The sequence below is a fragment of the Neophocaena asiaeorientalis genome, unplaced genomic scaffold (assembly GCF_003031525.2).
Source record: "Neophocaena asiaeorientalis asiaeorientalis breed wild unplaced genomic scaffold, Neophocaena_asiaeorientalis_V1.1 scaffold134, whole genome shotgun sequence".
NCBI classification, from domain to species: Eukaryota; Metazoa; Chordata; class Mammalia; order Artiodactyla; family Phocoenidae; genus Neophocaena; species Neophocaena asiaeorientalis.
The window spans coordinates 26,513,213-26,571,194 of NW_020185339.1; the positions used below are offsets into that span (position 1 = coordinate 26,513,213).

At 51.2% G+C, this 57,982-nt stretch overlaps 3 protein-coding genes and 1 pseudogene across 3 annotated transcripts; 3 read left to right on the forward strand and 1 right to left on the reverse strand.

Annotated features, from left to right (window-relative positions):
- The first annotated feature begins 6,383 nt into the window (after nt 1-6,383).
- LOC112393986 (keratin, type II microfibrillar, component 7C-like) lies at nt 6,384-24,161 on the forward strand. The gene is given in 12 exon segments (XM_024736408.1): nt 6,384-6,752; nt 7,488-7,552; nt 7,796-7,827; nt 8,075-8,269; nt 15,949-16,049; nt 21,131-21,226; nt 21,717-21,901; nt 22,116-22,230; nt 22,877-23,074; nt 23,076-23,098; nt 23,271-23,302; nt 23,863-24,161. Coding segments are annotated over 12 exon segments (1,710 nt in total).
- A 749-nt stretch (nt 24,162-24,910) lies between these two features.
- Nucleotides 24,911-38,154, reverse strand: KRT7 (keratin 7). Its single transcript, XM_024736559.1, has 9 exons — nt 37,748-38,154; nt 36,096-36,307; nt 33,739-33,799; nt 32,468-32,563; nt 30,867-31,031; nt 29,618-29,743; nt 27,101-27,321; nt 25,596-25,630; nt 24,911-25,225 (listed from the first exon to the last, which is right to left on the reverse strand). The coding sequence occupies exons 1-9, from the start codon at nt 38,075-38,077 to the stop codon at nt 25,068-25,070; spliced, it is 1,404 nt and encodes a 467-aa protein (XP_024592327.1). The 5' UTR covers nt 38,078-38,154; the 3' UTR covers nt 24,911-25,067.
- A 2,170-nt stretch (nt 38,155-40,324) lies between these two features.
- Nucleotides 40,325-53,678, forward strand: LOC112393987 (methyltransferase-like protein 7A). The gene is made up of 4 exons (XM_024736409.1): nt 40,325-40,337; nt 44,483-44,977; nt 52,244-52,372; nt 53,647-53,678. Exons 1-4 carry the CDS (start codon nt 40,325-40,327, stop codon nt 53,676-53,678), a joined length of 669 nt encoding a protein of 222 aa, XP_024592177.1.
- Nucleotides 53,679-54,745: 1,067 nt separating this feature from the next.
- On the forward strand, nt 54,746-56,148 carry LOC112394052 (dixin pseudogene; annotated as a pseudogene).
- Nucleotides 56,149-57,982: the final 1,834 nt, after the last annotated feature.

Consider the following 57,982-nt stretch of genomic DNA (forward strand, 5'->3'; position numbering starts at 1 on the left):
GGGATTTGCCATCGGTAATCCATCCAAGTATAATGGAATTCCAAAGAGAGCCAGAGAAGTCAGGCTTTCGCTGCGACTGGAAAGACAGAAGTTGGATTTGAGGAAAGACTTGCCAGAGGAGGTCAAGTAGTCATGGTTTCCTAAGGAGCTTGCATTATGTCTCCCATTTAGGGAAGCTTTATGTAAAAGAGAAACACTGTTTATTCTGGAGTGGCTATCATGTTTGTGGAGACAGGGCGAACCAAAAGACCTTCATATCTGGAGATCACAGCCTCTTCTTTTAGCCCAAGTAGATCTTGTTTCAAGGGTTGCCTGGAAAGAAGGGGTAAATCAGGTGGTTTTAACGTTGAGAAGTTCTTGTTCAAGACTCCCTTCAGTCCATCCTGCTCCTCTGGGGGATGTTATAAGGCAGATTCCCCAAAATGGATGATGGCTTAAACAAGGTAACATCTTGTTGCGGGATTCAGGGATTCTGCGATGGATGTGTCCCTGCAATGTGCTGAACCCTGTCTTAATTTTGGAGGGAGGGAGGAAAACACTAAGAGGAAGGAGACATGGATTCTGGAGCTCCTGATCTGATGAGGAAGACAGACCCAGAAGTTCCTGAGAAAGTCCGGAAATCTGAAGAGGGCTGGGTTTTAGCTACACCATCAGATGCTCAGGAGCACAAGGCCTACTGACAGTGCCCATTCTGAGGCAATGTGAAATACAGCTGGTCTGATGAGAAAGGCAAGAAAGGCTCCCTGGAAAGGGTGAGGACAGGCTTCAGTAAGGCAGCAGGCTTCAGTAAGGCAGTGTTGGTAACAAGATGTACATGGAGATATTTCAGAGAGTGGACGGTAGGGGCAGCTGAGGGACCCTGCAGAAGAGGAAGGGATCGTGAGATGCTGTGACAGTAGAGAGCCGGTTGAGACAGAGACCTCAGAAGCAGGGCCCATGTCATTCTTCTGCTCCACGGCTAGAGGCTGGGAAGCAGCCTGTGGACTCTACATCTGGAAGATACCAGAACTGCACTCTAGGCTCGCAGGTATCCAAGAGGTCATGCCAGAGCTCTGCCTTCTCACCAAGACAGGCCGAGACAGTGGCCAATTATCCATGAGAACTCACCGGAGGAGGGAGGGCCAAAGGCCATCCTGGAGAGTCTGGCAGAGGATGAAGCCTGACTCAGGAGCTCCACCCTTGGCGAGGCCCATTCCCACTAACCAGGCTGAGCCCCTGCACCTCCCCCAGCCCACGTCTCTGCCCCATGAAGCTTCATTTCTTTACAGCTGGAGACGAGGTTGCCCACCCCTTCAGGTAGGTCTACACCGTGTCCTCAGTGCTGTGCCCCTTCCCCCATCAACCTCGTCCTCCTCTGCTCTCCCACCCCTGGAGTGTCTACCCACCATTCTCCCATGGGTCTTCTCCCTCTTTTCCTCCACTGTCCTCCACTTCGCTCCCCTCCTCTCTGTCTCCCCCAATCTCCCCTCCCTCCCATTCTCCTCAACCCCCAGCCAGTCTTCATCCTTCTTCCAAGGGGCCCTGGAGAGTCTAACACCAAGCATCTTCTTCCTCCTTTTACCTAGAAATCTACCTTCCATCCACTTCTCTCTTTCTTTCCCCAACCCTACCCCACCTCTACTCTGACCCATGGCGTTCAGAATTCTTGCCCTCGTTAGTTGCTTTTCCCTACCACCCCATCATCACTCAGGTCAAGGACTCAGGTAAAGAACACATCTACTCACTGCATCTTTCCTTCAGGCCCCAGCCAGGATCTCTCCCCACCCCATCCGTAGCCCCAGGAATGGCTGCCCTCTGGTCTGCTTCATCTGGTCCCCACCCCATCTTACCAAAAAGCTTTACATAATTAACCATCAAGCTTTGATGGCTCCATTACTCAGCACTTAATATGCAGCTGGTATTCATATCATTCACTCAAGAAATATTTATTGAGCACCTACTATGTGCCAAGCCCTTGGAATATAGCCATGAACCAAACATTTGTACCCATTGGTGTGCTGCAGGGTTTGCATTTTTGTTCATGATCTAAGTATATGTTCAGCTTTTCTCTTAGAACTGGAAGCTCACATCAAATAAGGGTGAGTTCATCCTCTGGCCCTGAACCCTGAGAGCACACTGAAGGACCCTGAAGAGGTACTGGAGGGAGGGATTAGCGAGTGTGTATGATTGTGTCCTATACAAACACCATCTACCATGTGATACTTCAGTGATGACAGATGGTGGATGGATAGGAGTGCAGTGAGATAAACTCATCCCTTCCACTGGGATCAAACACACCAAGCTCTGAGTGCCAGCTCTGCCTCTAACTACACAACCTGAGCAATCTCTTAACCCTCCAGGCCTCAGGGTCCTCATCTGTAAAACTAGAATAATAACACCTGCCTCAGAGGGTAATTGTAAAAATTAAACGCATTAACGAAAGTTGGGCAATCAGTATAGTATCTACTATGAAGTAAGATGAACATCAAAAGATGTTGTTATAAGTTTGGAAGAATATTCATAAAATAGTTTTCTACACTAAGCATATGCTACCCAAATAATTTTTTTTAAAATAACCACACACCCTAGAAAATCTCTTGCACAAATACACCAGAAGACATGGAAAAGAAAGTTCATGGCAGCTCTGTTCATAATACAAACTCTGGGGGCAACCATGAGGCTACCAGGGTGGAAAGATGAATAAACTGTGACATATTCATACAAAGAATACAGTCCACAGTGAAAATGAACACAATACAGGAAGCAACACTGAACAATGGAATACACACATTATGATTCCATTTATATGAAGTTCAAAAACTGGAAAACTAAATCATATATGGTCTAGGGATGCATTCCTTGGTCCTTAAACTGTAAAGAAAAGCAAGGGAATGATTCCACACAAAATCCCAGAGAGGAGCCATCCCTGGATCAGGAAGGAAGGGGGTACGGTGAGAAAGAGGCTCAGAGGAAGCTCCTAAGTTACACATATGTTCTATTTCTTCCTACAGGTGGTAGGCACACCACCTATACTTTCTTTTTGGGGGTGGTATATTTCACCATAAAAGCAATTTTAACTTCCATAAAGCTCCCATTGGCAGAGCCAAGACCACGGAGTGGTCATTCTGCCAACTCTTCCCCCCTCCCCCCTTCTCTTCCCCCACCACAAGCTTTTTTACTCTAAGAAAACCTACAGATTGAATGTCTTTTTAGGTCTTCAAAATTAGCAGCCATTAATAATACCTGACGTTAAATGAAATGTTACATCTGAATTTTTTTTAATATCTTGTTTTAAATTGCTTGCTGCTCCTTTCAAATTGCTTAGCAAAGACCGGCCATTAATAATTAGCTCATGTTTACGCGTGGCATTTTTATAGGGAGTTACACTGGTAGAAAAGGCAAAGCGTGTGTGGGCTGCACCCTGACTCACAGTGCTTCTCCTCAGGACACCCGGCCAGCTGGCTGGCTGGGAGCACCACGGCTCCCTTGTGGGCAGTGCCCAGAGTGGCGGATGAGGGCATAAAGGGCCTCAGAAGAGCTGGCCCAGCTCCCCAAACACATAAAGTATCAGGAGTGACGCCCTCCTCTGGGATGGCAAGATGGCTGGTACAGTCCGTGCCCCCATGTCAGTCCTGTCACAAGCCCCACTCCTGAATGTTTTGCACAGACACACTATTCTCTTTGCCCACCAACCCCCCCACCTCCCCCCTGCCCTAAGCTGATCTGCCTGCCTTTGCCCCTAAGACACAGCAGCTATGGGGGCCGGGGGGGGGCGGGGAAGACTGCTAGCTGCGGTGTTTCACTTCTCCTTTCTTCCCTTCCATTTAATGCAAACCCCTGTACTTTATGGTATCATTTATCTAGACCTGCTCTATTGGAATGGGGTGCTTCGCGGGTACATAGAACACAGTATAACCTATCTAGGTACTTACAATGTACCAGAGGTAAACAAGTAACTAAAAGTGCTGTTCTCCATCCCCTTCCTTCAGTTTGCAGCCACACGGTCCTGCAGATCTCCACCCCGCCCCCAGCCTCTCATTGCCCTGTGCCACATACATGCCCATTGGCCCTCCTGGTTGCAACCATTCCAGCCTCCTCTGACTCTGCCCACCTTCCTTAGACTGACTCTCCCCAATCCTATATCCACAGATATCCTCTCTCTAACAACTTCTCCACCCTCTTGAAAGTTTGCAGGGATTAGGAAATCCAGGGGGTGCCATAGCCTATAGGTGAAAAGGCATTGCATCTCCTGAGCTTCACTACTTAATAGATGGGAGACTGGAGCCTACCCGGCTCTTTGGTGGGGCTAATGGCAGACTCTGGGAGGGCTCACGCCAAGGAGTACTTCCCAGAACTTCTGCTGCCAGTGTCCTTGTTCCCCCAGTGAGCCACAGCCACCCCCCACCTCTGCAGAAGACCCTCCAACACTAGCAGGAGTTGTATCCTTTTGATGTGATTCGATTTGGGGTGGTCCGGGAAGATCCCACATGCCGCAGAGCAACTAAGCCCGTGCGCCGCAACTACTGAGCCTGCACTCTAGAGCCAGCGAGCCACAACTACTGAGTCTGCGTGCCACAACTACCGAAGCCCCTGTGCCTAGAGCCCTTGCTCCACAACAAGAGAAGCCACCGCAATGAGAAGCCTGAGCACCGCAACGAAGAGTAGCCTCCACCCACCACAACTAGAGAAAGCCCGCGCACAGCAACGAGGACCCAACACAGCCAAAAATAGATAAATAAATAAATATATATATTTTTTAAAAGAACAGAAGCAATATTGTACCAAATTAAATAACGACTTTAAAAATGGTCCACATTAAAAAAATCTTTAAAAAAAAATAGATGGGATACTTTGGTTGAGTTATTTAACCTCTCTGAGCCTCAGTTTCCTCATCTGTAAAATGGGGATAATGATACATACTTCATAGGGTTGATGTGAGAATTAGAGATCATTTATGGCATATAATGATGGTCACATAGTAGGTGGCCAATAAAAAGAAAGTAGGACCTATGTTGCCCTATGGGGTTCTTTCTAATTGTAAAGGGGAAAATGTACTCAAGTGATCCGATTTAGCGTCACCAGTAACAGGACAACATGACATTTTGTGCTTCCTGGGGTGATACAGTAAGAGTTATAAAGCATCAGTTATGACGTATTCTGCCCAAAAATGTTTCAGTTAAACCCAGTCAAGCCTCCAGACCAGCACTATCTAATAGAAGCTGGTGTGATGGTGGAACTGTCCTGTAGCTGTGCGGTTCAATAAGGTAGCCAGTAGTCACGTGTGGCATGTAATTGAGGGACTAGATTTTGAATTTATTTAATTTCAACTAATTTAAATAACCACCTGTGTCTATTGGCTACCATACTGAACAGCCTAGCTCAAGAGTGAATTTTCAGTGTACAGAAAATACAAGAGATAGAGCGATAAGTTAAATCAAGAAAACCTATTTTTAAAAATTGTTAGGGCAATTGGGAATTTTTAATACGGAATGGATAGTAAATGATTCTTTGGGATTATCATTCTTTTTCTTGCATGTGAAAATGGTACTGTCCTTATTCTTAAGAAATGCATATGCTTAAGTATTTAAGGGCTCCATGTTATGCTTTCTGTAATCGTCAAATAATTGGGCAAATGTGAAAGCAGATATGGTACAATATTAACAACTCTTGAATCTGGGTACCTGGGTGGAACACATCAGGGTGTTTGTTACACAGCTACTATTCCTTCAACTTTTCTATATGTTTGAAAACTCTCATAATAAAAGTGGAAGAAGACATAAAACACAAATATTTAATAATCTGCTGGCTGCTGCCATGACAGGAAGTCAGGTGTATTTCAGCTGCCAACTGGACTTTCTGCAGATGGGGGAAATACAGCTTTATGTTGTAGTAAGACCTTGGCCACTACTGGGATGGAAACTTCTAGAAGTTATTCATAAATATCGCAGTCTTTCCTGGGTCCCCCACTCACACCCTACACACATACAGTTTGCCTGCTTCTGCCCCATCTGGCTTCCCTTCTCCTCTGCTTTTCTTGGCCCCATTCTTCCCTCCCCTCCCCTGCCCTGCGCTTCTCTCTCCAGTACCCTAAGATGTGTGCATGCCCTGCTGTCAAGGCACTTTGAAGATGAAACATGCTGAGTTCCCCTACAGCCCAGGGGTTGCATTCTTTACACAGAGGAGGGTGCGGGCCACTCCACTATTAAAGCACATTCTAGAGAGGCGTTGGACCCAGCTAGTCACCCAAGCCCATAAAGCACAAATTGCAAAACCCCATCTGCATAGCCAAGCACTTCCTACCTGAGCATAAATAGGACCCGGGCTCCTAGAGGAGGACATTAGAGTTTCCACAAGACTCCAGTTCTCCTATCCTGTACAACGCAAGCCAAACTTCCAGAAGCATCATGACCTACGGATCAGGATTCGGTGGCCGCACCTTCAGCTGCTTCTCAGCCTGCGGGACCCGGCCCAGCCGCTGCAGCATCACGGCCGCCCCCTACCGCGGCATCTCCTGCTACCGCGGCCTCACCGGGGGCTTCGGCAGCCGCAGCCTCTGCGAGGGCTTCCGCGCCGGCTCCTGCGGCCGCAGCTTCGGGTACCGCTTCGGCGGCGTGTGCGGCCCCAGCCCGCCCTGCATCACCACCGTGTCGGTCAACGAGAGGCTCCTCGTGCCCCTCAACCTGGAGATCGACCCCAACGTGCAGTGTGTGAAGCACGAGGAGAAGGAGCAGATCAAGTGTCTCAACAACAGGTTCGCTTCCTTCATCGACAAGGTGGGTGTCCTTGATCACACCCTTCCTGAACCCTCCCTTCTTGGGCAGGCACTGAAGGGGTAGTCGGGGGGCAGGAGAGATGTGGTGCCCACGAGATCCCAGTCTAATGGAGGAGATGGACACTTATCCAGGGCACAGAAAGATCAGAGAGATGAGTCTAGAGCAGGGGCTCCTGATGAGGCAATTATTATTATATACAACCTCTGTCCAGACAGGCAGGGTCCCCATAGACAGACAAGGACAGGTTTGGAACTGCGTGTCAGAGGAAGAAGGCCATACATGCAAACAAGACACAAGAAATGCACATAAGATATAGGAAGAGGACCACAGGCCAGCCTTTGGGTGGGTGTCCTTGATCACACCTTTCCTGAACCCACCCATGCTCAATTCAGGCTGGGCACTGATGGGGGAGTCAGAGACAAAAAGACCTCTACTTGGCTCCTGACCACATGCCACCTAGGCTCAGCACGTCAGGATAACTCAGTTCACCTGAGCAGGGACTGATCATTCCCGGCCCCTTGCTCTCACCCCTAACTTGGAAAATCCAAACATAGATCCCAATCCCGAAATCCAGAAGTTGTCTTGTCTTCCACAGGGCCCTGTGTAATCTCTGCTGAGCTCCTCGTTTGGGAGTTTACCTTAAAGCAATCAGCGCCCTCCCCCATCCCCACATGCCCCAAGTAGCCTTTGGGGCAGTGGGAGCCATCTGACCCATCCTCCCACCCCAAATGGCAGGTGCGCTTCCTGGAGCAGCAGAACAAGCTGCTGGAGACCAAGTGGCAGTTCTGCCAGAAACACAGGTGGGGCCCATCCCAGCCTGGCCCTGAGCTGCACCCTTGATCCTGGCTGAGCAATGGCCAGGGATCTGGGACAAACCTATCATTTATCACTTTGGGGTGGGGGGCGGTTTGTGAGGACTATTACTTCTGACCCTCTGCCCCCTCCTTCCTGACCACTTGTGAACCACACCCCAGGAATTTGTAGAGCTCTGTCGGCAACTCTGGCTCAGTCACTAATGTTGCTTTTTTCCTCTTCCCTCTCAGACTGTGTGAAGGCGTTGGGGCCGTGAATGTCTGTGAGTAACCTAGGCCCTGTGTGGATGAATTTACTCTCTTCCTGTAAGGGATGGAAGGAGGAGTTCCACTGGACCTAAATATAAGAGTGGGCTGGCATCACAGGAGGAGGGATTTGGGTTAGACAAGAAGCAAGGACCACTTCTTTGGGACTAGAGTTGTTAAGTAAAGATGCTTGGAGAGGTGCATCGTCGGGGATGCGGGAGACTTGGCCCCCCAGAATTTTGACTAAGCCTTTGGGGTTCGCAGGTGTCAGCAGCTCCCGGGGCGGGGTCGTCTGCGGGGACCTCTGCGTGTCCGGCTCCCGGCCGATGACTGGCAGCGTCTGCAGCGCCCCCTGCAGCGGGAACCTGGCGGTGAACACCGGCCTGTGTGCGCCCTGCGGCCCCTGCAGCTCCGTCACGTCTTGCGGCGTGGGCTCCCGCGCCAGCAGCTGCCGCAAACGTTAGGCGCCCCAACTCAGGCCCGGCCCGGGCAACCCTCCCGCGCAGCCCGGCAGGGCCCGCCTTGCCTGGCCCCGCCCCGCCCACCTCTGGGCGGAGCAAGCCCTAGGCTACTTCGCTGGCTCTTTGAAAGGTCTATCCCACTCCTAGCATCTCAAGCCTGTGTGTGATCCCCTCTTCCCGGGCTCTGCCGCCCACGCTGGGAAAGGCTACCCTAGAAATAAGTCTCTTTGGCCACCACAGGAAGGGGACTCCGGGGCAGGGGGGACCAGGATTAGGACCTGGGCTGCTACGGGGCCAATGGCCAACGCTCCCACTCTGTCCCAGCATCACCCCTTCCTTCTCTGCCGTGTTCCTCTCCTTCTTGATCTGTGTTTCCAATAAATCAATATAGCCAACCCTGGGCCTTGTCTTCACTTCTGCTATCTTCCTCAGGGGTCGAGGTTTGGGAGGGTCCCCAAAGTTACATGGAGCAGAAAAGCCCTAGATCTGGGGTCTCCACTACAGTCTTTTGTCCCTGGGCTCACAGCGCTCTCAGATTTAGCCAAGGATTCTGCTAGGCCACTCCATCCTGTAATTTTATCCATACCACCTTCACAATATCTCTTGCAGAGCTCAGGGACCCGCAGTAGCCAGGGCAAGGTCCCACCCTGAGTTCGGTGGCACAGCTGGGGTTTGAACCCCGTGAGCATGTTTAGTGCTCATTTCACTAAACCACAGCTGCCTCCCAGAGAACATATCTGTGCACATCTGTAAACCTGTGGGTAGATGCACCAGTCACTCAAAGCTTAAGGAAACATCACTCCTGGCTTTGGTGGGGAAGGCTCAAGCCTGAGTAACTTACAAGAATTCTTTAAGGGGTGAATACATGAACATGACTTCAACTTTCAAAAAGCCTTTGATATGGCTGTCTTTTTTTAATGGAGTCCTTTTGGGGTTTGGAGACCTTCCATAGCTGATAAATTGCCTCAAAGCTAGAAAACATTACGTAGCAAGAAGATGATGTGATGTAGAGGTGAGCACACAGACCCTGGAGCCAAGCTGCCTGGGTCCAAAACTGAACTCTGTTCCTAGCTGAGTGACTTCGGGCAATTTACTTACCCTCTCTGTGCCTCAGTTTCTATATGTCTAAAGTGAAAATGAGAAAAAGAGCATTTTTCTTTTGCCTCCTAGGGTTGTTGGGAGGATTAAGGAATTTCGTATACGTAAAATACTTAGTGCCTGATCAGGGCCACGGGCAGCCTCTCATTACACTTATATGATCAGAGATTGCAAGCACAGAAAGAAAACCCCACGTCTTCCAGGCCATCAAGCTCCTTCATGCAGGAGACCATCCCCGCCACACTGATGAAGGTATTATAAGTGCCGGTGGGAGTGGAGAGATGGCCCCTCCGCTTCACTATAGGCCAAGGCAAGTCCCTGAACATACATCTGTACAGCAGAGTGAATCTCTAAACTTCCGGTGCCGGGCCCAGGAAACTATAGCAGAAATGGAAGTGCCCATCCCCACCTCTAAGTGTGATAGAAATAAATTGATAATATTGAGAGATCAGAAGTGAGCGGTCTGAAGAGACACTGGCTCTTTTAAAAGATAGGATTAATTCCAGGTCTCCTGGCAACCAATGTGTCCCCTCCACCCTCCAATGGAATTCTGAGGACAAAGCCCTCAGAGAGTTCCAGAATATGCAACTGTTCTAACCAGCCCTCTGTGCTGTGACACCGCACAGCTCAGAAGCAGGCCCTGTCTGGAGTCCAGACCTGAGGCCCCAGCACCAGCTCTATCCCTCCATCCCTCCCCAGTTCAGAAGCCACCAGTCCTGAGGGACTTCTCATCTCTGTCAACTGACCCCTCCCTCTGCATCTCACTAGTCTCATCAGCCCAGCTGGACCTTGATAACCTGTCATACTTCACTCTCTCACCCTCCCTCTGGCTCTGACCTTCTCTTTCCTACTCCAGTTCCACAATCTTCACCTTCACAGATCTAGGTTCCCACTCCTGGACAGTTCAGGCAGAGGAGCGAGGGTGAATGAATCACATACATATTGCCCATGACACAGAATGGTGAAGAAAATGAAACACCTTGCTGTGTGACATTTAGCAAGTCACCTCCCCTTTCTGGGCCTCAGTGTATTCACTAGTGAAAAAGGAATGACTGGACTAGATGACTGCTTAGCCATTTAAAGTCCCTTAGCCATTTAAAGTTCTATTATTCTTTTTAATTGAAGTATAGTTGATTTACAATGCTGTGTTAGTTTCAGGTGTACAGCAAAGTGATTCAGTTTATATATAATATATATACATTCTTTCTCAGATTATTTTCCATTATAGGTTATCACAAGATATCAAATATAGTTCCCTGTGCTATACAGTAGGACCTGTTGTTTATTTTATATATAGTAGTTTGTATCTGCTAAACCCAAACTCCTAACTTACCCCTCCTCTCACCTTTCCCCTCTGGTAACCATATGTTTGTTTTCTATGTCTGTGAGTCTGTTTCTCTTTCATAGATAGGTTCATTTGTGTCATATTTTAGATTCCACATATAAGTGCTATCATGTGATATTTGTCTTTCTCTGTCTGACTTACTTTACCCAATATGATAATCTCTAGGTCCATCCATGTTTCTGAAAATGACATTATTTCATTTTTGATGGCTGAGTAATATTCCACTATGTGTGTGTATATATACATATACATATATATATATACCACATCTTCTTTATCCATTCATCTGTCGGTGGACATTTAGGTTGCTTCCATGTCTTGCCTATTGTAAGTAGTGAAAGCTCTATTATTCTTTAGGAGATGTGGGAAAGGGTGAGAAGCTAGAGGGAAGTAGGGAACCAGGTGCCATGCACTGTGCTGTGTGCATGCTGTGTCTTCATCCCGCACAGCTCAACTGTCTATAGGCTGCTGTCTGTGAGTGGAACAGAATGATTGCAACCAGGTACACGCACGTGTCTGGGCATCTGTGGGGAAACATGTACATTTGTGTGTAACTGTGAGGGCTCCTATATGTGTGATGGTGTCTGTGAATGTGTGTATACCTGTATATATGTGCTGAAGAGAGGACTTTTGCGGGTACATGTGAGTGTACAAGTGGACTCGTGTTGGTGAGATGGGGTCACAGAGGGAGAACTGGGTATGGTGGGAGTGGTGATGGGAAGGTGCTGCTGGGTGTTATCCTGAGGAGGTGACCTCTGACTAGGGAACCCCAACTCTAACCCTCGGGCTCCCCTACGTACCCCTCCTGCTCTTCAATTACTGTAGCGCCAGCCAGGGCAGAGGGGGATCAGCTGGCCTTCTTGAAGTTGGGGAGCCTTCTTTAAAGGTGCTCAAAACCCTTCCCAAGAACTCCAGTAAGTGAAATATTAATTACATTTATATTGGTACAATTCTTACTATGTTTTCAGCACTTTACATATAGTAATATATTTAATTCTGAAACAATGCTACGATAGGTACTATCCTTGTTTTACAGATAAACTGTGGAGCAGAGAGGTTAATTAGGGAGGAAAAATAAAAGAGATAAATGAACCTTCACTAGTTAGGTCTGAGGAGGGCAGGACTGAGGCCCAGAAACAAGTGAAAAGTAACAGCAAGATTGGGAACAGAATCTGGGCCCTTTCTTCTTATTCCAGACTGGACTGGTCAATATATTGCAGCTAGAATCACATCAGGAGGGACTGCATTTAGACTCAAGACACTCCCAAGGAGGGTCTCGTGAAACACGTTAATAGTGGAAGAACAGAGCCCAATTCATCCAAGGACAGAGCAGACCAAACAGGACCACAGAGCCTCAGCTCGTTCATATCTACTACGTGGCAGGCTCTGGAGACAGATGGATGAGAAAGGTCACGTGCTCGAGGGGCTTGAATAGAGATGTGAGCACAGTGAAGTCACATCCAGCGCTTTAAGTGCTGCTATCAAGTGTGAGGCAGGCGTGGGGAGCCGATAGGGGCTGATCCCTCGGGATCCCCTTCTGCTGAGAAGCAACTGATGACAACCGTCCTCCCTTCAGAAGTCACTCCAACTCACAAAGCTTGTAAGTGGGTGAGGACTGGCTCTCCATAAATGCCCCAGGCTGGAATATGGCCCGTGGCCTGGGGAGCCACTCAGAAAAGTGGTCCCCTAACCACAAGCATTGCTGGTGGCCCATGTGGCCCTGGCCCAGCAAGTGACTAAAACCTGACCTCATGGCCCTTGGGATCTCCCGGCCTGACATCAGGCTTAGGATTTGGAAAGAAAACCTGTGGTCCACAACCAGTCCTCGGTGATGCTGGATGCAGGACGCTCACCATCAATCCTGCCTACAGCTCCTGGCTGGGGAAGGGCGGCATTGCCTTCTGCACATCCCACAAAGTTCCTCTGTTGACATGGTCAGCACAGCAGGAGCTAGAAAAACTTGACCTTGAATATCAGAGAATCTCGTTACCTCCTAGCAAAATGCAGGGAATAAGGAGTCCAGCTGAAAAATGTTGCGGAGGAGTGGCTCTGCCTTCAGGCGGCTCCTTTGCGTTGGGAGTCTTGGTAAGAATGTTTATACAATTGGTGTCAGTCAGAAAGGCTCGAAAGGGTCTGATGCCTGAGTCCAATGGGGCCATGTTCCCTACCCCTCAGGTGGATGACAGCCTGCCAGCCAAGTTCTGGTCCCATTCCTCTTGCATGAGACTACTCTGTTTATCCAGCAAGGGGGGCTTTTGGGGTACCTATTCTCTGGGCTTGGACCCAAGAGAACACAGCAGACACTCTGGCACTAGTGAACCTTAAAAGGTAAAGCCGGGGCCTCTGGTTAATTATGCACTTTAGCCCCACCCAGGGATACAGAAAGCAGGGACCATTGTTCCCCAGATGCATTGGTGATGTAATCCTTTGTGCAACAGAAAAGAATGTGAGCTCGCTGAATGGAAGCTTCTCTCAGGCCTATGTGGCAAAGAAAGAGCCCAGAAACCCAGCCTTTCTCTGCACAAACTGGCTTACCTTCTGCCCACCCCTCCCCAAAGTTGCCTTGTGAGAACTCAGACCAAACTACACCATGGATCTGGAAGCAGAAGCAAAGCTGGAGTCTCTGATTCCAAAGCCCATGTTTTCCTCCACCGCGGTATGTTGTTCCCAGCCCACAGTCAGATCACTTGTTCAACTGAAACCTGGGCCACCCTGTTGTGTCTATGTCCTCCAGCCCCAGTCTGCCAGGGCCATCTTCCCCAGGGCCTGCCTTCAAGCACCCCTGCCAGGGCAGTGGAAGGAGGTCCACCTTCATCCCTGTCTCACGGTATGTCTTTCTGGTCCATTTCCTGGTTTTGCCTGCCTCACCACCAGACCGTCATCTCCAGAGGCCCAGGACTAGAGTGTCTTGCCCACCAAGCACTATGCCTGACCCTCAGAGGCCATTTTGCGCTTGTAGAGTGAGTGGGTGGATGAATGAGTGCAGTTCTCAGCAACTCTGCCAAGGACGGCTGCCTGTGGACCCCAGGCTAGGACTAAGTCCACCATCATGCATGAATTAACCCCTTCTTTCCCTTTCACCAGGGACCCTCACACACACACACACACACACACACACACACACACACACTCACCAACCTTTAAGATCCTGGTTCTATGATACCACCATCATCTGAAGTCACGTGGACCCACACACCAAAGGGTTCCCCCTTTTCTTTCCCCTCCCCCAAATCCAGTCAGCTTTGTCTTTGCTCTGGGGATAAACGGCCTGAGGAATCTAGGCACAAACAGCCGGAAGGCTGCATTCACTGCATAACTTTTTATTTCAAAGGAGGAGTCCCAGGAAAAGAGTAGGTGGGGCAGTTCAGAGAGGTGGGGCGCTGGGTCCAGATAAGCCAAACGCCTTGCCTCCCAGTGGCACAGCGTCCAGCCTGTCCCCACCCTGGGAATGGGTCTGTCATGGTCCAGTAAACTACATTCCAAGACTTTACACTCTAAGGTGGGGGGCAAGAGAGAAAGGTGAGGCAAGGGCCAGAACCGTGGGAGGGGGCGTCTGAGACACAGCGCCAAGTTACTGGGACGGAAGGGTTCCTTGACTTCTCCTGAGCAGGACAGGAAGGGTTCAGCATCCGCGGGAGCCGCTGCCGCTGAAGCCCCCGACCCCGCCGGGGGAGCCGCAGGGCGCGCAGCCGCCGCCAGGGGCGCTCGTCTCCAGGGCGCCGGGGCCAGCTCCAGACGGCAGCTGGACCGAGAGGCCCGAGGTTGAGACCAGCCCGCAGGTGTTGAGAGCGGCTGTTGGAGGAGGAAACCCCTTCTTCTCTCCTGCTCGCGCCGCCCCCCGAAGACAGACATACCGATGCACAGACAACCCCCCTCCCCCAGGAGACAGACGTGCAGTGCAAACTCCCCAGTGTTAGAGACACAGACCGCATCCCTCAGAACCAAACTCGGGAATCCCCCCGACCCTGAAGTCAGACACGGATTCTCCCCACACGAGAATAAAACAGTCTCCTCCACGGGGATAAACACACAGAACTTATTCCCACACCCCAGGACACACCAAGAGATCCTCCCCGCAAAGAACAGAACACAGAACGCCCTCCCCCAACACACACAAACACAAAAAAAACCACTATGAGAGGGAACAGCCCCCCAAAAAAGGGAGACACACAGAGGCAGCAGGCCCCTTCTCCTTTCCCAAGAGGATACACACAGAGCAGGTGGGGAGGGGGGGAGTTAAGATTTGACCCCTCTAACCCAAGTTACTCTATTATTTACTTACTGATGTTCCCTGCCCCAAATCCCAGACCAAGCCTGCAGGGAGAAAGAGGAAGCAGGTGAGTGAATCCATATACCAGGGAGAATATTCTCCATTCTTCAAGACAAAGCACTCCTGGCCCTCTCCAGACAGGCAAAAATCCTTCCATCCTGCAAGATGCTTGGTTCTCTCAGATCCCCTCAGCCCTTTTGAGTAAAGACTCCTTCTGGGCCTTTAAACTCAACCCTTCTTGCCTTAAAGTCAAATAATTCACTTTTATTGATGAGTTCTTAGAGAAGGGAGAAGGCAGAAGATCTACACTGTCTTTGGCCTAAACTTATCTTGAAATTAGAAACCACGTCGGGGGCACTTTGAAGGAGACAGCGGAGGAGATAGGTCAACTGTCTGGAGAATATTGTTCAAGCCTCATCCAATCAGTTTCCACCTGTGTGTCCTTGAGGTGGTCTTTTACTCTCTGACACTCAGTTTTCTCATCTGTAAAATGGGGATAATAGCACCTCCCTCCCAGGGTTTTGTGGGGTTTAAAGGAGACAATAAATGCAGATTGCCTGTTGCACGGTGCGTTCCCTTTCCTTCCTCTAAGACTGGTGAGCCCAGCTGGAGCTGGCAGCCCTTGGGTCTCTACCTGCCTAAGGTTAAAAAGCCAGGCCCTACCTGTTGCCATAAACCCTGCCTCCCCCAGGCCTGGAGGAGAGGTGGGCAGAGTTGAGGAGAAGGCACCCCACACTGGGGACTTTACTCCCCCTGGCTGGGCCTTGGTCCCTGCAGCTGTCTCTATAGACAAACTGGCCCCTGCTTTCTGATCCCGGGGGTCAATGAATTGCCCATCACAGGTGCCAAGGGTGCTCGTTAGCTGGGACCTTTTGTCTAAAGGGCTGTAAGATGGAGGGAAAAAACTGGCTCCAGGAGAACAGATCCCTGGATACCCAGCTCACCTCTCCCCATCCCTCCCAAGCTGGCGAGGACCCAGGTGCTGCCCTCCCTATGCCCCTGCACCACCGCATCTCAAGCACCGCCCAGCCCTCACCTCCTCTCCTCGCCTTCCAGCAGCTTGCGGTAGGTGGCGATCTCAAAGTCCAGGCCCAGCTTGAGCATTGTGAGTCCCTGGTACTCGCACAGCTGGCGCACCATGTCCAGCCAGGCCAGCTTGCTCTTAGCGCTTCCTGAGGCACCCACCTCCTGCAGAGCTGCTGGGTCCTTGCCTCCTCCCTCTGGTTCGCAGGGCTGGGGGTGAAGGGAAGACCACAGACAGGAGGACATCCTTGGCCCCCACCCCTCCCCACTCAAGGATCCAGACCTTTCTCAGCAGCTGGAGGGCCAATGAGGGACTTAGAGATCGTTGTGAGGAGTGAGCGTGCCTGTTCTGAACGGTGTATTTGTGTGTCTGCCTCCCTCCCAGGGTGGAGGTTGGGGGCCAGCCGTCTTGATGACTGAGAGCCTTTTGCATCTAGTATAGTGACGCTTCTAAAATGAGCTAGGGTCTGGGAAGCATCAAATGCTTTTTAGCACATAATGCTGCGATTATGGTTTCATCAGGGAAACAAACAGGAAGCATATCCTTTCCTCACAAGAGACTAGAATTTGCAGTCTCTAGGGAAAAATCATAACAATAAAGGTTTGCCTTGGTGAGATGGGCTTGCTGCTTAGGGGACCAGTCAGGAAAACAGAGCAGCTGGGGCTGCTGGGAGACTGACAGCGATGGGTCCACTCACCCACCCGCTCTGCCAACCCTTGAACTTAAATAGTTCGTCCTGCCTCAAAGTCATGGGTTCCTAGAGAAGGGATAACCCACACAAATATCCCGCAGAGCCCGAGACACTTGTATCTGCAGAAAACAAGAACACACCGGAGCAGAACCCCTTCCCTCTGCGGGATGGGACATGGGCCGGGGGGCTTGACAGACAGGGTGACTGAGAGGAAAGAGAAGAGGGTGAGAGGGAGAGAGGCGGGGAGAAAGAGAGCATTCATGTGGGAACCTCTTCTTTCTAAGGCAGAGAGCCTGAGTCACAAACACAAATACTTTCGTTTTCCTGACATCACAAGGACCTCTTTCATGTTTCCAGTCTTTCATTTCTCTGCCTTAGATAGAGACCTAGGTCCAGAGCCTTTTTTTTTTCTTTTTTTTTTTTTTTGCCCGCGCCGTGCAACATGTGGGATCTTAGTTCCCCAACCAGGGACTGAACCCATGCCCTCTGCATTGGAAGCACAGAGTCTTAACCACTGAGCCGCCAGGGAAGTCCCCAGAGCCTTTTCTCTTTGACAAGGATAACAAGAGTACTAGCCAAGGTGATAATAAATGGCAAAGAACCGTCTGCCTCAGTGTCAAAGGATGCAATTTGGAGTAGTGGGGACCATGGCACACAGAAGGAGCGTGTCCCCCGTGTGAAGATGGCAAAGAAGATAGAGGCCTCTATTCTCTCACCAAATGTTACTGTGTGAGATCATAGTTTAATACTGCCAGATCTGCATGTTTTTAGAGAGAACCCAGAAAACTGGGTTTCTAGATAAAATCTTGCCATTTCTGAGGATGGGCTCAAATTGCACGCTGTGTAAGACAAACAAAACATACAGACAGGGCTTCCCTGGTGGCGCAGTGGTTGAGAGTCCGCCTGCCGATGCAGGGGACACGGGTTCGTGCCCCGGTCCGGGAGCGGCTGGGCCCGTGAGCCATGGCCGCTGAGCCTGCGCATCCGGAGCCTGTGCTCCGCAGCGGGAGAGGCCACAACAGTGAGAGGCCCGCGTACCGCAAAAACAAAAAAACATACAGACATAAAAATATACATAAAAAATAATATACAAACAAGCATCCCTAAGCGTAGATATTTACCTACATGTTAATTACTGACCCGCATGAAATACTGAAGGTCCTGGGCAAATGGAAGCGTGACGTACACATACAGCCACAATCCTGTTTGCTCAGACATCCACAAAGAGAAACTTTACCCGTCTATTCCAAAGGATGGGGGGAAGGTCTAGTCTAGTTGTCCTAAACAGTCAATGCCCTTCCACCATCACCACCCAGCTGCCCCCACTCCCACCCCTCACCTGGCTCTTGGTGCCGTCCACCTCCACTGTCAGCCACTGGATGGCCTGGTTAAGCCTGTTCAGCTCCTCCTTGCTTGTGGCGCAAGCTCTGCCTGTGTTTCTGCACCGTTATCTTTATCTCCTCACACTGTGGAGTCGGGGCAGCCAAGCATGGGAGAGGATCAGGGAGATGAGGAGAGCAGCAAGGGTACTCGACTGAGGCCAGGAAGACGGATCATTTAACTCCTCTGGACCTCCGTCTCTCCATCTGTAAGATGGGGATGATCATCTTTCCTAACCCCAAAGGTTGCTGAGAGAATGAAATGCACTTGGCTGGCACAGTGGTGGGTGAGCCACCAGGCCTGGAGATGCCAAAGGTAGCGTGAACTCAGCCGCAAAGGGCAACAACGCAGGGCGGCAGTCTGTTGTCTTTGAACTGAGGTCACACAGGGTTGATCCCAGGAATAAGGGTAGTTAACTCTAGGAGATCCAGATTCCAGCTCCTTCCCCAAACCCAAGGCCACTCTGGGACAACACTACGGGACTACAAGGGACAACATCAGTGGGCCTTTTCCCTTCCTGCACCCTGTCCGCACACTCCAACACATAACCAGCCGGGCACAGGGACCGACGCTTTCACGATGCCTCCACCGCCTCACTGGGGCTCATGACCACCTGTAAAGTAGGCCAGGTAGATGTTACTCTCTCCATTATCTTTCCTCGGGCAAAAGCTGATGCTCAGCCGCTGTGCAAGGCAGAGGGACCCAGAGGGACATGAGTGACCCTGGCGGTCAACGGCTAAGCCAGGCTTCATCTTAAGCCCATGCATTTTGCTCCATACCCTGAGGGACAGATAAAGTCACACACACCCTTCAACCCAGAGAATAGGAACTGTTCACGCCAGCCCACTGCAAATTTCCTTCCAAGGCAGATGGGGTGGGGGGGAATGGATATAAAGAGACTGCAAAACTCTATCTCCCACCGATCTCCGCCCTGTTCCTACTGCCTACATGTTCCCGCTCTCGTTCCCAAAAGACGAAGACACAGCAGACAAGCTTGTGCCCGGCTGGGTCCAACAGATCTGGAGTCCAAGACACCTCATCCTGTGTGAGCTAATGAGCCGTGTGGACAAGTCTCACCGTGATGAACAGAGCTGTCACCTCCTCCAAGCCTTTCCTGGGCACCGAAGCTCAGCTCTAGCCCAAAGAGCTTCCAGAACGCTCACCTCTCCTTCCTGGGGGCTTTGTGACCTCATCTTGTTACAACTGCAGAGTTCTGACGGGGGTGTGGAAGCAGACATCCTGTGAACCCAGATGGGAACGTGGTGGTCTCTGGGCTGGAAAGGGACTTGAAGGAAAGAGGGGGAGGGGGAGGGGGAGGGGGAAGGAAATTTATTTCAAGTGGGGGAAACGTGTGGAGCTGAGGACTCCAGGCTTATGGAGTGGGCAATGGGAGCCACAGAAGGTGCTTGAGCAGGCCAGCAGCATGGTGTGTGACGCAATTTGGAAGGCCTGTCTGGCAGCAGCGTGGAAGACAGATAGGAGGGAGAGAGACTGAGGCTGGGGATTCCATTTCCACGACTAGGCAAGAAATCTGGGATAAGACAAGACTCTAAACTGAAGGAGTAACAGGGATCAGAGAACACAAGTTGATCGGCATTTTCTTTTGTTTTATAAATTTCTCATACATGCAAGAGTATATACAACATACGTTTAATGATTTAAATAGCAACAGTAATAAAAACAAATCCTTGTGTACCCAGCAGTACCTTCAGAGCCCCCTGTGGGACCCTTCCTGAGCACAGCAGCCTCCCCCTCTGACCCCATCCAATCTCCAAGGTAACCACTATCTTGGGTTTTTGTGTTAAGCACTCCTTTGATTTTCTTTATTGTTGTATCATGAGTATGAATCCCTAAGCAACTGTTTAGTTTTGCCTGCCTTTAAGCTTTCTATAAATAGAATTACATGTTCGCTCCTATGACTTGCTTTTCCCCCCTCAACATTCTATTTGTGAGATTCATCCATTTTGATGCACGTAGCTTTCTTTATTTTTCAGTGCTGTAGAGTATTCCAGTGTATTATTATTCTCCATTCTCCTAGGGGTATACATACGTGTGCTTTTTTTTTTTTTGGTTATAACAAACAATGCTGCCCTGAACTTTGGGATACATATTTGCTGGTGTACTTTGGCAACAGGTTCTTCAGGGTACTGGCTGTCAAACTTCTTTTGTAACCACAACTCAAAATAAGGAATATATTTTACGGGGCTTCCCTGGTGGCGCAGCGGTTGAGAGTCCGCCTGCCGATGCAGGGGACACGGGTTCGTGCCCTGGTCCGGGAAGATCCCACATGCCGCGGAGCGGCTAGGCCCGTGAGCCATGGCCACCGAGGCTGCGCGTCCGGAGCCTGTGCTCCGCAATGGGAGAGGCCACAGCAGTGAGAGGCCCGCGTACCGCAAAAAAAAAAACAAAACAAAACAAAAAACAGCCATTTACACCAGATCCTAAGTTTCATGATAGTGAGAGGTTCTTCAGGGTACTGGCTGTCAAACTTTTTTTGTAACCACAACTCAAAATAAGGAATATATTTTATGGGGCTTCCCTGGTGGCGCAGCGGTTGAGAGTCCGCCTGCCGATGCAGGGGACACGGGTTCGTGCCCTGGTCCGGGAAGATCCCACATGCCGCGGAGCGGCTGGGCCCGTGAGCCATGGCCGCTGAGCCTGCGCGTCCGGAGCCTGTGCTCCGCAATGGGAGAGGCCACAGCAGTGAGAGGCCCGCGTACCGCAAAAAAAAAAACAAAACAAAACAAAAAACAGCCATTTACACCAGATCCTAAGTTTCATGATAGTGCAAGCTGTGCATTCTACAGTGATCATCCTGGTGGATACCAGAGGAAATGCCTGGAAACCTCAGCACCCCCTCCCTTACCCAGACCTGCTTCTGACCCCTTGAACTGAGTAAAGGGCTTCATCAGTACCATGGCACCAGGCACTGGAATGAGCAGCTAAGGAGGGCCCAGGGAGTGTGCCCAGCCTGATGGGGTGCCCCTCCCTGGTGGGGAGAGCTCTGTGCTGTCTCCCCAGCGAGACTCCTTTGCCACCCTCTCCCTTTAGGTTGTGGACTGCGGCTACCTGCAAAAGTCAGACCTGGAGGCCAACGCGGAGGCCCTGACGCAGGAGATTGACTTCCCGCAGCAGCTGTTTAAAGAGGTGAGGGGCCACAGAGCAGTGGGGCAGCAAGGAGGATGGTATTTGGACATTGGAAAGGACTTTCCACCATTTGGCTTCCGAAACCCCGGGTGAGGGGAGCACGGGGCAGAGGTGAGGGACCCGAGGCAGGTTTACTGTCAGAAGATGAAAAAGCATAGCTTCTTGTCTTATCTGCCAAACCCAAACAAGCTGTTGTTCCCGGTTACTGTGGTGATGATGATCACAAATCGTAGATTCACAAATCAACACAAACTGTAAGCTGCTGCCTGATTTCCGAGGCCCTGACGGAAATCAGACAGCAAGCCTCAGAGCTGGGCTCCTCTCAGCCTGGGGACTTTGGTCCTGAGGAGCACTGAGAGGTTCCAGGGTTGAAGGGGAGATGTCACCTTTGTACTGGGGCTTCAGACAGTGAGGCTGTGGAAGAAACAAGGGCAGGGGACAGGGAAGGACCATGAGAAAGGGGGCTTCGGGGAGTGGGACTACGGTCCAGGAAGCTCTTACCACTCCCCCACTTCCCCGCAGGAGTCCAGTCCTCCACGCCCACATCTCAGGCACCTCAGTCATAGTCAAGATGGACGACAGCCGGGACCTGAACATGGACTGCATTGTCGCCGAGATCAAGGCTCAGTACGATGACACGGCCAGCCGCAGCTGGGCTGAGGCTGAGTCCTGGTAACCGCAGCAAGGTGAGTGGTCCAGCGCCCCCTCTTCCCAGAACAGGGATGCTAAAAGCTGAAAGTATTAGCAGGAGGGATGCTAAAAGGGCTTTGGCCTTTATCTAGGTGGGATGGGTAAGGGAAGGGCAGGCAGCTCTCAGGATGGGGTGGCCGATGTGCAAACTGTGGGGCTCAATGGGATGGCATATCCTGTGTCCCGTGAGCATCTGTGCTTCCCCCCAGTGCGAGGAGATCAAGGCCACGGTGATCCAGCCCGGGGAGACCCTGCACTGCACCAAGGAGGAGATCAACGAGCAGGGGGATTTAAGTCAGACACCTGGCCAAAGTGTGGGAGAAAAAGCGACATCAAACTTCAGGCAAGTCTTCACGGAGAATGCTCTCCGTCCCCGCTGAATGGGGGGCGCAGGGGGAGGGCTATGGAGGGGAACGGAATGACCAGGGCTCTCATGGTCCCAGGGGCAGAATGGGGCAGAGGAAATAGCACCGGTCTGAGAGGTAGGAAACCTGGGCTCTCAAACCAGCCCTGCCACTAGCTCACCATGTGATTTGGGGGAAGCCATTTCACCTCTCTGGCCCATGGCTCTAGATCACTGACCGCACACTTAGATGTCCCCAGAGGTTAGTAAGTGGGTGAAGCAGGCTGTACCGAAGGCACTAGGGTGTGGTGAACTGGAAAACAAAACAAACGGGCAGAGCTGATCAGATCCAACCGAGGCAGGCCCTACAGAAATGCAGGTACAGTGTGGCCGCATCCTCTGGTTTTTCAAGAGAAGCCAGGAATTTGGATTTTTACATTAAATTTCAAAACTTAAGGACACTGTGCCAACATTCCCCAAGAGCACTAATTTGCAACCCCTGACCTAACAAACGAGTAAGGCCTCTTCTTCCTCTGATAGTCAATGGTCAGTGGATACCTGGTCTCTGACCCTAAATCCAGAAGAAGGAGCCTTAACAACCCTCCCCTGTCCCCCAGAACTCCAAGCTGTAGGCCACTGTGACCCAGGCGGAGCAGCAGGGTGAGGCGGCCCTTAATGATGCTCACTGCAAGCTGGCCGGGCTGGAGGAGGCCCTGCAGAAGGCCAAGCGGGACATGGCCTGCCTGCTCAAGGAGTACCAGGAGGTGACGAACTCCAAGCTGGGCCTGGACATCGAGATCGCCACCTACAGGCGGCCTGCTGGAGGGCGAGGGGCAGGGGTGAGGACCACATCTGTGGGGGTGATGTCTCTTCATCCTCCAAGCTGTGCTTAGAGCTAGGAGCATGTTTGCATATTATTTGCATCTAATTTGCATCATGATTGCTTGGAGGAGGGAATTTGCAAGTTCTGCTCCCCCCAAATAATTTTTGACTCTTTTCTCTCTGCACAAGGTTGTTTAAGGGCATTGGTGCTGTAAATGTCTGTAAGTTATCTATACTGTGGGTTCTGAAATAAGAGCTTGGGGCTCCTGGTGGTCAGTCTTTTTCTTAAAGGGCCAAATAGTAAATATTTTAGGCTTGCGGGTCATGCAGTCTCTGCTCAGCTGCTTAGCTTGTTGTAATGTGAAAGCAGCCACAGCCATAGCAATACTTCAGGAATAGGTGTGGCTGGGTTCCAATAAAATTTTATTTACAAAAACAGGAGGCGGGGGCCGGGGCGGGGGGGGGGACGGGGGCACAGTTTAAGACCCTGAAAGGAAGGAGGGGGATGTGGCAGTGAATGATTATGATAACTTAAATAGCTATTTCAGCCTATAGGGAGGGCCTGGGCTAACAGTTTATCAAGGATGCTTGAGGTTAGACTACTGGAAGAAGTGCCCAGGTGTGAGGTTGTTTGAGGGGGAAGGGGGAATAGAAATAGAGGGAAGGAGCTCTGAGCAAGAGAAGAGGGGGTGGGGGGACTCTGGCCCTTAGGCAGGAGCCGCTGGTGACGACCTTGCGAGGCGAATCAGCCCTGTTCTCTCCCCTCCCCGGCCCCCCGCAGGTGTCAGCAGCTCCCGGGGCGGGGCCGTCTGCGTGGACCTCTGCGTGTCCGGCTCCCGGCCGGCGACGGGCAGCGTCTGCAGCGCCCGCTGCAGCGGGAACCTGGGGGTGAGCACCGGCGTGTGCTCGCCCTGTGGCCAAAGCGGTGGCGGCAGCCACCTGGTGCAGTTTGCTTGGCGGCTTCTGCTTCGTAAATACACCGCTCCGCGAGCCAACCGTCCCTGCCTCCGGCGGCGGGTCCCAGAGCTCGGAGAGCCCCTGGGCTTGCGGCGGAAGGGCTGCAGGAACCAGCTGGCCTGACCTGCCCAATTGCTGCCTTCTCCTGCATCTCTCTCCCTGCTTGTCTCTTCACTTCCTCCAGGGAGGCCGGGATCCTTGCCCGCAGCTCTGGCAGCTCCCCTCCATCCCCAAGAGTCTAAATGACTGGTTTCCCCCAGCCCTGGGCGAAGAGCCAACCCTGACTGCGGCTGCTCTGGAGGCTTGGACGCCTGTGGCTTCTAATGGACAGATTGGTCCCAGGGCCCGTCCAGTGTGGACCTGCTGCTGCTTCCCCTTCCTCCTAAACCCTCCCACAGTGACTGAGGTTGCATCTCCCAGGGGACAACTTTATGCCCCACCTGACTCCCTCTCTCCCAGGAAGGGCTGACTTGCCAGTTGGCTGGTCCACCCCAAACCCAGGCCTAGGGCAGCTAAATGTGTGGTCTTCTCACCACTGAGGAATGTTCTCTGACAGCACAGGGCATTGGCTGGGGCAGGGGGTGGGTGCAAATGGCTCTCCCACGCCCTCAGCAGGAGAGGACTCCAGTGCCCACTTCCTGGCAGAGCCAGAACTTCCAGGGGCTTCTGGGCTTCTTCAGGAGAGGAGCTGGAATCAGGCGCAGCCCTGGGAGGGGTCAAGACCTCACTCTGGATAAGAGGCATGTTCCATAGAGCAGCACCCCCATGTCACCAATGTGCTGTCCCAGTTATCAGGGCAGACCCTGTGGTCTCTCAAGCCCTCCCCTCCCCACCGCCTTCCCCACCCAGCCTAATGAAGCCAGGATACCAGGTGCTGGGCATGGGCTCACCCAAGCCTCAGAAAGCAGCTGCTTTATTGGAAGCTATTCTGACATCATTTTTCAGACTGCCTTGCAGTCTTGGGACCAGGGATTAAGGTCCTCTTGTGACGATGGGAGGAGAGGGTATGTGTCTCCCCACACCAGGGGCTCAGTTGCGGGTTCGCCTGCCGGGGGCAGATGTGGTCCTAATGGAATAGGCTTTGGGGGCCCCAGGCCCTCCACCACTGGAGAATCTCAGGGCATCGCTGCCCATGGTTCCCCCGAAGGTCAGCCGGCTGCCAGCACCGCCCATGGAACCGACCACAGCTGAGAGAGAAGGGAGGAGGTCTCCATCGGCGTGAGGCCCACTACCTGAGGCCCCTGCCCTCCTGCCATAGCTCCCCGTCTCCCTCCTCCCACCCACCTCCCTTCCCACCAACAGCCAGGGGCCAACCCAGAAAGAGCCTCAGACAGAGGTGAGGGCTGCTCCACACTGGCCCCACCCACCCTGTCCTCGTGCATGGCTTTCCTGGGCTGTTGAGCCTCTCTGGATGGGAGCTGCAGGCCTCTGCTGAAAGCTATTGAAGGGTAGGAGACTCCCAGCCTCCAGAAGGCCAGGCCTTCAGGTTGATGTGCCATCAATAGACCCAGCCTAGTCTGGACGGCATAGGTGATGGGCCCGTAGCCAAGGACTTACAGATGTTCACGGCTCCCACTCCAGCTCCGGTCATCCTGGGGCAGAGGAGATACCTGTGAGGGCTGCTCTCTCCTCAGCACTGGAGGAAGCACTCCCGCACCCCTCCGTCCAGGCCCCGAGCAGAACTGAGGTTCCTTCCTCTGTCCCCACACATTCAGCCTTCTTTCAGCCTTTTCACTTTGGCCCTCCTGCCTACTGGCTACATGACCTTGGGAATGTCTCAGAGTCTCAATTTCCTCACCTACGATGGGGACTAACTCAGTACCAACCTCACAGTGTTGTTTGTGAGGGCTAAATAACATAAGTTACCTAAAGCCCTGGGCACACAGGAGTCTGTAAATGGTAGCTGTTCTCGTTGTTTATGTAGATGGCTGCCTCTCTTAACCAGATCATAAAATCCTCAAAGAAGGCTGTATTGATTCCTGCATCTCCAGTCCTTAGCATGAGGTCTGGCACACGGTAATTATTTAATATGTGTTGAAATAATTAGTGAATCGTTGACTGAGTGAATTCAGCTCCAGCCGGGACTGAGGGGGGAAGGAGGAGAGGGGGTTGTTTTAAGCAGGCTGTGAGGCTGAAACAGGTCTTACGCTGGAAATTAAAAATCTATCTGAGACAGCTGGTGCTTGCTTTGTGACTCACAGTCCCACTGTCACCAAGCCCTTGGCCTTGGGAATGAGTTTACTCTGCAGGGAGGAGGAGAGGCTTCAATTGAGTGGAGGGAGTGAGGGAAGCCCAGCTGCAGCCCCAAATCCTGGAAGGGGGCAGGGCAAGGATCAAGGGCAAGAGATGGGGACACTAGAAAGCTTCCAGGCCACTTGTCTGTTGACTGAATGAGTCAATCAAGCCATCAAGGTACTAATGAAGACCCAACTTCATGGACATAGATGTGGAGTTTTTTGTGAAGAATTCCCTGAGAGACTAACCCAACTCAGCTCCATCTCAGGCTGCAAATACTTCTGGAGAGAGGGGAAATTTACCTCCTCACCACGCTCAGTCAATACCACGTGACTTAGCCCTCAATTATGTGGTGAGAAGCAGCCTGTCGCCATGGAAGATGCCTGGACCAGGAATCAACAGAGCTTGACCGCACACTGGCCCTGTCCCCTCAATTAATAAAACTAACCACAATTTCCCCTCTGTACACTAAGGAGTCAATAATACCTGTCTTGCTTACCTGATGTGTTCTGAGGATCAAATAAGATAAGCTTGCTAATAGACACACACACACACACACACACACACACACACACACACACACACACACACGAAAGCGCTGTTATTACTTCAAATTTCTCACTGAGCTTACACCATCTGGTCTTTCCCTCTCGAAAGTCATCTCATCAAGGGCAAAGAAGCAAGCATCATCTGTACCCTCCCTGCACTTCCCACACCCAGTACCCTGCAGAAGAGGGTACACAGGAAATGCTTGCAAATGGATGAATGTCAAGCCCCCGGCCTCACTGAGCCCCAAAGGATCCCCTTTCCAGATTCTTTGTCTTCACCTGCTCTCCTCGCCCTCCAGCAGCTTGCGGTAGGTGGCGATCTCCATGTCCAGGGCCAGTTTGGTGCTCATGAGCTCCTGGTACTCCCGGAGCTGCCGGACCATGTCCTGCTTGGCCTTCTGCAGGGCCTCCTCCAGGTCCACCAGCTTGGCCCGTGAATCCTTGACAGCCAGCTCCCCACACTCCTCGGCCTCGGCAATGGCAGCCTCCAACTTGGCACGCTGTGGGGAGTAGTGGGGCTTTAAGCTGGGGGGGCAGGCCTCACCAGCCACTGCCTTCCTGCTTCCCCATGCTGCAGTGAGCATCTGGGCACCTTGCTTACGGTGGCTTCACTGGCACCAGCCTCCTCGCCCAAGCACCAGGAAATCCCAGGGATTTCAAACATGGGTTTTGATACCCAATGCGTACCTTCCACTTCTGGCTCTGCCACTTACAAGCCATGTGATCTTGGATGAATCAACCCTTCTAAGCCAAAAGTCTCCCCTTTCCTAAACTAGCAGTCATCACAGTATGTATAGAGAGATATTGCAAGTAACGAAATCATACAAAAGTCTTTGGCACAGTGTCTGGTATACAGTAAGCATTTAATAAATGCTATTATGATCACTATTATGAGTAAATGCTATTATGATTTACAAATGCCCACACACCTGACCCCTAGCTAGAGGAGTTCCAAGGCTATGGGATTCTAGTTTAGTCCTCAAATTTCAGGCAGCTGACCAGAACCAAAAACACCTTCAAAATAGGAACCAGTTTGGAACAGGCCCAGAACAGGGAGACTTGGAGTACAGAGACGCTGCTTGGCACCCCTAGACTCCGAGTTAACAGGCCCCAGGTTTGGGCAGGGGTGGCGTGATTCAGAACGGGCGTGAACATCAGCTGCCACTTCCTGCCTGGCCTTAGTGTTCCCTCTCTCGTGGCCCGTCCCTCACTAGCCGGGCCTATTTAGTCCTGAGCGGCTTCTCGTTCAGCTCCGAGAGCCACCATCCGCATCCCCTCGCGCAGTGGTCCTCCTTCCCTCTCACAACCGCGCTCTGCCCTCAGACCCTCTCCCCTCCGAGCATGCACTCTTCCTCTCTGCACAACACCCCCAGTCCTGCCCAGGAGGCTGGCTGATGCCCTCCGCCCCCATCCACTGGTCAGTGCCCCTCCCTGTCACACTGGTGCCCCCTTGGCAAGGCCGTGCCACTGCCTCTGAGCCCCCCGACGGTGATAGACATCCCAGCTCCGGGGTCTGGCTCTGCCCTGTTGGGTAAGAGGAGAACCGGATGTGGCAGAAGCTAGGGCGTTTGGGAAACCGCCATTCATTATTCTGTGCCTCCCCTCCAGGGCTGGACGCTGGCTTGCCGCACCGGTGACTCGCAGCCCTGAATCTGTACCGGGAGGCAGCCTCCACCCTCACCCTCATGTAAAAAGGCCTGCAGGGCTCCAAGGGGAGGACATTTCTGGGTAGATCACCCCCACATCCCATCCCCCGGCTCATCTGGAAAGTAGCCACCACCCATCAGCTTCCCTCCCTCCCCACTGCAGACACCTGCCCAGGCTGAGCTGCCTCGAGCACCCCCATGCCTTGGTCAGGGCTTGGGGGACCCTTCCTCATCAATACCCCCCACCCCAGCTTCATAGCACCTCCTCCCATCAGTCTGTCGTCTGAGACCTGTGCCCTGACTATGTGTCAGGTGCTGGGAAGGGAGGAACAGTGAACCAGACAGACGGGGGCCCCTGCTCTTAAGGCACTTTTAATATCCCAGTGGAGGTAGGGGACAATACTTATTTATACTTAATTAATTAAGACTTACCTAATAAGTCAATACTAAATTAATAAGACAGAAAATTTCAGAGAGTGATAGGTGTTTCAGGAACCTCACACAGACTGCTGAGAGAGTGGCTGGGCGGTTGAGGAAGCCATCTCTGAGAAGAGGTCTTTTGTCCTAAACCCCAGGAGCGAGAAAGGGGCGGCCATGTGCAGAGCTGGGAGAACCACATTCCGGGTAGAGGGAACACCAAGTGCAAGGGCCCTGAAGCACGAAGGTGCCTGGGGAATATAAGCTCCAGGACGCAGCAAGAGCACAGCCAGAGAGGCAGTGGTGAGGAGTGAGGTCAGCAGGTGGGGCGGGGCCTTGGGAGCCAGAGTGAGGGACTCTGCTGACCTCCGGCCCGCCACCCCCTGCCCCCTGCCCCCAGGCCCGCATCGCACCCAGAGCTAGGTGCAAGGAGAGGGCTCAGTCCCAGTGTGGTAACGAATGGTGGTTCTAGTCTAGCCAGCCAGCTCGAGGCTACTTCCACAAGCTCCATGCCCAGCTAGGTATCCTGTTCTCCTTTCGGTCAAGCAGGACCTGGCCAAGAACATTTCGTCCTAGCGAGCTCACAGGTGGGCCCGAGAGACTTGAGCCGCACCAGCCTGGTCCCCAGAGCAGCAGGGGTGACCCCCTCGCCCCCAGCCTCCTGCTGCTCGTCCTGGGCAGGGTCCCAGCTGGCTGCCCTTCACATGCCCCAAGGAGGAGGGCTCGCGCCCACCTGGTTCTTGTTGCTGTCGATCTCAGCCTGCAGCCTCTGGACGGCCCGGTTCAGCTCCGCGATCTCATTCCGGGTATGCCGGAGGTCGTCCCCGTGCTTCCCAGCCTGGGCCTGGAGGGTGTCAAACTGGAGGGACCACACAGAAGAGTATGGCAAGGGTGGACCGTGATTACAGGTGACTTGTCTTCTCCCGACCCAAGGAAGGCCCCAGGTTCTGAGTGACAAGCCCTCCCAGCTTGTCTTCCCAGGGAGGGACAGTCTGACTCCCAGCAAACTTTGCCCGATACCAGGAGGCCAGACTCCCGGACAGTGGGGTGGGGGAGGGGTTCAGTTTCCTCCCAGCCAGGACGGGGCGGAGGGGGCGGGGGGGGTGACAAGAATGGCTCACCAGGCCCATTCCACTGATCTCGGGGCTCTGCCCATTCCCATTATGTCCTAACACTGGAGAATCACTGGAAGTCTGAGATCCTCACCTATTAACCCCTTTGTCAGCACCACCCATTTTACAGATGAGGTGAATGAGTCCCAGAGAACAGAAGGCACTGGCCTAGTGTCACACAGTAAGTCCTTATTGGCATACATGTGTCCTCGCATACACCATGGATGACTCCCTGTCTCTGAAGAGACATTGCTCTATGCTGCTTTTGAACTCTCAGGCTCCCTCCCCCAGATCACTGGTTTGCCCCAGCACACCCCCTCCCCACCCATGCCCTCAGCACTGCGCTGTCAGCTGCCCTGCCCACACCCAGTGCATATAACGATTAAACCTGCTCTGGAGCCCCTGGACCCAGGATCTGGTCCCTGTTCTCCTGTCTGCCAGCTGTGCAGAGCTGGACAAATCGCTTAACCTCTCCATGCCTCAGTTTCTTCATCTGTAAAAGGGGGATAACACTAGTGCCTACCTAACAGGGCTGTTCTGTGGGTTATATGAGTCAATACAGGTAAAACATTTGAAACTTTGCCTGGCATTGTGCTTACTTGCCAGATTTTAGCTATAATAATTATTAATCCATGTCCATTTCCTCTGCTCTCTCCCCCCACATCAGGCTGGAATCTTGCCCTGGGCAAGGACCTAGCCTTCTCCTCCTCTCATTCCCAGGACACTGGAGACCACCACAGATTTAATCCCTGGTGCCTGTCAGCACAGTGGGACCCAGGCCCCAAAGGCTTGAGACAGGGTGAGGAGTAAGGGAAGCCGCCACGGAGGACTCTGCCAGGAAGAGAAAATATGCCTCCAGCGGCCACACACCTTGGTCTGGTAGCAGGCCTCGGCCTCAGCCCGGCTGCGGTTGGCGATCTCCTCATACTGGGCCTTGACCTCGGCAATGATGCCGTCCAGGTTCAGGGAGCGGCTGTTGTCCATGGACAGGACCACAGACGTGTCTGAGACCTTGGACTGCAGCTCTTTCAACTCCTGCAGGGACCAGACAGAACATCAGGACTTGGGGCATGACCCATCCCTGTCCCCATGCCCATCCTGGGATTCCCCGCACACTAGGGAAAGAAAAAGGGAGAAGAGGCCAGAGTGGGAGTGAGCCACCAGGTAGCCGGGGGGCACAGACCCAGCACCCACTAAACAGCTCCACCAGCCCTGGCTCCCGGAAAAGCCCATTAGCACCTTCTGAAATCAAGAGTCTGGCAGGATCACAGCGGACAAACAAGTGACAGAGTGTGGTGAACTGTGGTGGCTCCCGGCTGCGAGGAGTTGAGCTCTGTTGTGAAGGGAATCTCTAGGGGGTGGGTAAAATAAGTCATGTAGTATGCACAGTCTGTAGCCTTTAACGCCAATGATACAGCCATATTTACGGACAGGGAACTATATCTGTGGTGTACTGTTACCTGAAAAAAGGTATGATTCTATTTTATTAAATATATGTATTTCTATATCTCTATGTGTGTATATGCAGAGAAGAAGTCTGAAAAGGTAGGTATCAAGATGGTAAGAGTAGATGTAGGAAACTTGTTTTCAATTTTATGCTTTACTTAATTTTCTAGATTTTCTGCAATGAGTATGTATTTCATAATGAGAGGAAAATAATTATATATACATGTATATACATACACACACACACATATATAACATGTGATAGACATATGAAGGCCCACACTGAGGCCAGAAGTACCCAAAGTCAGCCTGAAGGATCCAGCCCCTGAAATTAACATACGTGGAAATTCTCTCGGAGATGCTAATGGAGGCTGGATGTTCAGGTAAAGACCAGACTGAAGGGAAATGAGAACTGGTCTGTAATTTGCCTCACGTTTTCCTATGTCCCAGACTAGCCAGATGATCAACCACCCTACCTTCTGCCTAAGGCCAGAGACTCACACAGATGGGATGAAGAGGTTTTTAAATCCCCTTGAGGGAAAGGAACCAGAAGCCCAGGGCAGGGCAAGCTGAGCAGGTGGGGAGATGGGAGGGGCAGGCAGAGAGGGTGGGTGAGTGGTGGGTGTAAACCCTCAGGCACTCCAGTCTCTCCTGACTCAGGCTCCCCTGCCAGCCCACCCAGTCCACCTGTGAACCCTGTCACAGCCCGGATCCCTCAACATCCTCCGGGTTTCTTCCAGCCCCTCCCAATCCCCCTTCCTGACAAATGACAATCCCACATCTCTGGAAGGCCAGTTTTGACTGACCCCACCCTGGTGTGCTGCCCCAGCTCCTACTGAGCTTCTCGCCCACCATGGATTCCTGAATCCAGAAAGAATAAAGAGCAGGGGTCTTTATTCAGGGGTCAACTCCCCTGAATGCACCCAACACACACCCCGGCTGACCCAGAGGCAGGGGGTGGACCAGATAGCCCCCTGGCTAGGACATGCAGGTTGTGGCATATCTCCCACCCCTGAGGTCCTCACCTCCTCATAGAGGGTCCTGAGGAAGTTGATCTCATCATTCAGGGTGTCCACCTTAGCCTCCAACTCCACCTTGTTCATGTAGGCAACATCCACGTCCTGGGAGGGGTGGTGGTGAGAAGGGGTAGAGGGACACCATGTCCTCAGTTCACGAAACACTTAGCAGGCGTGGGAGCAAGCCAGTACCGTCCAACCCCCAGGACCAATCACCGCTGCCCTACCAGGAAACATACAGCTCCTCCAGGCTGCCTGACACACCCACGGTGGGAAGTTCCCTCCACTGGACCCGTCCAGGCTCGAGGAGAACATCGTCTCCACGCACCCCCAGGACTGGAGGTGCCTACTCAGCGCTGGTAGCCCACAACAGCCTGGAGCCCCAAACCTAGCGCTTTACCAGTTCCTAAAGGCTTTAGTGGCTTAGACACACCCCCGGCTCTGCCACCTACTAGCTGTGTGACCTTGAACAAATCACCTCAACTTTATGAGCCTCAGCTTCTCATCAGTCAAATGGGAGAGCATGAAATCATTCAGACTCCAGGACACTGCTCCCAGAGATGACAAATCTCTAGCCTAAATATGTAGCCTGCAGCATGGGTGATATAAGGCAGGTAGGCAACAGATAACACCGCAAGTCTGGTCCCCTGAGAGCCATCCTTTGCTGTGGTTAAGCTCCTGTGGAAAGGGCTCACTTCCACTCATCCCTGAATCTCCAAGGGCCCAGCACTCCAGGGCAGGTTACATTTCTGTGGATGGGCCTGAATCAGATTAAGTCAATCCCCTCTAAGATATTCCTAAGGCCTTCTGACCTTACTTGCACACCTCCAGGGACAGGGAGCTCACTTTGCCTCAAGGCACCCCATCCCATTCATTCAGCAAATATTTCAGGCATGCCATGTGCCACCCTCATCTGTAATTAAATGTTCTGATTGATAGAGCACTTCCTTATTTGGGGTTGAACTCGTCCCTTCTAACCTCTATCCTGTAGTCATAATTCTAACCCCTCCAAAAGCCCAGAAACAAGTGTAGTGACTCACCAGACACACCTACACACAAATACACGCACACAGACACATGTGTGCACATACGTACACGAAGCAGGCTTATAAATGGCTGGCTTCCATATCTCACCTTCTCCAAGCCCATCGTTCCCTTCTTATAGACCCAGCCAGACCCTGACCAAAGGTCCTTACTGGCTGCTCAGGTGAGAGGCATGTGGGCCCCTGTCCCCTGTGCTTCCTACGATGCCACCCACCCTACCTGTCTGACCCCCTCACCTTCTTCAGCGCTACAAACTCATTCTCAGCAGCCGCGTGACGGTTAATTTCGTCTTCATACCTGCAGTAAAGGAGGGGAGCATGGTGTTGGTGCAGCTCTGCCTCCATCCCCCCATATCCAGGTGTGAAAGTCTGCCGTGCATCACCTTTACCCCTCCTTAATGACACACCTGAAAAAACAGGTGTCAGCTACGAAACAAAATGTCCCTGACTTTTCCATACGGCTGTTCCTAGGGCTTTGAGTCTTGGCAGGCATGGGGGTGAGGGAGCAGGGAACATACGTGGATCAAAGGACAAAGGCTGCATATACTGGGAGTGAGAAGACGAAGAGCAGCCATGCTTCTGGACCACTCTGTACGGGGCCTGCCCTGTTATGTGCTTCCCATGCATTCTCTCAGTTAATCCCTACAACAATCCTGTAACAATGGTGCTATGATTCTCAGGGAAAGGAACAGAGGCACAGAGAGGCTGAGTACTCTGTCCAGTCACCAAGCTGCTAAGTGGCAAAGCCCGGACTTGAAGCCTGGCCATCTGACACCTGAACTCACACCTTAACCTGCTTAATCCCACCCGCTGAGGGTGAAGAAGGGGCCCGAAGAGGAGGAACCTTGTGGACTCAGGAAGGAGGAAGAACCAGCCCCCAACTAGGTGACAAGCCCCAATCGCTACTCCCAGAGCACTCCCCTCCATCCCTCTTTCTCCCAAGGAGCCAGCCCCCTGCCCATAGGAGGACGCCGGCAAAGCAGGGCACAGAGCAAGAGGGCAGGTGGGCCTGACCCAGTATTTACTTGAGGATTCAAAATAGGTGTCAGAGGGCTTCCCTGGTGGCGCAGTGGTTGAGAGTCCGCCTGCCGATGCAGGGGACGCGGGTTTGTGCCCCGGTCCGGGAAGATCCCACGTGCCGCGGAGCGGCTGGGCCCGTGAGCCATGGCCGCTGAGCCTGCGCGTCCGGAGCCTGTGCTCCGCAACGGGAGAGGCCACAACAGTGAGAGGCCCTCGTACCGCAAAAAAAAATAGGTGTCAGAAACAGAAAGCCAGCAGTGTCCACGAGCTTCTGGAGAACAGCAGGAACAATGTGGGGCAACTTTAGTGGGGAGCAGGACACTCAGGCAGGCAGAGGCCCTCCAGCAGCCCAGATCCCCGAAGTCCCACTCCCCCAGGGCCTCTAGAATAGTTAGGAAAATATCTGCGAGGCCGTCTCTCCACCCCTGCTGTGCCACTGGGCCCAGAGGATGTGCAGATAGGAGATCCCTGGGCAGCTGTACTCAGGACCCCTTCCAGTTCCTCCTTCAGTCCCAGCCTGGAGCTCAGCCTGGCTCCCCAGGAAAGTGCCCTGTGGGTTCTGGGTTGGGGCAGTATGTGTGCACACATGCACACCTGACAGCAGGGGCTCGCGGGTTGTCCCAGGCCTTCCCTGTCCTGCACCGGTCTGCTTCCACCTGCCTTCCACCTGCTGTGGGATTAATCCTGTTGACTGTTGCCCTAGGGAAGTCGGGGGGTGGGGATGGGGGATGGGAATGGAGAGACACTCCCTGCAGAGGCCTTTGTTTGTTCTACGTCCAGTCAAAGGCAGTGTCCCTGCTCCGGCTTAGTCATACACCCGCCCCCAGGCAGAGCACAGAACTCACTCATTACCCCCCGGCCCAGCCTCTGGCTTTGGTTTCTATTCAATGTGAACAGAGAGTTCAGCAGGCATCTCAAAGGCCTGTCCTCAAGACCCAGCCTTCCTGGCCTCCAGCCTCCCACTCCCTGCCCCTCCTCACAGCCTCCTTTCTGGTTCCTGCCCTGGCCGCACCCACCCCCAGCCTCCGCAACCCCTTCCATCGCTCACAATGATCATGCTCTCTGCTTCTTTCCTTCCCAGCTTGGTTCCAGGTCTCCTCATGGGAGTCAGGGGCCCAAAAACAAGCCCCAGCTCTCCCAATGACCTACTATGCGATTTTGATCAAGCCCCTGAAACTTTTTGGACTCTAATTCCTCATGGGAACAAAACAGAGTTGTTCTAGAATAATCTGAGGGCCACGCCAGTTCTGAAGCACATCATCTCTTGCCCTGCCCTTTCCTGGGCCTTGGTGAGGCTTCTGAAGGGAGCAGTGCAGATCAGGGCTGGGCTGAGATATTTCACTGGGAGTAAGTCAGAAGACAGGACCAGAGCGACTTGGAAACGGCCCCCAGAGACAAAGAGGAGAGAGGGGAAGCAGGGAACGTGTTAATCAAGATCTTCCCTTCTGGGAGTTGTTGTACTGAGCAGCTGTACCCCCTGACCCCTGACCCAGAGAGGATTTGCAGAGGGTGAGCCGAGAGGGGCACATGGGCCCAGGGCATGGATCCCGGCAGGTCGTACTGCGGGGCAGTACTTGTTCTTGAAGTCTTCCACGACGTCCTGCGTGTTCCGAAGCTCCACCTCCAGGCGGCCCCCGTCCAGTTGCAGGGCCTCAAGCTGCTTCCGCAGGCCAGCAGTCTGGGCCTCAAAGATGCCCAGGAGGCAGCTGCTCTTGGTCGACTTCTGCTCCTGCAGCAGTGCCCACTTGGTCTCCAGCAGTTTGTTCTGCTGCTCCAGAAACCGCACCTAGAAGGGGCAGGAGGAGGAAACTCAGGAGAGGCAGACCGTGCCACCCACAGTGCGGTTGAGAGGGTCTCCAGCCATCCAGCAGAATCCACGCTCGCACTGGCTCTTCCCCCAACCTGGGCCCCTAGCCCTTGGCTCTCTCCTCCAGGAAGCCCACCCTGAACAAAGCCTCTCCTCCAGGACTCTCTGTCTCAACTGTCTCAGAGTGTGTCCAGGGCTCAGGTCACTGATATGTGCCAGTGCTGTGCTCTAGAGTCTCCTCCCTCCTCTGCTTCCCCTCGCATCACAGGCGATGGCCTCCACCTCCCTGTCTGAAGGGCTGCCCACTTCCTGTCTGTGTCCTGAGCCCGACTCGGGCCCCCTCCCTTCAGGCTGGGACCTCATCCCTTCCTCTCTCAGTATCCTCTCTCCCCTTCCCTCTTTCTCCCACAAGGCCTCAGGACAGGATGCTACAATCAAGCCAATGTAAAATGAGTCCCTAAGGAGCACCAAAATGACTGGTGTGGGAAGCAGGCCTCCTCAAAACCAGCAACTCAGGCAGCAGGATCTGGGGTCTGCAGCCGAGCATCAGCGGGGGGGAACCTGGGCCTGGGGCTTCCTGCGGAGGCTGCCCCAGAGCTTGAAGGATGTGTACAGTCTGAAGGGTGAAGGAGAGGAGGACATGGGGGACCAGGGAAGCAGAGAGGTACACAAAGACAGGAAAGAGAAAGCCTGCTCTACGCCCAGGGAGGAGGCCCTGGCCAGAGGGGCCCAGGGAGCTAGCCCTTAGTTCTTGGGTCCAGCCCCACAAGTGCGCTCTCCCCATCTCTATGCCCCACCCCTTTGGGACATAAGAGGAAAAACACCTCTTAAATGGCCCTTCCCTGTGACCCTCAGTGCCCCCAGACGAGCTCTCTCCAAGGGCAAGTATAACCTCACCTCCTACCACCCAAAGGAGGATGGAGGACCAGGTAAGTGGGGCCGATGGGACCAGGAGCCTGCCTCCTTCCAGCCCTTTATTTCCAGCATCTGCTAGATAATAAGTGGGGCAGGAGGGGAGAATCTCACCCTGCCCCATCTCTGACTCCACACAGCCCCCTCTCAGAGAAGGGGGCCCAGAGAAAGAAGTCCTGGCCTTGGCGTCTGGAGCTCCCAACCTGACTCGGATGACAAAAGCTGCCCAAGAACCCCAGCGACTCACAAGCACAGCTCACCAGGGCAACCGGACAGACCCATGCACACATTCCCGGAGGAAAAGCAGGGAGATTTGGGTAGCTTGCTGCGAGAGAGGGCTTGGAGGCCGAGGGGGACAAAAATAGCTACAGGGTTCATGGAGAGGGTACAGTCCCAGATATCGGCGGAAAGAGAGCAGGCAGCAGCCCTCCCAGCCCCTGGCCCACGTGCGCTGCGGGGCGGCTGCTGGGGCCTGAATCCTGGCTTGGGGCAGCGCGGGCCGCTCACCTTGTCGATGAAGGAGGCGAACTTGTTGTTCAGAGTCTTGATCTGCTCGCGCTCCTCCTGGCGCACCTGCTGGATGGAGGGGTCGATGTTCACCTGCAGCGGGGTCAGCAGGCTCTGGTTGATGGTGACCTCGCGGATGCCGGCGCCCACTGGGCCCCCGTAGGATGAGCGCGCGGCCACGCGCGGCCGCGAGGCGCCAAGGCCGTAGAGGCTGCTGCTGCTGCCGCCGAAGCCGCCGGGGCGCACCGAGTTCAGGCGCACCTGGGTGCCGCGCCCCGGGAAGGCGGAGGAGCGCGAGCTGAAGACCTGGGAGCTGAAGTGGATGGACATGCTGGCTGGGCCGGGCTGGACCGAGCGGCGGGGGACAGGGGGCCGAATTCGCTGACCTCCGGGCGACTTGGCCGCTTTTATCCTCTAGGCGCGGTCGGATAGGCTTACACAGGTAGGGGCGGGGCTGGCCGCCGGCCACCTTTCTCTGCCCGCCAGCTATTCTCGGGGCCGCGCTTCCGCCATCGCGCCGTCCACCCCTCCGAGGCCCAGGCTTTCGGTCCAAGCCTGTACCGTCCAGAGTGGGGAGGAAGGCTGTAGAGGCTCAGACCCCTTGATGCAGGCGGACGCAGAGAGCGGTGAAAGACAGCGGTCCCAGTCGATCTACAACGGGCTCAGTCAGGGAAGGCTCCCTGGAGGAGGCTTGGGGATGGAGTGAAGAAGATCCAGATTCCTGAGACAAGAGCAGAAAGATCAAGTGGTAAAAGATTGGGGGAAGGGGTGGTCAAAACGCTCTAGCCCAGGAGTCAGCCCCCAGTCCCCTCCCCAAGCTACTGAGAGCCAGAAAGGCGTTCCCCGACAGCCTCCGTCCCAAGTCCAGCTCCTCCTTGAGAGAGCTCGGCTCCTGAGTAAGCTGACCGCAAGGTGGGCCTGGGTGGACTGGTTTCCCTGGCCACGTGTCCCCACGCCTCATTTGCATACAGAGACCGCGCCAAGTGGGGCATGACCCCACTCTCGCCCCTCTCCTCCGCACTCCAGTAGAGACATCTTCCGGTGATGGTTACTCTGGGCCTGCACTTCCCCCCGCCCGATCACGTTCCTGTCCACTTAGTTTATTTGTCCCTGGAGAGGAAGGGGACGCCTGTGTGTATTTGAGACACTTTGTGTGAATGTCTGTACACTTTTGTGTGTACGCACCTGCCCTGGGCTTGGCTGTGTGCACACCCTAGGCATGTGTGTTTACATATGTGTCTGCATGTCTGTGAATGTACTTATACAAGTGGGCTTCTATGTTCCGGTGGGGGGCAGGGGGATAAGTGTGTCTGTGAATACATGCTTGCACGCCTTTGTACGAATGTCTGTGCAACGTGCTTGTATTTGCCCTCAGACACTCCTCCCCATTCCCCACCCCTGCCACTTTCCTGTTTAAACGTCCCCAGCTCTCATCATCTCCCCCACCTGAAGCAGCCACCAAACAATTCCCAACAGTTTCAAACCCAGCCCAAGACGGGGACAAATGTGCTGCTAGCTCTGCTAGAGGGGCAGCCTGAGGAGCCTTTGGAAAAGACAGCCGACAGGACTGTTGTCACCTTTAGTCCACCTCTAGTCCCGCCCAGTGAGCTGGCCAGGTTGTCACTTCAGACCAAGCCCTTGGGGCTTGAGTGGAGGAGGCTGGGGATGGAATGCCCTTCCTGGTTTCCATTTCAGTTAGACAAGGAGGACTAACGCACAGAAGCCCCTTCTCAGTGATCACAGTGGAGACCCAGGCCCCTTCCCCTCCCTCTCCTCCATATTGGTGTTGGGACAGCTCAGGCCAGAGGCTGAGGGATGCCCAAGGAGACCTTTCAGTGTGTCTGCTGCAGGGTGTGTGTGTGAGAGAGAGAGAGGGAGAGAGAAAGAGAGACACATACACACACCACATCACACACATACACACATACACATATGCATACATAAACACTCCCACACATGCATACACATACACACCATATCACTTACACACACACACACACCACATCACTCACATGAACACATACACATACACACATACATACATCACACACACACACACACACTCATACACTCCAAAGTCCTTACCTTTCAGCGCTCATCCTCTTTTCCCCACTCCCTCCTACCCCAGCCCCCTAGCCCTCCACCCCCTAAACCCACCCAAGTTCCACAGCTGCCCCCCCCCAACCTGGATCTGCCCTCTGGAGGCTCTGCCCTGCCCATGCCAGGAATCCCTCCCTTCCCTGCCACCCCCATTGCTTCCCTAGAGCCTGGCCTGGGAACTCTGGCAAGGCAATGTTTTTGACCCTGAATAAGTCGCTGCCCCACCCTGGGCCACAGCTTCTTCACCAGAGATGAAATCCTCAGGTTCGTGGGGAGAGGGAGCTGGGAGGACACTACAAAGGGGAAACGGCCTGTGGGCTTTTCAGGCCCAGGATGCAGCCTCGCCTCCGGCCACATTTCCCCATTCCAGACCCACCCAGGATCCGCCCATCGCCTCCCCATCCCCTCCCCCAAGCGCTCCTGGTGGCTCCAGCCCTCACCAGTCTCTTCCTGTCTCTCCATTCCTAGGCCAACGCCATGAGCCCGCTGGGTGCCAGGCTGCCCCCAGAAACGCCCTCTGGAGGGCTTCACGAGGAGTGTCAACACCAAGAGGCCGAGGATCAAATTCCTGCCCCACAAGACTGCCCCGTCCATTGGTTCATCTAAACCCAGTCTCCCACCAGCCCATGCCTCTGCTGGCCTCACAGAGACCCTGTGAGGAGATTCCGGGCATAATCTTGAGATGAATTCATTTCCAAAGCCTTTCGTAGTTGTCCTTCCGTAATCCAGAGGCTCGCTTCCATCTCTGTAGCGTTCTGTCACACAGACACAGACACACACACAGACACACACACACACACACACACACACACACCCGCCATGCACATCACTTGTCCTCCCACTGCCCTCCTGGCCTCCCTTGCACCTCTGGACCCAGCTGTGAACAAACAAGCAGCCCAAGTTCCGCAGCCCTGCTTGATGTCACTAAACCTGTCTAGATACCACGGTCCTGCAGCCCTCAAAGCTGGAAGTGGCTGGTCCTCTCTGGAGAGGTGGGGGAGACATTCTTTCTGGCTCCATTACTCATTGTCCAACCCCTCAAAACACCTCCTCAAATTCCTAAAGTATCAAATATTTAAGGCATAATGTGTTTTCATTGTCTTGGAATTCCAATGATTGCAGTCATAACAAAAGCCATGTAATATCTTCTCATGGAATGTAATATCTTAAAAATAAAGTCAAGGGGCTTCCCTGGTGGCGCAGTGGTTGAGAGTCCACCTGCCGATGCAGGGGACACGGGTTCGTGCCCCGGTCCGGGAAGATCCCACATGCCGCGGAGCGGCTGGGCCCGTGAGCCATGGCCGCTGAGCCTGCGTGTCCAGAGCCTGTGCTCCGCAACGGGAGAGGCCACAGCGGTGAGAGGCCCGCGTACCGCAAAAAAATTTTTTAAAAATAAAGTCAAATGACAAAACACATATATGACAGCCAACAGGCTTTCCAGAAGAGACAAATCCATAAGGAAAAGACAACGCAGCAGAAAAGTGGGCAACAGACGTGGATATTATCAGCCAATGCTTATAGAGTACTTACTTAGCATGTGCCTGGCTCTGTTCTAAGCACTTCGCATAGTGTATGTTATTATCTCATTTTAAGAAGAAATTGAAACACAACGAATTTAAGTAAATGGCCCGTGGTCACACAGCTAGTACGTAGAAAAGCCAGGATTTGAACCTTGGCAGTTTGAACTACTAGGTAACTTATTAAAAAAGAAAAGAAAGAAACAAAATCAAATAGTAAATATGAAAAAAAAAATACTCAACTTCATTCAAATTGAAGAAATGCCACAGAATAGCAATAAAAAGCCATTTGCACCTGTCAGATTATCAAAGACTAGTTTGCTAACAGTGTTGGAAAGTGTGTGGGTAACAGAAAGTTCTGTCCTTTGTGCGCGGGGTCATCTATTGTCGCATCTTCTTTAGAGGGCAAGTTGGCAATAGCTATCAAAATTAAAGACATTTGCCTTTACCTCAATAAACAAAACAAATAAAATGAATACACTTGTCCTTGATCAAGTACATTCACTGCCACGAGCTTATCCTACAGATGTTCTCACCAAAAGTGCGCACATACATGTGGTCTGTACCTCCATTATTTTATACTAGAGAAAAACAGGAAACAACATAAATGCCCATCAGTGGGATGTGATTCAATGCATTGGGCTACATACATTCAGAGGAATGCTATCTATTGAAAAAAAAAGCCTTTATATACTGATTGAAATTTTACCTTTATATATGGATTGTACAAACTCACTGTACTTTTTTAAATGTCCCAGGAGCCTCATGCTATACCACGTCCATCCCCTCCCCTGTGGCTGGTCCCTGCGGGCCCCACAGTCACCTCCTAATCCCCTGGCCACTCCCTCACACTCACCAGGGACTCTGGCACCTGGTCCTGTGTGATCCTCTTCACCCCGGCACCCTCATCTCCAGGCACGTGACCCACTCAGCATCTTAGCCTGATCATTCCTTAGCTCCTCAGTTCCAGTGACTTTCACGTTCATCCTTTTTCTCTTGTCTCTGCCCTTGTCCCCTCTCTAGACCCTAAACTGGTTCGTCTCTGAAGTTTCAAACTCTGATCTCACACCACGGTACCATTCATAACTCTCTGACTTTCAGCAGTTGGGTTCTTCAGCCACACCAGCTTGTCCAGTCCTGAACCTAATCATTCCATTTTCTAACCCCCCTACCCTCCTTCACACTTTCTTTCCAGCTTGGACTCCTTGTACCCCTCCTTCTCTGGCCCCTACCCTTCAGTCTCCTACACCTGGATAGACCCCCAGCCCTGTTTAGCCTAAATGCTGACCTTCTCTGCTCTAAACTGCAATGCCTCGTGAAGAAAACCATATCTTCAAGATCCGGTGTCACCACTGACTCACAGTCTCCAGGCTCACCTGCATCCTCTTTGCTACTAAAGGCTTCTCTCTGCCTTTGGTCAGCAATTTCTCCCAGTCCCCCTGGTTGCTGCTTCAAAGTTTCTTTACTCTCTTCCTATCGCCAACCCTGTACCCTACACCCCTCGTTCTCAGCAATAGATCATAGCCTTCTTCTTCATTGAGAAAATCAAAGCCCTCTGGTTAAAAACTCTCTTACCATATATACGGGAATAAAGACACAGACCTACTAGAGAATGGACTTGAGGATGTGGGGAGGAGGAAGGGTGAGCTGTGACAAAGCGAGAGAGTGGCATGGACATATATACACTACCAAACGTAAAATAGATAGCTAGTGGGAAGCAGCTGCATAGCACAGGGAGATCAGCTCGGTGCTTTGTGACCACCTAGAGGGGTGGGATAGGGAGGGTGGGAGGGAGGGAGATGCAAGAGGGAGGAGATATGGGAGCATATGTATATGTATAACTGATTCACTTTGTAATAAAGCAAAGGAACTTTCTTACCTTCTTTCCCCCAGCTGAACTTACCTCCGCACCCATCTTTTCTCTCTGCCTCCAGGCTCTGAGGACAGATTGTCTCTCCACCTGCGCCCTGGATGCCAGCGTCCCGCACCTCCTCAGATACAGGCTTCCATTCCGTGGCCACCACTCCCTAGTACAGTCACCCTCTCCTTCTCCCCTGTTCCTCCCCTCCCTCTGACGGCCTTCCATTTGTCTGCATGCACGTTCATTGGCGCTGTAGGGGGTAGAAGCCGAATGTCAGTGGGCTGAGGTCTGAATGAGTTAAGGACGCGGAAACTGTGACTGCTGAACACAATTTCTAACGGAGCCTTGGCAGTAAGAGGAAGCGAGACGGGAAATTAGCTTGAAAGGAAAGAAAACTCAAGGAAAGGATTATTGTAGGATAAGAGACTTGAGCAGACAGATTGGCAGAGGAGAAGGAGAAGGGCCGCAAAGAGAGATGTTAAGTATGAGAGGGGGGCGGAGCTAATTAAGGGAGCGAGGCGGGTGGAGGTGGAAGATGGATTTAAGAGTGGGCTGCACGGTATCCAGCCCTGGCGTAGAGGACAAACGCCCTCGTCTATGGCAGGAATCAGCTAAGGGTGGACAAGGATCTAGATATTCCAAGGTGTGGGCAGAGCAGGCTAGTTCAGAGACGTTTCTAGACTCTAAGAGAATGGCTATTTCTGCTTCCAGAACATTCTGTGGGGCTCTTCTCACCAAATGCTCTACCCAATCATCCTATGCACGCACTTTCTCTGATCTCAGTCCGCGTGACAGTGACTCTCCCTAAAGGAGATCAGCAGTCTCCAGGGAAACCAGGCAGCTCCAGGTGAAAGATGGGGACTCTGACTTGGCTGCGCTTCCCAGCTACACGACCTTGCAGCTACCTTCTGTGAGACCCAGTTTCTCCTTCTGTAAAATGGGGGATTAAGAGTGTCTGTCTCATGAGTCCTTTTAAGCATTGAAGAAGATAATGTGGAAAATGTACTTAAGGGCTCAGTAAGCGGGAGTTGGAGCACCTGCCCGTGGTGATTCCTACCGTGTCTTTTCTGGTAGGAGCCCAAGGAGGTTGAGACTTGAGACACCACTCCCCTTGATGTGTCCTTCATTTGACGACTCGGTGCTACTGGGGGGTTTACAGGGTGTTCCATTCCCCGAGGGGGTGGCGTCACCCCCCACCCCGCTCCCATTCCTCCACCCGTCCCCATGGCTCTCTTTCCTGCACGCTGCCCCTGGCAGTCCTCACCCACCCTCTCTTTCTTTCCGTCTGCATCCTGGCATTTCCCATGTACCTGCTGGACTTCCTGGGCTTGAGGAACCGGATATGCAAAAAATCGCTCCCCTACTTCTTGGCAAGGTTTACTGTGATGTACAACGAACAGGTGGCGAGCAAGAAGCAGGAGCTCCTCAGCAATCTACAGGAGTTCGCAGGCCCCTCCGGGAAGCTCTCCCTGCTGGAGCTGGGCTGTGGCACAGGGCCCAACTTCAAGTTCTACCCGCCTGGATGCCGGGTGACCTGTATTGATCCCAACCCCAACTTTGAGAAGTTCTTGATCAAGAGCATTGCTGAGAACCGACACCTGCAGTTTGAGCACTTCCTGGTGGCTGCCGGGGAGGACCTGCACCAGGTGGCCGACGACTCCATGGATGTGGTGGTCTGCACACTGGTCCTGTGCTCCGTGAAGAACCAGGAGCAGATCCTCCAGGATGTGTGCAGAGTGCAGAGGCCGGTGAGTGCGGGGCGTGAGTAGGGAGGGACCACCTTCACTGCGTGTTAAGCCGCTAGAGCATCGGGCTGCATAGACGCCTGTGGGCTTCAGGTACGGCTCCCACGGGCCTTAGACAAGCCACTTCATTCATTCCTTTGATCATTGATCTATTCAACAAACATTTAAAGAATGCTGACTCTGTAGCAGCACTATCTTTCCGGGGTGAGAAATGAGCCTCAGAGAGGTTAAATGACTCGCACAAAGACAGATGGCTCATAAAAATGGCAGAGACACAACAAAAATCCAGGTGCCCTAACTTCTAGGTTAAGAAGACCTAGGCCAGAGATCTCACCAGGCCATCCCTCTAGTGGCTTCCAACCTGGGGTCACCTAAGTCCCACCACAGACTCCAATTTTCTAACAATGAGAACACTGAGTCTCCCGGAGGGCTGCCAGAGCGTCTCCCTTCTGCAACAAATGAGAACGCGTTAAGTGCACAGATAGCCATCTTCATTTATAGCATATATTCTTCATTTTTCACCTTGGGGCCTCAGGAGTTATCTACATACCATTCTCTAGCCCTTTCCTCAAGCAACAGTCATTCATCATTTGTAGAAAATGAACAACTATGCTGGGAAAGAAAGGGAGAGTCGGGGCAGAGCAGTTCTCCGATGACATTGCAGATGGTATCACCTTGCATCTTTGACCTCTGTTAACTTTTCAGAGTTCCTTACGTCATTATCTTTAATTATAAAGGCAATTAATCAATGTGTCTTACTTGTTTAAAAGAATTCAAAAATTCAAGAAGAACATAGAGGGAAAAATGAAAGTTCTCCCTTCACTTCCTTAAATCCCAGTCCCCTTACCTGTCCCTGTTAGTCACTATGTTAGTGGGTGTCCTTATGGTTTTTTCTTTTTTTAATTCATGTTTCTCCTCTCTGGTGTTTGGCAGTTTTTCTATCTATCTCAAGTTTACTAATAATTACTTTCGGATTTCAAGTTATATTTGAACCAGTACTTCCCCATCAACATACCAAAAGTATATAGTCATGTGACACCCTCCACCTATTTTGTTTTTTATTTCCAAATCCTCATCCCCTCTTTCCTCTCAACACCATCATCTCTCTATCCCATCTCCTGGGGTTGGTTGAAATAATCTGTCATTTTAAGTTCAACTTTCTGCTAAGGATTTTTCCCCTTGTCTTCTATTTCAAAGATCTTTTCTAATTTATAGCATAGTTAAAAGTCAGTTTATCATCATCCATTTACTTGCTATAGATTTTACTAGATTTATTGCTCTCCACTGCTTGATATGCTTTTGGTCTTCTTTTATCTTGAGATGTCTCTATTTTCATTCAAATTTAATTTTCATTTGTCTTAACTACCTTCTTGAATAGGTTCCTGAGAAATGGTTCATGGATCTTGCAGATCTGAAAATGTCTGCCTTCTACCCTAATACTTTAACAATATTTTGGCCAAGATTCCTTCCCCCTGGAAGCTGTGAGTCTTTTCCATGGCCCTCGGGCTTTCCAAGTTGTAGCTGATAACTTCAGTGCCAGTATAATTCTCTTTCCTTTTCAGATAACCTGTTTTTGTTGTTGATTGTTTTATGTCTGGGCATTTTTAGGATTTTCACTCTTTTTTTTTTTTTTTTAAAGTTCTGAAATTTCACCAGGGTCTAGTGTTCTAAGAACTCAAAGCTTCTGATGTATCTCCTCTGGGGTCCAGCAAGAAACCAAACTTCCCCCAACCACTCATTAGCTGGTTAGCTTTTTCTTTTTTTTTCCGGTACGCGGGCCTCTCACTGTTGTGGCCTCTCCCATTGCGGAGCACAGGCTCCGGACGCGCAGGCTCAGCGGCCATGGCTCACGGGCCCAGCCACTCCACGGCATGTGGGATCCTCCCGGATCGGGGCACGAACCCGTGTCCCCTGTATCGGCAGGCGGACTCTCAACCACTGCGCCACCAGGGAAGCCCTAGATGGTTAGCTTTTTATCCTATTGGTTGAGTATCCCAGCAGGACAATGGGAAAAAGAAAGTCTCCCTTCCCCACTTCAGCCACCATTTTCCCAGTATGCCCCAGATATAGATAGATCGAAAGATGGATGGACCCCTTATTTTCTCTCTTGCACTTGAATCCCTGTTTCCTGCATTCTATCTCTTCCTCTTTCTTAGTTTACCCCTTAGTTTTGATAGAGCATATCCTCCAGCTTTCTGAGAAAGGTGAGGTAAATGTGTTGATAAAATGCATGTCTGAATGTTCTTTATACTCAAAAGTAATTGAGGGCTTCCCTGGTGGCGCAGTGGTTGAGAGTCCGCCTGCCGATGCAGGGGACACGGGCTCAAACTAATTCATAGTTTGTACAGCTATAGAATTCTGAGTTGGAAAATGTTTTCCCTCAAAATTTTTATGGTTTTCATTGTCTTCTGGCTGCTAATATTACTGCTGACAAGTTTGAAGTCATTCTGATTCTAGATTCTGTATATGAAACTTTTCTCCTCTCTGTAAGTTTGTAGAGTCTTCTCTGTTCCCCGTAAAATGATTTGTTATCTGTTGGAGATTTAGTGGTCCATTTCAACCTGCAAACTTATGTCCTTCAGTTCTGGAAGTTTTTCTGGGATTCTTTCTCTTTTTTTCCTCCCCTTATATTTTCCTTGTTCTCTCTTTCTGGGACTCTTCTTACTTAAATGCTGGACCTCTTTGAACTGGTTCCCTACCTTTCTTATCTTTGGTGTCCTATTTCCCTTATCTTTACCCTTTTTCTCTATTTTCTAAACTTCCTTCATATTCTTTGCAAAATAATTTACACAAGTTTTCATTTCTGCTATCATAGTTTTTATATTTCCAAGGGCTGATTTTTTTTTCTAACTAGGCATGTTTGTATTGTATCCTGTTCTTGTTTCAAGAATAATCTATCTTCTCTTTTTCTTTGAAAATACTAATAAAAGGGAGATTTTTAGTTTTAATATTTTCATCTCCCTAGTTAGTCTCTGCTTCCTCCAGGTTTTTTTTCCTGTTTGTTTTCTGAGCTTCAGTTTTTATGTTGGAGGCTCTTCTCAGATGACTATCGGTCCGTGACTGATTACTCACATTTCCAGAGGCAGCACTAAGAGCTCCATGAGCGTGCATGAAGCATGTCAATGCTAAGCTCTCTGTAGAGTGAGCTAGCTAAGCTATTCACATGGAGAGATTCCAGTAACAGTGTTCTGGGTCTTTCCTTTGCAGCTGGTCAGAAAAATCTTCCAAACCCCTTCCTGGAATCTGTAAGTCTGACTTCTATCATTCTGGAAAACAAATGAGAGAAGAGGGCTGGGGGTCTCAGCACTTGCTTGTAAACTTTACTTCATTCACCATCTTTTCAGTAAGGTGTCTATGCCCCACTGTGCCTTGTTATAAAGACCCTCTGTTTAACCAACTCCAGAGAATAAAACTGAAGTCCTCTGTGGAGGTGGGGAGGAACAGTGTCTGGCTGTTCTGAGGAGGGGAGGGGATTCCAAGGTCCAATGGCTCATAAATAGATTTCAACCAATCTTCTAGATTTTTTAAATCAATTTTATTGAAGTACAATTTGCATACAATAAAATGCATCCATTTTAAGTGTACAGTTGGATCTGTTTTGATAAAGGTATACACTCGTGTAGCCACCACCAAAATAAAGATATAGAACATACCCATTACCCGCAAAGGATCTCCTTGTGCCTCTTTATAATCAATGCCCACAACCCTAGTCCCCAAGCAAACACTCATCTCTTTTCTGTCACTATAGAATAGATGTCTCTTCTAGAATTTCATATAAATAGAATTATACAGTAAGTACTCTTTAGTGTCTAGCTTTTTTGCTCAACATAAATTTTTTGAGATTCATCCATGCTGTTGCATGGGTAAGACTTCATTTCTTTTTATCGCTGAGTAGCACTCCATCACATGAATATAGCACAATCCATACCTTTTATGGACATTTGAGTTCTTTCCCATTTGGGGCTATATTGAATACCTGATACGAGAGCTCTTCTACATGCAGTTTTTATGGACATACATTTTCATTTCTCTTGGGTAAATAAATACCTAGAAGTGGAGTTGCTGGGTCATAAGTAAATATATGTTTAACTTGATAAGAAACTGCAATGTGATTTTCCAAAGTGGTTATGCGATTTTACTTTTCTACCATCAAAACATGAACATTCTAATTGCTCCACACACTCACTAATACTTGATATTATCAATAATTCTAATGGGGGTTTAGTGGATCTCACTGTGGTTTTAATTTGATTTCCCTAATAATTAATAACATTAAGCATATTTTCATGTGCTTACCAGCCATTCATGCATCTTATTCTGTGATGTGTATGATCAAATAATCTACCCATTTTTAAACTGGGCTATTTGTCTTCTTACCAAGTTGTAAGTGTTCTTTCTGTATTCTACATTCAAGTCCGTTGTCAAATATATAAACTATGAATATTTTCTACCAGGCTGACTTGACTTTTGATTTACTTAATTATGTCTTTTGAAAAGCAAAAGGTTTTATTTTGATGAAATCTGGTTTATCAAATGTTTTCTTTTATGCTTCATGCTTTTTGTTTCTTAGCAAAGAACTCTCTCTCTACCCCAAAATTGTAAAGATTTTCTCTTATGCTTTCTTTTGGAAGTTATATAGTTTTACCTTTTATGTTAATGTCTATGATCCATTTATAGTTCGTTCTTGTGTAATGCATCAAATTCTTTTTTTTTTAAATGGATACCCAGTTCTTCCAGGACCCTTTGTTGAAAAGACTATTCTTTCTCCATGGAATTGCCTTTTTGTCTTTGTCAAATATCAATTGACCATATATGTGTGGGTCTATTTTTAGATTCTATTCCATTCCATTGGTCTATGTGTCTATCCTTTTGCCAATATCATACTGTCTTAATTACAGTAGCTTTATATTAAGTCTTGGAATTAGGTATCTTAAGTCCCCCAGCGTTAAGCTCTGTTAGGGTAAGTTCAGAGTAGTCTTTACTCTGGACTACCTTGGGCTTTCCACTAGCACATGATCCTTCTGGGGTCTCTGCTGAGTGCCCCGGGTGTTTGTTAAGGACTCTCCTCTCTGATTGGTTCTAACTTGAATGAGCTCTGAAAATCGTTCCGCTTACAACTCCCCAGTCATTCTTTGCCTAACCTCATGGAGTATCATTCTATGCATACAAGACTGGTTACTCAACCATAGACCCAAGGAGAATCCATGCAGATTTCTGAAGCGCTCTCTCTGTAGATGCCTTCTTTCTCCCAGCTGGCTTAAGAGTCAACTTTCTTGGGTCTAAGATAGTGTATTTAAAAACCTGGAGTTCTCCTCCCACGTGTCTCCTTTACTACTCACACAGAACACTTCACTTCTGACACTTCTGGTGGCCAAATGTACGGGAAGTTTTCCCCACACCAAGCAATTCTGCAACACCATCCAGATGTCCTACAATTTACTCCACTCTGGAACTTATCCACCTAGAGATAGGGTCAGGTCCCACAGATTAAGGGCTCAGTCCCACAAAATTGTCCCCTCCCTTCAGCCACCAGTCACAAGTCCAGGTGGTCAGGTGTGCTTCTGGTTGATTTGCTATAAATCTGAGGTTCCCACGACCCCTTCCTCAGGTTCCATTAATTTGCTAGAGTGACTCACAGAACTCAGGGAAACATTTATGCTAACCAGTTTATTAAAGGATATGATAAAGGATACAGTGGACAGCCAGATGAGAAATACATGGGGCAAGGTGTGGGAGGGTCCCAGGAGCAAGAGTTTCTGTCCCCATGGAGTTGGGTTGCATCACTCCCCCAGCCCCATCCATGGATGTTTTCAGCAATTTAGAAGCTCTCCAAACCCCCTTCTCTTGGGATTTTATGGAGGCTTCCTCACATAGGTGTGATCAATTATTAACTCCATTTCCAACCCCTCTCCCGTCTCTGGAAGATGGCGGTGGCGGGGGGCGGAGATAAAAATTGGAAGCTTCTGTTCATGGATTGCCATCCTGGAGCTCACCCAGAGCCTCCTGAAAAGAACAAAAGATGCTTCTCAGGCTCTTATCACTTAGGAATTTACAAGGGTTTTAGCAGCCCTGTGTCAGAGACAGGGTCAAAGACCAAATATTAGAACAAAAGATGTTCCCAAGGCTCTTATCACTTAGGGAATTATGAGGGTTTTAGGAGCTCTGTGCCAGGAATGGGAGGTTGGGGGGCAGAGATCAATATATTTATTTTTCTATTAGCTCACAGTCAGTTACAACTTGTTGTACTTTCTAGCTTCCAGAAGTGTTCTGCCTTAACCCTTGCTGTTTTCTTTGTCTTACACACAACGGTTCTGCTATAACATGATATACACATTCCTGAAAATCACAGTACTATGTGTACATCGACTATACGTCAATTTAAACAAAAGGTTTTTTTTTTATCACCATACTGCGCAAAATCATGCAACAAAACCACAGAGCTTATGGAGGGGAAAAGGGGTTAGGGACACAATACTCAAAAACGTCATCGGTGACTCGTTAAAAAGATAGGAGCCTAATAAAAACAGTAGCACAGTTTTACACATATTAAATGGCTAAGAAATACATAACGACTACAATAAATAAAGCGTCTTACCTGGAAAAAGACTTGACATTTGCTTGTGGACATGGGCACCGGAAGGGTTGCAGCTTGAGTTATTGTGAAGTTCTTGTGAGTTGTATGTTATTAGCAGGAGGAGGGTTACCTGAAATTTGATGGAAAGTTGTAACAGCTAATGTGGATGAGTGTGGGTTGTGAACTGAAGCAGGTGGTAGTGGTTTGAGTTGTGTGCGTTTTGTGTATTTCTACGTGGCTCAGTTATCCACATTCACCCATGTGCCTTACATATAAAATTGTGCAAAAGCAAATGTGAAATTCACATTAGGCTCAAATCGTCCCATATTATATCAATCATGTTGAAATGAATTCTCATTTTCAAAACAACCAACTGTATTTTTATCCAAACAAACTTCACTGCAGTTTTTGTGAGTTTCGGAGAGTAAATATGTGTGTTCAATCTGCCATATTTATTTCTTTCCACAGGTGACTCCCCCAAGTAGACAGTGGGACCTGCCGGAGTAAGGACAGGTGACGCTCTGTCAAATTTCCCCACTGTCTAATCCAGCATCTGACCCTCAGTGGGTGCTCACTGATGTTGGTTTAATAGAGTTCCAATGAAAGTTGTTCTTTGGCCATTTAATGCATCAAACAGACAAAATATTTGTGTGAATTTATGAAGACACACTATTTAAAATAGATTCCCATCTCCAGGAGATGCCCTTAACTTCATGGAACATACAGCAGCCAAACATTCTAGCTGGAATTTCTCCAGTCAGCAATTCCTCAGCCTAGCTAGACACTTCTTATTTGAAACCTGTCAAGAAAGAGCCAGGGGCGTCCCTGGTGGCGCAGTGGTTGAGAGTCCGCCTGCCGATGCAGGGGACACGGGTTCGTGCCCCGGTCCGGGAAGATCCCACATGCCACGGAGCGGCTGGGCCCGTGAGCCATGGCCGCTGAGCCTGTGCATCCGGAGCCTGTGCTCCGCAACGGGAGAGGCCACAGCAGTGAGAGGCCCGCATACCGCCAAAAAAAAAAAATGTCTCATTATGTCCATGTTGCCCACCACCTGAACAGGTTTTGCAGTCACTAGTCCAAAAGGTTAAAGCTTGAAGGTAACATTCTGTTCCTGGCTTAAGAGTCAGAAAATCACTGACAACGTTTCAAAAGCTGTAAGCATACCTACTGCCCAGATCTTGGTTTCTAGATACCATCCTCCACCAAAAGAAACTAATTTGCCTCTGAGAAATGACAAATTCTAGGGCTGGGACAGATAAATCACAAGATGAGTCAGGACTATCTCGTTCCAGAAAGTTGGGAAGTGCTTAAAGGATGGAGGGACTATATCAAAAGGACACAGAAGCCAGCTTGAAGGGGTTCTCACTGGCCAAAGCTGAGATAATCTGAGCCTCAAGATAAATAATAAATAAAATAGGGATCCCTGAGTCTATACTAATATAAATAAATAAATAGATAGATAGATAGATAAATAAATGTGGAGTAGAGAAAGGGTTTTTTTTTCCCCTACAGAAGATGCCAACTAATAAATGTAGAAGTAATCTTGGATTTGTCAACGATCATAGTAATAATTAAACCAAGAAACATCAACGATGCTCGTGGAGGAAGTTTGGTGAGGATCAGGCTATTTACATGGTCCCAAAGTGTCTTTCCACAAAGTGGTTTTTTTTTCTATTTTATTTATTATTTATTTTTGGCTACATTGGGTCTTCGTTGCTGCATGCGGGCTTTCTCTAGTTGCGGTGAGCAGGGGCTACTCTTCATTGCGGTGCGTGGGCTTCTCATTGCGGTGGCTTCTCTTGTTGTGGAGCACGGGCTCTAGGCGCGTGGACTTCAGTAGTTGTAGCACACGGGCTCAGTAGCTGTGGCTCGCGGGCTCTAGAGCACAGGCTCAGTAGTTGTGGCGCAGGGGCTTCGTTGCTCTGTGGCATGTGGGATTGTCCCACACCAGGGCTTGAACCTGTGTCCCCTGCATTGGCAGGCAGATTCTTAACCACTGCACCACCAGGGAAGTCCCAATAAATATATATTTAATCCATAAAAAGTCACCAAACTTTGTTGTCCTTGGACATTTATGCCATTCCCCAGCGTTGTGTCCCCAGCAGCAGTGGGCAGGACCCTGCTGGTGCAGTAGACAGGGGAACCAGGAAAGGGCTACCTTTGAAGCAGGTGTCCCAGCCTCCAGTCACTGAGGGATTGTGAGGTTTGGGGTTTTTGCTACCCAGCAAAGTTGCTGCTTCATTTTTTGCATATTTTAATAGGTTTAGTGTTTTCCCTGAGAGAGTTCTGCAAATTTCAAGAATGGAAAAGAAATAAATGTTTGTCGATACATATCTCCTCTGTGTGAATATGAGCTGCTATAGGCGAGAGCTGTGCAAAGTCAGCCTCAAGTGGCACTGTTTTATCCACTCTTTCCCAGTCCCTAATAAGGGCTGGGCCACAGCCAGTGCTCAGTGAATGCTTTGTTTCTCTCTCTCTCTCTCTGTGTGTGTGTGTGTGTGTGTGTGTGAGAGAGAGAGAGAGAGAGAGATTTAATGGACTTGTTATTGCATGTCTAGGTGGCAGAGATAAGTCCCATCACCACACAACTTCCCTCCATTTTTCCACCTGCAAAGGCTCTCTGAGGCATCTCATCCCAAATCACGTGTCGTATGTGAATGTCTGGAGTGTGTTTAGTTACTGAGAGATGGGTAAGCCATAGTTAGATGCCCTTAGAAACCAGTAAGTTCCCAGCTTCAAAGAAGCAATGGCTCCTAGCGATAAGAAGCCAGGCACGGGGGATGTGCACAGTGTAGTGAAAATATTGAATGTCGGTTTTCTCCGGTGGGTCGGAGATGGGTTTAAATGCCTGCGCCCGTGGGCACGCCCGGAGCCGCGCGGCGATGCCGCTTCCGGGGACCGCAGCCTGCGAGGGGAGGCGGCTTCCGCCGAGGCCGGGCTGCTGCAGTGTCTGAGTTGCCAGGCCAGGGCGCCTCAGAGCTGGGAGCATCCCCGTCCCTGGGGCCGAGATGCCTGCTTCTCTGTCCTCCCTCCTCCCTCTCGGCACCGGGGCGAGCGGCTCTGGTAGTTGGCCTGCCCGTGGAGTCGTTCTTCGGGCCTCAGCGCGGGGAGACATGCCCAAATTGGGGAGCGCTGTGACTTTCAGCCTCCCGCTTCACCCCGGGAAGCCGACTTGCTGAAGCCGGAGCCACGAGGGGGACCATGGGAGGGACGCAAGTCAAATGCCTGACTTCCCCCAGTCCTATCCACAGTGCAAAGAGCGACTCCATTATAACCCAGTCGGAGGAGAAGGCAGATTTCGTGATTATTCCCTCTGAAGGAATAGAGAACAAAACAGAGGAGACAGACTCTCCATTATCCCGGGACTGGAGACCAGGCAGCCCCCGGCCCTATCTGGAGACTTCATGGGAAGAGCAGCTGTTGGAACAAGAACATTTGGAAAAAGAAATGGAGGAAGCCAGGAGAATGATATCAGGATTACAGGCCTTACTGCTCAATGGATCCTTACCCGAAGATGAACGGGAGAGGCCCTTGGCCCTCTGTGAACCAGGAGTCAATCCCGAGGAACAACTGATTACAATCCAAAGTCGTCTGGATCAGAGTATGGAGGAGAATCAGGACCTAAAGAAGGAGCTGCTGAAGTATAAACAAGAAGCCAGAAACTTCCAGGAGGTAAAGGATGACTCAGCAGGACACGTCTGTCCTTCAGCTCAGACAAGAACGGCTGAGGGCAAATATGGACGAAGATGAGCTGCACAACAAGAACGTGGATCTGCAGAGGAAGCTAGACGAGAGGAATCCGCTCTCGGCAGAATATAAAAAAGAACTGGGGCAGAAGGACCGCCTCCTGAAGCAGTACCAGGCCAAGCCGGAGGAAGCACTTCGGAAACTCTCTGAGGCCATTTACCAGCAGGTGGATCTGAAGCGGGAGCTGGAACACAAAGACGTGCTTTTGACTCACTGTGTGAAAAGAGAGGCGGAGGAGGTGACCCACTGCAGCAGTCACAGCGCTCAAAGCAATGGTTTTCTCCTTCCAGTGGCAGGAAAAGGCGCTGCTTCAGTCACTCACAGAGGGAGCAGCGACCTGCAGCTCGTTCGGGATGCCCTCCGCAGCCTTCGCAGCAGCTTCGGTGGCCACGACCCTCAGCACCACACCATCGACAGCTCGGGGCAGGGCATCTCCGGCCTCATGGAGCGCCCACGCGCCATGGAGACCCAGAGGAGACAGGACAGAAGGGTTCGGGGCAAGTCACCCAGAACTCAAGCAGGTAGTGAATGCCGGGAGTCCTGGCCCCCGCATTCAAAGTTGCCTCACTCACAGAGCTCTCCAGCTGTCAGCAGCGCCTGCACGAAGGTGCTCTGTTTCACTGGCCGACCACTTACGCCCTTCATGGTCAATATACCGAAGAGGTTGGGGGAGGTGACACTGAAGGATCTTAAAGCAGCTGTTGACTGAGCGGGAGGGAAATCATCGGTACCACGTCAAAGCACTGGATCCCGAGTTTGGCACTGTCAAGGAGGAGGCTTTCCACGATGAGGATGCCACCCCTGGATGGGAAGGGGAAACTGTAGCCTGGCTGTAAGAAGACCATGGAGAGAATTAATGCTGAGCATTCGATTGAGGGCTTGTGGAACTTGGCAATCCCTGGCTGCTTCACTCAGGAGAGGAGGCTAAAACCAGAATACACTAAGAAGTTCTTAGTTTGTGCTACCAAAACAGAAGCTTCTCCAAGTGTGAGCGCCGCAGGCCAGTCCTGTTTCTAGAAGTGCCTGGCATGTGTGGTCCTTAAAGTCCGTGTCCAAAAGTAGACCATGGGTTCTTGTGGAGTTCCTTGTCCGTGGGAACACAGTGTCTTATTCTACTCTGAGGGCAACAAACCGAAGGCCTTAACCAATGGGGATGGGTGATCCCCTCCTATATGGGCATGGCTGCTCTTATCTGGAACCTGGGAACTGGATGTATCACTCCTGTGTGTTACAGTATTATTTTAATTGGCCTCAGTGGTTGCAGCAATCAGAGTACCAGCATTTGTACTCACAGACAAGGTGAAGGTACCAGCTTTTTTGCTTCTTTGCAGCTATTGCAAACCAAGAATAACTCGTAAGGTGGTACCAAAGATGAAAGCCCACTCTTCAGGAATTTTTTGGACTGGACATGGATGGTGCTGAATTGTTGAATGGATTGACCCAACACATGGGCACTGTCCATTGTGCTGAACGGTCAAATTTTACAGAGACAGGGAAGGGCAGACCCCCTGCCCAGAGTCACGGGTATAGGAGAGAGAGTTCAAAGTAGGAATTTCCACATCTCAGATATACACCAAAGCCTAGAGAAAGTTCATCTGGGTCTTCATTGGAGATCGCTGATATCTAGATGAAGAGGAGAGGCTCTCGGGGAACCGAGACAGGGCTCTGGACGTCACAAGCTGGATTCAGGAGCTCTGATAGAGATAAGGCCACCCCCAGGCTGGGCCCAGCCCCAGGACCAGAGGCCACACCCCCAGCAGCAGCAGCTATGAAAGCAAAGCCTTCTAGGGCTTGGCTGGGTCCTTTTCAGCCTGTTCTATCTGAAAAGCACCTACATATCACAAAGCCCATATCAACAACACCTTCAGCCCACAGACCTGGGGGTACTCAATTCAGCCCCAGGGGCCTGCCTTCCCAGCTCCTGAGACCCAGTTACTGGTAACGGGCATCGCATTATGATAAGGTAGCAGCCAGACATGTGCCTCCTCCTGCCTGGGTCCACCAACTGACCCCGGTGTGACCTCCCTCCTCCAGGACTTGGGCTTGACTCAAGCTTCCAGAATGGGAACCTAAGGATTACTGCCGCTCCACGATAGCTGGTCCAGGGGTAGCTGTGGAAGGGGCTCAGAGCAGCTGTCAGCTCTCAGGGAGGAGACACCTATCGCTTCCTGAGTACCCAAAAGGGGCCAGGGACCAGTCACCAGGCACACTGCCACATTTCATTGACATGACTCTGTGGGGTCATCCCTAGAAAGGAGGAAAGTGAGATTCAGAAAAGATCGTGCAATTACCAGCCACGCACTTACCCTTGGGAGGCTCCCTGGAGCCAGCCAGCACCACCCCTGGGAACCACCGTTTGTTCATTCATTCCTCCAGCCAGTATTTATTGAGGGCTTCCAGCCCCCTGCTTCATGGCCACTCAGTCCCTGAGAGCAGCCTGTAGGAAGCCCGCCCAGCTCTCCTGGAGGAGCCTGGCTTGGCTGGGAAGGGGTTCCTGGACCCCAGGTCCACCAAGGTGTCCCACAGGTATCCCACTCCCTGTCAGCATGCTGCCTCGGTGCCCAGGGAGGGACCTCTGGTTGGGACTGGGGCATCAGCTGGGCAGTGGACCCCTGCAGCCAGTAAGTGCTTCAGAGCAGGAAATGTGCTTGCTTTCCCAGGCCTCAGCCTGCGGCGGGTGGGCAGGTCGGG

Excerpts from the sequence above, each read along its gene's own strand:
- KRT7 (XM_024736559.1), bottom strand. The coding sequence starts at position 38,077 with ATGTCCATCCACTTCAGCTCCCAGGTCTTCAGCTCGCGCTCCTCCGCC. Across the intron at positions 29,744-30,866 it reads AGGCCTGCTACCAGACCAAG|TTTGACACCCTCCAGGCCCA; the intron begins GTGTGTGGCCGC and ends TGGTCCCTCCAG. Across the intron at positions 25,226-25,595 it reads AGTGGGAGCCGTGAACATCT|CTGTGGTCGGTTCCATGGGC; the intron begins GTAAGTCCTTGG and ends CTTCTCTCTCAG.
- LOC112393987 (XM_024736409.1), top strand. Across the intron at positions 44,978-52,243 it reads CAGAGTGCAGAGGCCGGTGA|ATGCCCTTAACTTCATGGAA; the intron begins GTGCGGGGCGTG and ends CATCTCCAGGAG. Across the intron at positions 52,373-53,646 it reads AAGAGCCAGGGGCGTCCCTG|CAGCAGTGGGCAGGACCCTG; the intron begins GTGGCGCAGTGG and ends TTGTGTCCCCAG.